The sequence below is a fragment of the Anopheles gambiae genome, chromosome 3, assembly GCF_943734735.2.
Source record: "Anopheles gambiae chromosome 3, idAnoGambNW_F1_1, whole genome shotgun sequence".
In the NCBI taxonomy this organism is placed as follows: domain Eukaryota; kingdom Metazoa; phylum Arthropoda; class Insecta; order Diptera; family Culicidae; genus Anopheles; species Anopheles gambiae.
Genome location: NC_064602.1, coordinates 29,569,197 through 29,641,285, shown reverse-complemented (window position 1 = coordinate 29,641,285; position 72,089 = coordinate 29,569,197). Strand labels below are relative to the sequence as shown.

The 72,089-nt window shown below is 41.5% G+C and overlaps 3 protein-coding genes across 3 annotated transcripts; all 3 read left to right on the top strand.

The window, feature by feature from the left end:
- Positions 1-38,588: 38,588 nt before the first annotated feature.
- On the top strand, positions 38,589-42,095 carry LOC4578163 (uncharacterized). The gene is made up of 10 exons (XM_061656035.1): positions 38,589-38,711; positions 38,782-38,871; positions 38,936-39,140; positions 39,211-39,354; positions 39,421-39,616; positions 39,678-39,852; positions 39,917-40,169; positions 40,232-40,497; positions 40,570-41,547; positions 41,700-42,095. The coding sequence occupies exons 1-10, from the start codon at positions 38,654-38,656 to the stop codon at positions 41,978-41,980; spliced, it is 2,646 nt and encodes an 881-aa protein (XP_061512019.1). The 5' UTR covers positions 38,589-38,653; the 3' UTR covers positions 41,981-42,095.
- A 249-nt stretch (positions 42,096-42,344) lies between these two features.
- On the top strand, positions 42,345-46,175 carry LOC133393029 (uncharacterized). The gene is made up of 11 exons (XM_061656034.1): positions 42,345-42,536; positions 42,604-42,805; positions 42,875-43,042; positions 43,111-43,205; positions 43,262-43,413; positions 43,842-44,025; positions 44,094-44,349; positions 44,408-44,676; positions 44,746-45,347; positions 45,408-45,738; positions 45,805-46,175. The coding sequence occupies exons 1-11, from the start codon at positions 42,404-42,406 to the stop codon at positions 46,086-46,088; spliced, it is 2,676 nt and encodes an 891-aa protein (XP_061512018.1). The 5' UTR covers positions 42,345-42,403; the 3' UTR covers positions 46,089-46,175.
- A 1,677-nt stretch (positions 46,176-47,852) lies between these two features.
- On the top strand, positions 47,853-51,412 carry LOC1280205 (transmembrane protease serine 9). Its single transcript, XM_061659781.1, has 13 exons — positions 47,853-47,941; positions 48,189-48,216; positions 48,302-48,388; positions 48,460-48,661; positions 48,733-48,900; positions 48,979-49,073; positions 49,136-49,290; positions 49,357-49,540; positions 49,603-49,858; positions 49,916-50,184; positions 50,245-50,875; positions 50,936-51,266; positions 51,341-51,412. The coding sequence occupies exons 1-11, from the start codon at positions 47,918-47,920 to the stop codon at positions 50,751-50,753; spliced, it is 1,977 nt and encodes a 658-aa protein (XP_061515765.1). The 5' UTR covers positions 47,853-47,917; the 3' UTR covers positions 50,754-50,875; positions 50,936-51,266; positions 51,341-51,412.
- Positions 51,413-72,089: the final 20,677 nt, after the last annotated feature.

Below are 72,089 nucleotides of genomic sequence, written 5' to 3'. Positions count from 1 at the left end.
GCCATGCCACCGGTGCGCTCAAATGTGCCACGTGCCTCACATCTGTCTACTCAGCAGGATATTGGGTGCCTGAATAGGAGAGATAGATATATGTTACCAAATAAGCCCATTTGGTTAAAATAACATTCATGGCCATGTGGATTAATTGAGAAGTTTGTGTGCAATAATCCGTACATGAAATTCAAATTAAAACCATTATATTGAACATGATAGTAGTTCCAGTATCTTTAAAACCATTATTTGATTTCATATATTTCTCCAACTTTTCAGCCACACAGTTGATGCAGAAAGCCCACAACTCAAAAATCACCAACACTAACCGAGTTTACCAACGCATGTAATTATATTTGCCACTGTCAACTATTGCAAGCGGGCAAAAGCAAAACCTTGAACTGCTCCTTGTCAACATCCGTAAACAGCACGCTACTCGGTCTGTCACCAAGTGTACACACTAAACAGCCTCAAGAAATGGCAAGCCGAGGTGCACGCGGAACGCAACGTTCGCTTTGCTGCCGGCAAAAGCATCACTGGCAGCAACTGAAGGAGATTGTTGTTTTATCTAATTTTGTTTCCAGTTTGGCGTTGCCTTGACGCTTCACGAACATCGGCATACTCGGGTTGAACGCAACATTTCCGCTGGCAACCCCTACTCTCGGATGCGCCAAGCCGGAGCTGGAGAGCACCTGGGGAGAAAATGTACTTACCTCAGCGATAGGAAGCAACCGGCTACGACCAAGCGACAACATTTCGCGTAAAGTTGGTGGGTTGGATGGTGGCATTAATTTCCGCTACGTACGCAATCTATCGTTCCACCTGCTGGGCTGGCGGAAGCTCAAGCTGATTTCCATGAAACCCGAATATAGGAGGCAAAAAAGGGGAAACATACTTCGGTGTTCAGAAAAATAGACTTTTTCAAGTGTTACAGTTAAAGAAATAAAGCTTCTCGAACAATAAAAACGAAACAGCCTTACTCTAACCAGCCTTGTCCTCCACAACCGCTTTGTAGTACATCAGTCTCAGAGTCATTATGCTGAATTATGTCGCTCGATTGCGTTCATTAGTGCAGACTCCATTGGTCGTTGCCGTTGCCAACTCTCAGCTGCGTTCGAAAACCTTTTTGCTCCCCCTTTAATGCTATTTATTATTCAATTAGCTTTACCATTCGTTTGTTTCTTATCAGTAGCGTATCATCACCATGAGCGTTAATACACTTTCCCTACAACCCTATGAACGGGACGCAAGGAACAGCAACTGAAGACAGGAGTGAACCATGTGCTGTAAATCGTAGTATGTAATCACATTCGGAGAAATCAATTAGCGTCCAGTTGGGAGAGCATTTGGCGCTTTGGGGTAGGATATCAGACTGCTTCGCCGTACACGTGATAAAACCATTCGATGTATAGCCGTTATGATCCGGATGATGCTTGGCATTTGAGCTGACTGGTTGGTTGTTGGTACGTTGTCAGGCAGTTACATGTGTATGAGATAGGAAACGATTGTGGTAATTGCTGCCAATCGGAAAAAAAATGCTTTGGTTGCTTTAGTAGCATCTCTCCGGTTCACAGTTTTGTATCTGTTGGCACGATATAGACCACATGCGTTCTAGATAGAAAAAAAATATTTGTAAACATCGATCTGTCAAGAACAGATACCTAACTCCCACTTTCCCCGTCAGATGGCGCATTAGATGCACCGAAAGGGACGACAGGGTTAGCTTGCGCGACAACTAGTTCTCCCAGAATAGGACCAATCAGGAAGCGGTTCAACTAGGGTCAAGTTCGCACAGCTGATCGAGAACTGGGTGCCATCGCTAAACGCAAAATTAGTAGCAAATATTAAGCTAGAAAGGACAGACGAATTTTTAAACTGCGCAAATAAATATAAACACAAAGCCAGATCTAAAAACGTCTACCAAGCTACTCATAATAAATAGATAGCTACATACGTAGCAACAGTATCTATGAAATACTGTGATTATAACAACCGATCTAGCCTAAATATCTGTTAATTATTAATTTGTGTGAAAAATTGTTCAAATAAGAATGTTTGACGAAATTTTTTCTTTGCCATTGATCAAAGAGATTGGTAGTTATACAAATCAAAGAGCTTCTTTAATTGATTTAAATTTACAGTAAACATTGTTAAGATATATTCCTTTGAGGGAATCTTACTACATGCGTTATGAAGTATGAAAGAAAGCAAATGTGAAATAAGAAAAAAAACGAGAACATATAATTTCATATAAAAGAAACAATTCATATTGCCTAGAAAGCAGTATCGACAGCCTTTCGTGTGTCTTGTGATCAATCACGAGTCAAAGTTACACAGGGTTTATTAAATGAGCGTCCTACAAAATGATGTTCCAATGTTTCCTGTGATTCCGTAGTTTTAACCAACGAGGACTGCAAATTAATTGATTATTGCTATTACAAGGATATAATTCACTAGTTCATATCTTCTACGATCTACAGTAGTGATGTGATAAAAATATGAGCAACTATACTTTCACCCTGTCAAACACTAAAGATAAAACGACAGGTGCCGAGACAGGCACACATGGCATGTGGAGATATGTGCTAGTCGATTGTTGACTTAGACTATTTACGCACATTTTGCGGACGAATTGTATTATGTGGAACTATTATTTACAGACTAAAAGCATAATTTGAACTCAGTTTCAAGTCTTCTTGTTTTCCCTTTTTTCGAAAGTGCACATAGATCGTTGATCTATGTAAGGGTGTGGTGAAAATGAGTCTAGCTTATTTATAGTACCTTAGTGAAATGAACCTTAGTGAAACAATTAGTGAAATGGGCTGAAGTATGTTACTGCAGAACTATGATACTTTTAAAATATAATTTAGGGTTTGACAGTATTACGTCCTCTGTATTGGTAGAGTTACGAACGATGAGTGCTTCCCTGTTGAAACAATGAAATGCTAACTAGCGAATAAACCACAAACCACATCTTGTTGAGCGTCGGTCGATCAGTGCGTTGTCTTTTTAAATGTTTCAACTTATTGCTGGTTGATGTTCCCATTCTAGGTGGCAACCAAGTTAAATTTAGCATCTGTATACATGGCCCATAAGTGATACAGGAAGGCCTTGACCAACAAAGATTGTTGCACCAAACATGAAGAAGAAGAACTGCATTAGCGCTGGATATCGATCGACTGGTTAACTTCCTACCATGTACTCTGTTCGAATTTAAACAGATAAGCTGAGCCACTTTGAGGTTACACACCTGCAATCGATTACTACCAGCAATAGCGTTCATTATTTCTTACCAATACTACACTGTATCGGGTGGATGCTCATCACCATAAAAAATAAAAGCTGGCTGGAGTAAAACCCCATTGAAGCGTCAAAATCTCTTTTTTACATGGTGATTGCATGGACATACGAGAAAGTAGCGCCATTTGAGAGAATTTCATAGGCTCAAAGACAGGCCGGATATTTCCCTACTAACGACATCTTTCAACCTAACTCAAGTGATTTTTGCCACTGGTGACGTTAATCCGCATGTAAAACAGTTTTGTTTTGTTTTGAGAAGTCATTCTATTTCAACTCTAAATGTAGGAAGCGATATCCTATAATTTTGAGTTCTTACAGCAAAATGATTATTTATCCTAACAATAAAACAAAAATTTATTCCTTCAAAATCTGTTTTAGAGTGAAAGAAAGACCGATATGGAAGGATAGTTGTTTAAATTTTTTCTTGAACCATTATCAAACAAGATTTTCTAAAACCAGTTAAATGTAGTTTTAATTTTACTTTGTTCGACAGAGTTCAGTTAATGGAATGAAAAATTCACAATTTAATATAAAATTGACTGTACCATATTTTCTCCACGCAAGCTTCTTCAAGTTAAACGATAAGTATCGCAAGCAAATTGAAATCAAAAGACAGCAGGAACAAAATAGTCTAACTACCATTAAAATACGGAAACGATGCTCCACATAAAGCCCCCCATACCATGCTGCTAATGAGTATCAAAGGCACAACCACGGCTAAATACTCTGCCAACAAAGTGTCCACGATATTCAAAACATTCACCGAAACAGTTTGTTTTCGTCATGGTACATTGTCACAGTATATAAATGGTATTTTCTACTCTAACCACTCCCTCAGCGTGCTTTAATTTCCATCACTAACAGCTCACCATACAAAAGCGGCCCAATTAATTTCTCCCATTAAAATCGCTCATTATCGAGCTCCATCCAACAACAAAAGCGAAGCCTACAACTGACCGAGTTTCAAAAAGATCCTCCAAAATGGTCTTCAGTCCAATTTTTTCCTATTTATGTGTCCCAAGCTTACTTCGGTTGGTGGCGAGGTATAATTTTTCCCACTTTTGTGTCCGTTTTGTTTATTCAAAAGCTTCTACGCTAGTCGCTGCCGTTAGTTGAGAGCAAATCATTATGTCTTCATTTTACAGCACACAGCCAAACACGAATTATGCACAGTGAAGGACCAAGTTTTTGTACTTTTAAGTTTCAAAGCCATCGTTCTCGTCCACTCGAGTGGATGCTTGCGAATTGAAATCTGCAGTCACTTGGACTAGATTTGTTTTCGTGAAAATGACAGAAAGTTTACACCATAAACCGATGGAAAGCAGTAATGGCTCTGCAGTAATGGGCACGTGAAAAATAATACAATTATTCAGATTCATTATATAAATGAGGGAAAACCTGTTGTCACTTTGTAAATTTGCAGTCACAAAATACTGCAGCAATAGCACCTATGGTGTTGTTCTTTTCCAGCTTGTTTGAAATTCAAACACATTCATTTTCACAGTGCAATGTTTCTTTTACTAATTAGTTTACTCTTGTTGCACACAATCTTTGCAATGTCCTTTAAAGGATGATGATTTTGCTTTGGCAAATGCTTTTTAAACAAAATTTCATCATAATGGTTTGCGCTCCAGTTGACATAAAGTTCCATCAATTTGTTCGCATAAAACACACTCCACGCCGAGAAGAAAGACAATGCTGCTCTGCGGCAAATGAAGTTATTCAAAACAAATAACAATAATTACAAAAATAATGACAACAAATAACATAATAATAACATAACAAAAATCAATCATCGTCATGGTTACCGCCGCCAAACTACGCAAATTTTTACTGTGACTCTCGGGAAATCGACTGGCCAGTTTTCCAGTAGTAATGACACTCATAATAGACTTTTGCTTGTTATCCATCCGCTCTTTCGTCCGGTTGAAAGCGAAATCGGTGGCCAAAGTTCGTCCCAACAAATTGTTTTCAATTTCCTCCCGTGACAAACCAGTAAGCTGGGGCGATCATCCAAGCTGGAAGGCCCTTTTTCCGGTTTATCAAGCCGTTTATTTTATCTTCCTCAATATTTAGTGCCCGAAGGCTCGAGTCAATGTGCAAATGGTGATGGGGAAAAAGAGAGGAAGAGTGAAATTGAAATATCGCAGCTGCTGCTACTGCTGCAACTGCGTCGCTGCAAATTGATCTCTATTTTATCGCCAACTCTGTTTTGCGGTAGATAAGCCATCGTGTGATAGCGGAAGATCGAACGGAAAATAAATTGTTCCTTATCCAAGCCCTTCAAGAGTGAAGGAGGGAAGGAGGGGAGGAATTGCAAAGATCATACTGGTCGGCTTGCGATAAAATGTCATCCTCATTACCCTCCCCCGAGAGGTTCGTACGGTTTGATTTGTCTTTGTTATTTCAACTGTTTCCCTTGCCACTGCGTCCAATTACGCCGTATCCAAGCCCAACTTTTCCTAACCGGTAAGACAAAATAAACCCACAAACTTTGCACCTTCTTCCCTTGCCAGCCTTTATAATGATGAAGATGGAATTTCTTGCATTCGCGCAAGCTCGAGCTTGTTCCATCTGCAGCAAACGTTTTCACTGAATTCGGATTTCGATAAAAACAATATCGGTGATTGATTTCTGAATTAAATTTCTATCTATTACTCATGGTCGTGGAGGGTCAGATGGTGCACAGATTCAGCCATTTGCATAAAGAGGCTAAAGGGAAGCGACTTTTTAACTTTTCCCTTGATTGTTTTTCGTGATTATGTCATTCGTTTTGTCAATCGGAAGGTAGTTCCGTCTCCGTCTTACTTACGGATTTGTGTTCCCATTTAAATTCTTCTTTCATTTGACTGAGATAGTTTCAAATAATTGCATGAAACTATTTTCATAATATTTTTCTTCTTAGTTTCCAGACCTTTTCCAATTCTTAAAAAAGTATTTACTATTTTTTAAACATACTTCGGTAAACATTGTACAACAAACCGTGTGGTAAACACATTTTTGAATAAAAATATAATGCTTATCCTTAGCAAAACAAAGCATCCTCTACTTATCAAACCTCGAACCAAGATTCTTCCCATGCTCCCTAAAACAAATGATTGATTTGTGTGTGGCTTTCGTATGTCTTCACCCTCTACCTTTCCTAGACCTTTTGCATCCTTCTTGCGCGGATGTCATCCACCAAGACACTCGTCAGCTGCCGAATGTCCTTGTGCTGCCTGGATCTTGTATCGAGAAGCTCCACTTTAAATGATTGATCGAAAGAATTAAATTTCGATCGATAGCTTGGAGTCTTTTTGCTGGAAGGGTTGTCAGCTATCGCTCGTTTATTCCTTCTGTGTTATTATTCTTTCCCTTACCCCCCTTTAAGGCAAAACAGAGGCAAATTGAGTAAAGGTTGCCAACAGGGGCTGGTTTTCATTTGTTTAATTGCATCATTTATAATATGCTTGACTCATCGCATCGAAAGCACCACCTCGAGTAACGATCGACACGAGTGTGTCATGGAGGCGCACGAAGCGTGACAGGGTGAGTGATTCCTTTTGCTCATATTTCACTGCTAACGAACTGGAGTGCGCGAGTGTGAACAGGATGGTGTGCTAAAATGTACAGTATGGGCAGGTAAAACATGCACGATGGAGCAAATAAATCGTGTCCGGTATGGAAAACTATGTCATCCACCTGCTATAATGATAAATGAACACTGCATGCTAATAAATATGTAATAAGACCACAAAACATATTATTTATAAACTTTCAATTAAAAGAATGATATGTGAAGAACTACAAGAAAATGACATTGGGGTTTACTTGAATACTGACATTTAATGTTGATTCCAAGTGAATAACTTATCTCGGATTAAAACAGCTACCGTTTTCATAGATCATGCACTATTTTCCCACAAAGCACAGTCAAATTTCACTGTCAAATACACGTACTGTACATGTCAAGTATTTCCTCCAGCATTTGGCCTTTCAAAACACTACCTCGAATAAATCCTCAAGAATTATGAGAACGCAAACCACCCTGTCAAGCTCATTGCTCTAATCGGCCTGGTTCAACCGACCACAGACAACCCCATTCATTCCCAACACGGTACTGCAATCTGTAGCAGATCACCGTTTGCGCCGTATTTCTAACGTCTGTGCGCCCGAGGCACTCTGCTGTGTTTGACGTTGACGTTTGAGAAATTAAAACATATTTTGTAGATTTCCATAACATAATTAATCAACCCTCTCCCAACATTCATCTTAACGATGCTTCCCTGCGTGCCTTCTGGTATTGAATCAGGAATCGTTTAACCATGAAATACGAGCACTTTTGGGACCACCAAAAACGATCCCATCACCTGACGCACAAGGCTTTTGGCTTGAAATTCGGTTTGCTGCGCTGGAAGGAGATCCACATCTGGCAGCACAGTTCTGTGGCAACATTTTCCGGTAAGTTGAATGTCACGTCATTTCTATGAAAATTTATTACCACTCGTCTCACCTGCTCGTTTGTCTTTCATTCAGGTCGGGGACGGTGTCCCAATGGTTCCAGAGTCACAATTCACTGCATGATTTTCACGCTTACCGCAGTATTCAGTAAGGTTTGCAAACGACACGCCAGTAATTGAGAGCAAAAGGATAGGGATCCTTTAAATGATCATTACCAGTGAATAATATTTCCCAGCCAAAGCGGAGCTAGGACACGATATTTGCTTATCTCGATGTGGACACTACCGTCATTTTGACCAAAACAATAAAGGTTAACTATTGCGGATGGAAACTCCCTGCAGCGGGCACACCTGTTCATATAAATTTAGCAGAGGAATGATGGTTCCAATGATGAATCAACTGCGCCTTGTTGAAGCTGCTGTGTCAGCGGTAACAGTCTAAACTGTGTCATAAACTTTTGACTGTTTGAAAATTATCAGTATCATCAACAGGAATACGGCGATAACTCTCAGAGAGAAGTTCGAAAGTAAGTTCCTTATCAACCAATGTGTCTGTCATTGTTGAGAAGTTATGTTCGTTAATACGCCATTAATCAATCTATTTATCTAACGATGAAACGTCAAATAAGTTTGATTTGCCGCAATACAGTTCAAATGTAGTATAATTCAGAACGAAACAATTAGAAAAAGATTACTCATTGTAAGTTCTTTACCTTTTAATGAAGATAATTTTAAACTATATCACATAAATTAAGAAGCTGAGCAAAACACAAACTTCGTCTGATGTAATCTTTGCAAAAGTACCGCTCTACAAATGCTTAGGATCAAATTTTCAACGTCTAATCCTACGCAACAAGTTACACGATTGATTTAATGATAGACATTTTGAGCCCGAGCTATTTGTTCAAAGTGCCAAATGGAATGCAATTAAATTTAATGACTCGGCTGTGTGCGTGTGTCGTAAATGACCGCATGATTACTTCGTCCGTTCCTATAGCTAGGTTCGGTTGGGATGCGTAGTTGTATCAAAGGTTGGAATTAAGATTGATTAAATTTCAACATAACTATTACGAATTTAGCTAAGTTGTGTATGTCGAGGGGTGAACTGTTCCGTTAGATCTTTCGGCGCTAATGGCAACTAATTATGTGTTTTATTTAATTGCAAGGGAATGTAGGCTGCATTGCACTTGCTTTCGGGTCAATTAATTGATGAGAGTGATTTGAAAATGTCCTGCAAGTTGAATAATATGAGGAAAATTTATAACATATTTGAAATTAAATATAAACAAGAAAATTGTTTGAATTATGCACATCTTTTGCAAGATAGGCTGTACATTTAACTGCCTCTTCCTCAAACGACCTCATTCCAGGAATCTTTTGTCACAAGATAGGCATAGTTAAAATCCTATAACCAACCGGAAGCAATCTTGTCCGCTTTCATTCAAACTACCACAATCAGGTAAAGGCTCCATCCCGTGCCATAATCCTTTTCATGCATGTCTTCCCTAAAATGGCGAACATATAGCACTGCGGTCCAAACCGGTTCACTGTAGCCATCGGTTGTATAATGTAAGCGGAAGCGATAAAAAAGGATCAACCATTTAATTTGTTCCCCAAATCTCCCATATTAACCCTTTATTTGCCAAGCAAAAGTCAGCATCCCTGCATGTGGGGATGAACTCCGGCCTGAGAAGCGTTGAACACAGCAAACTACCAGCTGCAGGCACTCCCTATTTGAACCAATACCTTGTACATTAAAATAAAGGAATTCTATGCAAAAGCCGATACTCAACTTTTTCAGTAACTTTCGGGTACATGGCGGCGAAAAAATCCAACGTTTAACTTTCTGGAATTGGGACGATAGTAGGATTGGTAATGAGGTTGATTATAATTGTACTTTTAGGAAGGTGATTTTTTTTTGCCCTCCGAGAGCAAAGTTTCGGAATAAAATTCGTCTGTGTTCATCGATGTGTGCGAAAGACATCAATCGTATCACTTGGCTATTTGATTAGCGCAGCTCGTCCATCAGCACGTACTGTTCCGTGGATGAACCGATCGACAGTTCGAACAGACTATCAGACATGGCTCTGATAGTCCGGATCGCTGGAAGCATGTTGTTTTACGTGCTCAAATCCAAATAACTTTCACCCAGTTTTACCGAAACCTTTTCCCCCTTTTCGCAATTCGAAGTACCTCGAGCGTTGCCAGGCTAACTCTGCTAACAAAAGGACCACCAAAAGCCCAAACCTTTCCTACACCTAACGGCTGTTGATGAACAAGGGAAAGTGATTTTTGGCATCTTCAGAGGTGAAAGATGAAAGCTCCTGCAAGTGGAATTTCAATGTAGTCAGGTTGGTTCATCTCCATCGGAACTTCCAACGCTACGTTTTTGTTCAATTCGTGTCTTCCTGTTCAAGGGCTACTGCAGAGCTGAAGGCTCTATTTTCAGCACCTCAAAATCGTGTTTTCTCTATTTTTCCTCGAAACAACACACACTTTATGGAACGAAAAACAAACACGCACACATGCATACACACTAACGGAGTACGCTGGATGGAAAAGGGATTAAACATTTCAAAAACATGCCGCCTGACTTAAAACAACACTATGGCCGCTTATCCCGGTCGGTGTTTTCACCATGCCCACCATGCCCATGGGTATCTGCATATCCATCAAACGGCCAGAGCCACCCATTCCCAAGAAGCTTTCCGCTTGTTATGCTTTCCATATTCTGTCGTCGGTTGTGTTTGGAATGCTTTGCTCCTTTGGGGTAAAACGTTTGAGGCCGTCGTTTCGCCGTAATCCCGGAATAGCCAATCAGATGGAAAATAAAAGTCCAACAAAGTAACACCTACAAGGGGACTTCCCTATCCTTTTTGGAAGAAAATTGTTCGAGGAGAGAGGAAGCTGAAGGTTTCGACAGATGATCCGGTGCACCCTTTGTTTCGGAGCATATTTCCAGGAAGAACGTTCGGTCCTGTAATGGTTGGCTTTTGTTCGCAAGTTTGCTAGAATGTCTGTTAACTGGCCCTTTCAATAGCCATTGTGATGGTAAACTGAATACAAAACCACGTGTTTTGTGGAGGTTTGTTAGGGAGGTGTTGGATGTTGTTTTCCATGAGGAGGATTAAAATTTATTAGCTGCTAGTAAGTCTTTGATGTGTAGTTTGGAAGTATCGTGTCTACATCATTCACGCTCTTGTCTGTCATGTATAATGTTGATGAGATTAAATCTTATTACATAAATGCATCCACTTCATAAACTGAGGTTAATTGCAACGTAAAGAGCGTTTTTTCCCTTCTATGTCCTGGTGTTATGTACTGTACCTTTACCTACACCATTAACTTCCAAAACGTTAGATCATGCTTCATCCTGTCACACAATATTGAGCAACTAAAGATGAAGTCATCCGGTACCTCGATGACCTAGTTCTTATTGAGTAAAGCGTTTAATACAATGCCTTAGAGGGGAAGAATCAAAATAAGACTCATAAAAATCAAGAAATAAAAAAAACTTAATTCTAAAACATCCACAACCGTTTGAAAAACTGCAAAACTCACTCAGCGCTGCTTCCAATAAAGCCGTAAACACAATTCAATTTACAACCAGCTGAAACTATTCCCATGCATTTTGAGCAATCATTTTACTCGACACCTAACTGCAGCTCGAACTGTTTGATCGATGTGAAGCAAGCGTAATTCAACTGTATTAGTGCTCCCAAGCCACCTCAAACAAGCGTAATCCTTCACATGAAACAAGCGTAGCTGCGCGATGATTTCCCACTAAGAAACCACCTTCTCTTGAACCAAATAAGCAATAGAAACTTCGAAGCAATGTTCTTACTCAATCTTACCTCGTTTTACAAAACACCGTGTGGCCGCCATGTTTCACTGTGTGAAAGAAACTGCTGCTCCAGAAGCTGCTGGTGCTATTGACGGAAGTTTCTAATTAAAACTTCACATTCTACCTCGCTCGCTTGCGGTAGAAAAACACGCCCCAAAGCAGTGCTTTTGTAGTGGAAGCTCACGAGGTTTGTGCTTCCCGGGAGGAGAAAGTTGTCTTCTACTACACTTTTTGTTTTTACTCTCTCTCTCTTTCTTGCTCACCCTCTGCTCATCTCAACCTCAAACCCTCGGGTACTTCAACAGTGAACTTCGCGTTTGCGTTTGCCAAGGTGCATCGGAGCATTTCAATGCATATGCAGAGTTATTTGTTTTTAGTTTCATACGAGGTTGGGAAGAAACCTTCCGTGTGTATCCAATAAGCACAGCTGCTAAGGAAGCGAACCTTTAATTGTTTCTGAACTATTTCACATGCGGCAAGGAGTTCTGAATTTTCAGAAAATGCACCTTCTGCTGATTCACTGTGCCCTTACCATCCTACATTGAATCTGACTCGCATGCGAGCGAAACTGTGCAACATGTGCAAGGCGTGCATCACTTCAAAAAAATAACTCCCGGTGCATCTGCGCTCTACAGTTTTGCAATTTTGCACACAGAAAACTCTTATTCAAAAGTGAAGAATAAGAAACGAGATTGGAAACGAAACAACTTTTACGCCATCCTAGAATGTGACGTTGAACAACATCTCCAACCATGCCATAATTAAAACTCGATTCCGGCTAGCGAAAGTTTCTTCGCCAATGCCAGTGGAGTGATCAAAGCGCACAAAAAGCCTCCTATAGCTCCTTCTATCCTTCTTGCGTCTGTTTCAACGTATCGATGGTTCGGCAGGTGGGAGAATCTCTTAATCAAAGCTTCTTGGGTTTTCTTCCAAAGCTCCTTTTGCTTTTTCTACCACCTTTTCAATTTGTTAGCTCGCAAGTTTAGTTTTGTTTTGCGACAGATTATTTGTCAATTAACAGATTGGTAAAGACGGTGCACGGAGACTTTTAGACCGGCAAAATGAAGCGCAGTTGCTTAAACTTCTCTTTCCTTTTCCCCCACACTCATTGTTCGCGCCCAAACGGTTCGCTCCGACAGTGAACCAGGTGCAGCGCGTTTGAACCACGCAGCAGAAGAAAGAGAGAGAAGTTTTAGAATTCTTAACGTTAACGTTTTTGCATTTTTCTCGTGCGCGATCGAATTCATTCTCTCACACCCACACATATGAATTTCTTACGATTCTCTCCCATGCGCGAACGGTCAAAAGCGCGAGCCAACGCGGAGAGCGTTGTTGTTGGTTTAGAACTTGCGAAACAGACAGACGTGCAAATAAACACAACCAGTCCTGTTTTGGTACTCCGAGTGTATCAATTCCTCGAGTTAGGCAGAAAGAAAATTGGTCTTCCTCCAGGCTGAAGCTAGAAGGCTTCAGCTCTTTTTTCACCGGTTGTTCTCCGCGAGGTGGAGGCCTTACAACCCTCCACTGTTTTCTGCTTTTCCCACGTTGGGGCAGCGCAGTCCCCAACAATCATTTCCTTGAAAAGTCTGACAATTTCTGAAAATGCATTTCCTCGCAAAAGCTCCAATTCAGTGCATTCGGCTGAATGTCGGTCAATCTACAGGAGAAAGCAATTCAATAGTCCTTTTTTACCCCTCCTCGTTTCCGAGTTTCATTCATTGCAAGCTGCTTTATCGAAAATCGAACACCGTCTCACCGGTCGATGAAATGTTGTGATTAAGCGCCCTTAAGCCTGAAAGTTCCTGGCAGCAACTCGGAATGACGGAAAGGCAGAGTGTTGTTGAGCGTGTACGGTGCTACATTAAAAACACAACACCTCATTTTCTCGCTCAACCCTTTTCGGACCATTCCCCTCCATCTGAATGATGGGAAAAGCTATCCCGGTGCAAAAGCAATACACTCAGCCAAACGACTTATAATGAAGCAGCTGAAAAAACACCTCACTGATGGCAACGGGAAGGGTAACAGGAATGAAATGGAAGAAAATCCTCCAGCAAGGCGGATTCTGCAATAACCGTCCCACGGTCGATCTTCGGCAAACGGTTCTTGGTTCACTTCGTGGGTTTGTGTTTGTGCAATCAAATCTCAATTCAAAGCTCCTCCTTCTTCTCTGCTATTTCTGCTTCAATGCCTCCAACATGGGACAAAACAATAAATAGGACCATTTAATACCTCGAGCGTTCCCCCAGGGACGTTGCATCCTTCATTGTGTTTGCATCAACAACAGGATCGTACACAGTGCAATCGATGGCTTCAAGTTTTGTTGAAAATGGCTTTACTTAGGTGCAAAGGTAAAGGAACGTCGACAATCGATGCTAAATTCCAGTTTCTTATTGCATCGAAGCAGCATTTCCCAACCCGCTCTGGCCTTAAGATCACACCGGCTTACCAACAACACTGTCATTTGAGCCGTATACCATCGACTATGTATACTAATCTGCGAGTGCCGAGGAGTGCATTTGTTTGTCCAACATTGTTGCTAAAGTGCAATTTTTCATCATTGCTCGCTTTTTGCTGCCATTTGTCGGTGACAAAACCTTTTACCTTTGGGGTACTGGGTTGCAATCGAGTGTGGAGCGCGAGAGCAGTTTTCAAGCGACGAAATAAATTGGATTCTCGCACTGTTCACCTGATGCAGAACAAAAGCAGAGACCGGGAGAGGCACTACATCCGGTGTCGAATCCGGTTTAATTAAGATGAATCAAATACGAACCGAAATGTGCCATCGTAGTGGAACGACGATATCAAATCAATAACTTTTCACATAAATCATACACCAGTTTCGTGGTTATAGCGAGATTGGGAAATGCAGGTATAACCTGTAATCAATGAGAGTGCAAGGGTAAAGTGTTGAATGTTGTTTTCTGCAATGTGTAATTGAATATACTTATCAGTTGCAGTAATTGTACAAATCAACCACCACTTAAAGCAGCTAAGAAATGATCCCCAATTAGTTTTGATAGATATATTATTGGCAAAATAATTCACGTAATATTGTAATTATATCAGTCCTGATATTAAATATCTTACTGATTTTCTACATTTTATTTACAATTTATTATATTTTATCGATATTGAAGTCCTCTGTTACTTTTTGAAATCATCAATGAGCTTTTGGATTTGTGTTTTGCATTCGGCTGCCATCAATGAGCTTTTGGATTTATGTTTTGCATTCGGCTGCCAAACTGGTAGTAATCCATCGAAATGACTAAAGCTATGAAACTCGTATCAACCTTTTGATCTTATTGCAGCCACGGGTCTAAGACCACGGGTACATGCTTTGCTTGGCTAACTGAACCTATTGAAGCTTTATAAGCCTACTGGATCCAATATATCGAATCGGTGCACTACACCAATTTCCTCAACTCGAAAAAGTCCACGAATAGTGAACGCAAAAAGTTCTTTTAACACTTTATTCCACTTTATTACAGCATCACGATGGGTCCGTTCATCCGTTCATCCGGTCCGTTGATGCTTTTCAACATTCTTCATAAAGGTTTTTCTTCTTTGCAGAACGTCCAGACTTTCTACGGATACGCGATCTGGTGGACTAAAAGAGTTGGACATAGCCACGACTGCAAAATTTGAATACGTTATTATATTTCCACGACAAAGGTTATCACTATCACCATCGTTTTGCTTGCACCTTACTTGGTCAGCGTCTCAATGCTTAACGAGCTCAAGGTCAAGATCGAACAGACAGACAGATCAGACGATCAGATAGAAAAAGAATGAGATTTTTGGAAAACGATGATACCGTACAAATATTTGTCCCACTTTCAACAATCCTGTCGAGCAACTCAAGAACACTAACGATGAAAATTGAGCAAGAAATGCCGATTTTCTACCGTCAGCTTCGTTAATTTGCGACTGAAAACTCTCCGACACCATGGCCGACACAGCAAGCGAACATATAAAAAGCGAATTAAGATAAACAGTGACCTCTCCTTGCCGCCAGTTTCGTTCCATTTCGTTCCATTTTGTTAAGAATGGCTGCTTACAGTTTGCGTTTTATTACTGGTGATTATTACGATAATAGGCTTATAGTTTCAACGAGTGCTATGGTCTATATAATAAACTATGGTCGTATAATTTTGATAAGCGCACGCTCGACACCTTCAAGAAATTATCTCTCTCTCCCTCTCTCTCTCACTCCTTTCGAGCGTACGAGATTCACGCGATCCTGTTCAGAAGGCAATGCCGGGCGATTCTTCTGTGATCCGGGTCGGTCGGTTAAATCTCATGGGTTGAATCAATAAATTGAAAATCATGCCGATTTTCCCATTCGCATCTCGGGCAAAAGGGAATCTCGGTGTCTCGGAAGGAGGGTCAAAACAATAAAAAAAGGATTCTCTTATTCTACACCGTTACGTAACGGGCGCCACCCAAACGAACACTAAAACTTATATGTGCTTTTTCACTTGCTTTCTTGCTGCTGTTCACTCCCAATGGGATTGTTGGTCGATACTTTTTCCATTATGCTCTGTCTCTGTCTTTCTCGATATGGGTCTGTAAAAGAAGGTGAAGAGCGACACTCCAAAGCTCCTCTAAATGCTAACCTTTTCCACAATCATCTTGGGTGGAACAAACGTGCAGGTCTTCACAAAACCCCTTCTTTTGCAATATCTTGCACTACGATCGTCACGAAAACGCTTCCACAAACGATGAGCTTAATTCATTTGTCCATCCGGCTGTAGCTCGCAGTTCCACAGTGGGCAGCACCAGCTCAGTAGCGATTACAGTGGCAAGCCCTAATGATGGTGAACATTAATTCTTATTCCGCCGGTTGGGGTGTACCTTCGCCGCCATTGCCGCCGGTAGTGGATGGTCCGGCCGCTGCTCCCACTGCCGAATCCACCTGAGACGCCACGGTAAGTTCGTAGTCGAGCACGGCATGCTTGTACAGTGTCGCTATCGTTTTGGCCGCGGTCAGTATCATCTCCGAGCGGGACACGGACGTGTACGAACGGTGCCATTCGGTGTGTGAGGTCTGTGAGGAATGGAAAAGAATAGAGCATGAAAGTTAGATGGTTTTAACACATATAAAACACACAGATGGGGGAGAGCACAGCTCAATGAGTAGCGCAATGAATGAAGAAATTAATGACCCTCCTTTCCGGTTTTTGGGGCTTTAAAAACCAATGATTTACGGCGGGATGCTATCGATCCATTAGATCCTTTGGCAAGGGCAGCTAATCGAGGTGGAAAATTGATAAGTGTACCCTTTTAACACTGTTCACAAATACGAAAAGATCATGAATTTAAACTCTTTAATGCATTTTTAACACCTTTTTTCCTGTAAGTACTCTATACTGAAACACTTAATTAAGCCATCAACATAACAGGTTGACTGATAAGTCCCCGGTCAAACAAAGAAAAACACATTTTTGTGTCAAAATTCGTTTTTATTATTCAACATAGTTCCCTTCAAGAGCGATACGACGATTACAACCACCTTCCAATTTTTTGATACCATTTTGGTAGTACTCCTTCGGTTTTGCCTCAAAATAGGCCTCAGTTTCGTCGACCACCTCTTCATTGCAGCTAATTTTTTTTCCCTGCGGGCATCCTTTTGAGATCTGAGAACAAGAAAAAGTCGCTGGGGCCAGATCTGGAGAATACGGTGGGTGGGGAAGCAATTCGAAGCCCAATTCATGGATTTTTGCCATCGTTCTCAATGACTTGTGGCACGGTGCGTTGTCTTGGTGGACAAAAAGTTAACAAAAGTTGCTTGACAAAAGACGCTCTGTCTCACAAACTAATTGACATACAGACGTCAAATTTTGACACGAATCATTTGAAGGATGGTACTGTATAAAAATAATATGCATTTAATACTAGCGGCGCCATCTATGTGTCAGACCGGGGACTTATCAGCCAACCTGTTATCCCCTTTATTGGAATTAGCTTAACTGCGTTGTATTTCCTCTTAATCACGTACAGCTAGCCATTCCATTCCGATTTACATCACCCGCTACACCACATCCCATTTAATGCATGATTTTGCATTCAAAGAACGTTTGTTGATGCAATCAAATCATCATGATTGTCTCTGTTTGTGTGCTTTATATTAAACAAACATACAATCGGACCGGAAACAACGCGGAAGCACACCTCACGAACGAACACCATCAATCGGTCAATCAATTTAATTGGCAGTTTGTTTAACGGCTGCTCGCAAAGTAACACATAAACTCCGTGCCATTGCTGTTTTGATGAAACATCCGGACAGACCGGTGGACCAAAGAGAATGGAAATGAAGCGTTAACCTTTAAGTTGGCAACCGGATACCCGGGTATTTGTTTCAATTTCGAACTGCAATAACTTTTGATTCATTGCTTTTATTGACCTGAAATTTTCCGCCTCCCAAATTTTAATTTATGATTTTTTGGTGTATAAGTTGTAATTTTAAACAGCCTGTAAGTGTTTTTTTTTAACTTTACCATGTAAGTTGGCAACCAGCATACCCGAGTATTCCATACACTTTGTATAGAGAATGACGTTTCTCTTCTTCCTCTTTTCGTATTGTGCTTATTTTCAAGTCAAATTCAAGCGATTCCAAATTTCAATTTGACCATTATTTTTAATATGAAATGAAAAAAAACTTAATGCATAAATGAAATAGAAGAGAATATATGGTCGGCATTACTTGCTTATAGCATTAAAATATAGAAAGCATTGTTTACCTATGAAAATCGTTCATTTTTGCATCAAAACGTGTGGAATACCCGGGTATGCCGGTTGCCAACTTACGTGTGTAAATCTGGTTGCCAACTCTACGGTAAAATGAGTCCGCTTTGCTTCGACAGAGAGACAGGTGCTGGCAAAACAACCGAGCCAATAAATTTGACGAAAGACATTGACATCATATTAATCGATCATTCAATTGACTGTAAAATGGGTTATCAAGCTGTATTCGATGTGATAAATAAGAATACCATTCAAAGCGTTTTTTTGTTGCGCAATCGAACAGAACCAATTGTAATAATTTAAACTCAAACTTGGTTTAGAATTGTTAGTAATTTTTAATTTTTTTCCCTTACTTCATTTCTAAATTCAATTTAACAAGAAGATTATTTAAAACAAGCAAAATTTCCAATCTCTCCCACTTTCTAGTTTCAATGTTCAACGAATCTTTTGGTCCAAAACAATCAGCAAAGGATCGGGCATGCTTTTACATCCCTACACACTACAAACTACTGCAAACAACCGGAAGTAAACGAGAGAACAATTCAGCTCAAACGTTGGTTCCGGCTTTCCCCCATAACCGGAACAACTACACTTCGTCGTCCAAGACAAGCATTGGATGTGACTAGTCACAACGATGGCTGCAACGATCCATTCGAAAAGGCTGCAGCGTGATGGAAGATTGGAAGAAAAACTACATCCGCTCGTACTGGCGCTTGTAACGATTGCCTGGGCACTGCCTGGGCGATTTTCAACATTTGGTCAAACAGCACCAGCCAACAAACGACTGGCTTCATTCGAATGGATGCCTCGGTGAAGGTAGACTGTGTTCGATAACTTTCAATTTGTGTGTCTGTGCAGTAACGTTCGAGCGGTTGATGCTGCAGTGCACAAAACGTGACCAAATGGAACATAATATTAGGACGTCATTCCATCCCATCGCTCTCTGCAACGACCAAGTTAACACGCCCCCATGTGAAAAAAAGTTTATAATCCAATTAAGACACTCATTTATATGTTTGTCCTTGGCTGGTCCATCCCCAGCAGTAAACTGTCTTCCCAAACGAGTGATCATCCTTCATCCGAGGCGGCGTTTTACAATCCAAGCGCACGGTTCTGGGACCGTTTTCCTAGGGCTAATGATCAACTGGTCCTCCAGCCGCCGCAACAACTCATTCGCACTCTATCTCTCGTCTATCTGCTGCTGAAAACCACCGAAAGGCATCTAATCACATCGAGCAAATGGTCATTCCAAGCGAAAGATAGCCAATCGATATGGATGGTGCGTAAATACCACAAACCGAGCGCCGTTTTTCATCCCGTTAGATATCGCATTGCTGGTTGCTTCCGATTTTTGCGCGAATCGCAAACGATGAAACCGTGAACCGAATTCTGCATAATCGGGTTCGGTACCCAGTTTCTGCATAATGTCCCGGTAGCTAAGCAGCTGCAACCACACCGGGCGCACTCATCCACCCGGAAGCGTGCACAAATCCCTGACCAAACATCCTTGACCGCTTGCTCTCGGTTAATCCTTTTTTGAGAGTGGGATGAGAGATTATGCATGTTGCCTTCAGGTGAAACACCGGACGCAGTTGAAACATGGCACCAAAAGCTAACTCGAACACTAATGCAGCCAATCTCCGGGCGAGGGATAGCAGCACTTTCCGTAGAAGATTAGTCACGAGCTTTAGGATGGAAATTAAACAGGAAGGACGCGAACAGGTTAAGTTAGGACTGTATAGAGGAGCGGAAGTTTGTCCAATTTAAAACTTTCGTCGGTGAGTGCAATAAATCCGTACAGATTAAAGATGCGGATACACAGCTTTGCAGACACTCGTTGTCGCTCTAACTCCCTCTGTATGTGAGTATCTCTCCACTCTAGGGGTTTAACAAAATGACAATCGTTACAAAAACGCATAATCTCATTACGTTCGTAAGCGATTCCAAAACGAAACCACACAAAACCAATACGTAGCAGAGATACAATAAAATTTAATTAAAACCATCCCATTTCATCGAACGATAAAGGTCGGTACATCGAATGTCGTTTTGCAAGATGATTTGATATTTTGCCTCCTGCTTCTTGCTCCTGTTCACTAATTAAAACAAGCATTTTCAGCCGGCAAATATCAAACGGTAGCCATGAGGATTGATTTTTCCACTGGGGAATAATAAGCGTGAGAGTGGTGAGGATAGAAACGGATCAGAAATTCTGGGAAAAGACGAACAAGTTCAATCATTTAAGTAATGTAATCATTTCTATCTTTTGTCGTTCAATCTCGTTCCAGTGTAATTGATGCATAAATAATGTGCTAAGCATGATTGCATACTTTCAGGCGTTGCGTCTTTCGTTGCGTGTTGCATTGAAAGTGCAAAGTAGTAAGCTTCCCTAGGTTCTGGGAAATTCTTGTGCTTTCAACTGCTCGAAGTGCCAAAACTTATTATAATTCATAGAGTTAAGTTAAGTGAAGACAGTTAAGGAATAAATTGCTTAATAAGTTTAGTATGCCGAAGGATTGCATACCTTTAGGCGTCTAAGTCGTGTTTTAAGCAGTAAGCTCCTTGCTTTTGACCTTTTGTTACATCTAAGAAACGTTAAGCACACAAGACAAGATAACCCTTGATCAATTTGGGATAAAAACAGTCAAATTTTTCCTTATTACTTCATCATCTGTGAGTAAGGAACGTGAGGAAATGGGAAAAATCAACTGAAAAGGTACCGAAGAACCCCAGAAGATATTTCACAGAATACAGCCTCTATAGCGAACAACATCACAATGCTTTTAGTAGATTGTAAGGCAATTTACAAGACATTTCATCATCTCCTTGTAGAGCAAATTTCACGCTCCGTCTATACTGAGGCTTATGGTTAAATATACCATGTTACCCTAGAATACCCTTTTCCTGTTTTCCACTTTGATGCATTTTATCGTCGCACCAGAAACGATCAGCCAAACCCTTTCCACAATATAGCTAGAAAGATGTCTCCGGAAAAAGGAACCACCTCCACAATATTGTGACCCAATCAAGTGAAAATAACATCCGGCAGTGAGTGCCGCAACTGTAAGAAACTCCAAAGGGTTCTTGGTAATTCGTCCTTGCGCGTACGATAACGCTCGTAAACGTTCAAAGAGCATCCGAAATTAGTCTGTGACCGTGCATCGTCTTTTCCGACCCAATCAAACGGAACCGAAAACTAATTAAACGAGAGTGCCGTGTGCGTCCGCGTGCTCGAATGCCGCTTGTGGGAACAATCAATTAAAATCGAACCCAAAACTCCCCAGCGGATCGATATTCAATACCAGACAACGGGTTGTCACGAAAAGTTGTAAGTGTCTCGCAACGGTACAAGCTGAGCAGTTTTGAAATACAACCCGATATCGGTGTGGATAAAGGGGCAGCCCAATCGAGACAGCTGACCGTCCCCGAGTCTCGTTATCAAAGACACGTCGTCATCAAAGTGTAATTAACTATTCACAAACATGATTTTGATGCTACGAACAGAAACATCACCTATCGGACAGATAATACCCAATGCTTGCACAACTTTGTTACTAGCTTGTATCTGAAGGGTCAGAAGGTTTTAGGATAGTACAGTGATTTCGCAACAGGACCCATCCCTTCCCGTGTTCCGTGGAAAAAGGATTAAAATCGAACGTTCAATAAACCGATGATCCCAAATCCCACTCACCTTAGGTCTGATGTGTACATTGTAAACTAGACCTATGTGAAACGAAGCCTTCATAAATCTTTTATCGGTCGATTAGTTCCATCAACAACGATTACCATATCTGGAACGAACACATCATGGCCTTTAGCCTCTTTTCAGCAAACATCTCGTACGGTTCTATCAACCAGTATTATTGGGGAATAATAGTTTCAAAATTGATACAAGCAGGAAGAGCACGATCAAGGTGAAACAAATCAGGGTCGAAGAATGTTCTTTACTCGTTACTTAATCACTTACAACAGCCAGACATTTGAGAGGCAACTTTCATTACCGCGAGGCCAAATGAGGTGAAATATACAGCGAAATGAACTATTTGACAGGTGAAATATCTGACGGATAAAGCATCACAGCAACCAGCTGATGTGCAATATATCCAAATAACGTGCACAAAATCGTATTTAAATTCATTAAATTAATTCAATATCGAGTATTTCGTCAATTTTGAGTCAACAGTTCAAAATTTCTTCCATTTAGGTAATGTTCTGCTTAAGAACATATTTTTTTTTCCTGAGTAACGGTCAAAAAAGGCCGTTGGTTGGTTCACAGACATTTTACTTAAGGAAAGTCACACAGTTAAGCCGTTCTCTCTACAGAAATCGAATATGGCCTTCAGGAATTCCCAGTCCGATGCCGCTAATATATCCCAAATCGGAATATCAGTACATTTTCCCAGTCTTTCGACCGCGTCCAGCAAGGCAGGTCGAGCAGACTCGTATTCCACGCAGGACCACAAAAGATGATCCATGTCGTGGAATCCAAGCCCGCAGCCACATACCTTGGAGTCGACCAGTCCTATACACTGGAGATGTGCACCCAATGCGAAATGATTAGACCTAAGTCTAGACATCATTCGAATGAACGCACGATCGCCAGGGGTGTTATGGAACCAAGGCTTCAAGCTTACACGAGGAGTGATTGTATACAGAAACCTTCCGAGTTCATCCGAGTCCCACAGATTTTGCCAACGTGCCATGCAAAACGCCTGTGGGGCCTGCAAGAACTCATGAGGAAGGATAGGCCTATCAAAGAAAGACCCTTCTGCAGCTCCCCTTTTGGCCAAATGGTCTGCCTGTTCATTTCCTGGTATACCACAATGAGCAGGTAACCATACTAACGATATGCGAAACGACTTTTCAAACAGTGAGCTTAAAACCTTTACAATTTCTTTCACAAAATGGTCTGGGCTCTTAACAGCCTTTACGGATTTTAATGCTTCAATAGCGCTTAAGCTGTCTGAAAAAATTACATATTGATCCGCTGGGCATGCACTTATCAGTAATAAGGCATAAAAGATTGCGGCGAGCTCCGCTACATATACTGAGCATGGTTGGCGTAATTTAAAGAATGCTTCGGAGCACGTGTTGTATACACCAAATCCAATGCCCTGCTCTGATGAGGATCCGTCAGTATAAAAATGGTTACTGTTAGCATGGCCATGTTTCTCCACAAATTTGCTGGGAATTGTCATCCGGCGAAGGTTATCGGGGATACCTTTAATTTCCTCCTTCAATGAGGTATCTACACTTAAAATGGAACTGCAGGACTCTGGTAAGCTGGCACTAGTTATACTTTAAGAAGTACTAGGGTGCACCTGTAAGGAAACAAAATCATGATAGACCTTCATGATTTTGCTTGTAGAACCTATCTCTTGCAGTGTTTCAAAGTTCTCGATTATCAAGGGATTTGATACTGTAGAGCGGACGAAAAGGCGAAGCGATAGTAGCTCAAAACGTAGCTTTAGCGGCATCACTCCGGACATCATTTCGAGTGACATGTTATGAGTCGACTTCATGCTACCTAGCGCGATTCTAAGACAGCGATACTGAATCCTCTCAAGTCGTATTAAATGCGACTTGGCTGCCCAGTGGAAGCATATGCAACCATACTCCATGACGGACAGTATCGTAGTCTTATATATGTTAAGGACGTCTTTGGGGTGTGCACCCCACCAGAGTACGGTAATCGTTCTGAGAAAATTGATTCTTCTTGTACACTTCTGTACCAGATAGTCAATATGTGTCCTCCATACATTTTTGCTATCAAACCAAACCCCTAGGTATCGAAAAGATCTGGCAATGGATATCTTTTTACGGGGACCAAGCAGAATGACTGTCCCCTGATGGAGCACTTTTAAATTTTCGTTAACGTCTTTCCGGCGTTAGGACAGGCTGTGGATGGGAAATAAAAGTGGCAAAAAATGCTCTCTTTGCAGGACAAACTTTTAACCCAGTGTGATCCGTTGATGAGACTGCTTGTATATATTCCTCTCTTTCTGGTCTAAAATGTACACTGTTTGGATAAACTTCATTCAATGAAGGAGTTGTCATCGGTTGCTCCCGAGAAGAGGGAACACGGGTGACGTACCAGCGTGCAAAACGTTTTTCCCTCTCGTTCTGCACATCATCACGTGTCGTTTGTGCACCCAATTACGATGTGCACTTCACAGTAGTTGGGATGTAAGGAGCTAAGGGACACTGCATCAAGAAAACGACCGAGACGAAACGTGCGCACGTGTCTGGCGCAAAAACCACCCGAAACGAGGTATCCCCGGTGCAAGGTATCTGGTGCATGTAATTGATTGGAATTAGATAGAGTACACACGGTGTAAAATGGGAAAACTTTCTAGCGCACGACGACGATGACGACGGACCAAGTTACTCAGACACACCGGTTGAAATTAAATGCACCCCTTGCGGAGTGTCGCAGCGTCACAGCCTTCCACTACGCGATATCATGCTGAGTCACCTGGTGCAACTTTTACTCTTTGCACGAAAGAGCAGTTGCGGTGATGGTATTAGTAGTTCTTGGTAATTTTATAGCCGAAGAAGGAAAAGCGCATCCGGCTATTATAGACCGTCACAGCCAATTTGAATACCTGCAATGGGAAGAGCTTTTTGCGAGATTGTGGACAACACACATACAACTGTGTTCGCTTAATAAAGCAATGCAGCACAGACACGCGCATAACTATTAATAATTCATTTCGTATAAAACCTACCCTTTTGCGAGCTTTAGCGCCAGAATGTATGCAACACGGCGAGCAAATGGTACTAACTAACTGCTTTTCGGACCAATCGCAGTGCCAAACAAACACCATCGAAGAGTGCCCTGTTTGGCTGCACTTTGTCTTGCAGGGGAACTACTTTCCATGCACACAGACGCATACAGACACGCTCACTCTGCCTAACGAAGCATTTTAACGCCTTGGTGACCTTGTGTCTGCCTGGGCCTGAGCGAATGGCACCATTAAACCAGCCAGGGACATACATTATTTTAATAGGCAACCACGTTGGTAGCACACCACTTACACATACACGCACTCCCCCAAGTAGCACACAGTTTGCTATTTTTCATTTGCCAAGACCGTTTTCCTCCGACACGAAAACGGGCGTTTAGTGAGGCAACGAAACTCATGGTAAAGAGTTAGCCGGAAGTTTGCAATAAACCGAGCAACACCCTTGCTGCCAGCTTGATACGTAATCCACGGATGTAATAGTACAAGCACATGGAAGCAACCTTTCCGGAACACCTTTTTGTCTTATCTTTGGCCTCAGCTCGAAGCAATAAATCATGCGCTGTTTCCTGCATCCATGCGAGTTGGATCCACCTTTGTACATCTGGTTTAACTCCACATCGTTTAAATCGGATACAGTTGTAGTGATGTTTGCTTCCACTGCAAACAGTGCTTGGACAAGCTTTATTTTCGATGATGAACGAAAATGAACTAACCGTTTGCTTGTAAGACAATATGCTATTATTATCGCAAATGCCGCTCGCAGCAACACAATGGATGATTTTCTAAAGTGTACAAAATAACATAGGAAAAACTGCTCATTCTTAGAACTGTTTTTAATTTCACGGACCAAACACCGTCTGTTGCATATAGATTGCTCGCTTCGAATTCTCTGAAAGCAATTACAATAATCGCAATTGAAAAATTAATTCCTAATTCATCTTACAAACATTTGGGAAGTGTATTAACGTCAATTCTGAGGAATTAATTATAAATGTTCAACTGAGAGTTTCGTTAGAGGCTGGTAGTCGTTTTCATTACAAACTCATTTCATTATGTTACATAAATGACTTTTATGACTCTATATCAGCATTCAATAAACTATTATCAAAAATCACATCTATTCGACAATAGGTCATCGTCATGATCCATTCGTAAAATTTGGCCAGTCCGCTGTACCCTGACGATCATGATACGCTGAACCACAGTAGGATTATTTTATTTTTCACCATGCTAATGGCCACTGGACACTTACCATTAACAGCTTGATCTATTATGACGATGTTGCGGACGCGAATCATTACGATTCAACTAGAATTTTGTCCAGTGTCCATCGTTCTGGAAGATAATTGAATCTTCAGCATGATGCATTGATGGATGTTTTATATAAACAAATGAACTCCTCATCGTACCAGCTACGAAGATGAGAGCATTGTGGCTCTTTTTTATATTTTCCAAGAAGAACTAATTAGCGATCGTTTGTTAGCTGCTTCAAGCGGTGGTTGTTTTGCAAAATTTCAATTATTCATGAGTTTATTTCACCATCCATTACATCAGGATGTCAACAAAATTCAACACATTACTGCTACAGCCACATTAAGAAAAGTTTAAACCTGCATTTCTCATACCCGCACTGACCACGAAACGGGTTGCATGATTTGTGTGAAAAGTTATTGATTTAATATCGCCATTACACTACGGTGGCACTGTTAGGTTCGTATTCGATTCATCTTAATTAAACCGGATTCGACACCGGATGTAGTGCCACACCTGGTCTCTGATTTCGCTCTGTATCAGGTGAACAATGCGAGAATCCAATTTATTTCGTCGCTTGAAAACTGCTCTCGCGCTCCACACTCGATTGCAACCCAGGACCCCAAAGGTAAAAGGTTTTGTCACCGACAAATGGCAGCAAAAAGCGAGCAATGATGAAAAATTGCACTTTAGCAACAATGTTGGACAAACAATTGCACTCCTCGGCACTTGGGGATTAGTATACAGAGCCGATGGTATACGGCTCGACTGGCTGAGTTGTTGGTAAGCCGGTGTGATCTTACGGCCAGAGCGGGTTGGGAAATGGTGCTTCGATGCAATAAGAAACACTCAAAAAACGACACACAAAACTTGAAGCCATCGATTGCACTGTGTACGATTCTGTGTTTGTTGTTGCAAACACAATGAAGGATGCAACGTCCCTGGGGGAACGCTCGAGATATTAAATGGTCCAGTTTATTGTTTTGTCCCATGTTGGAGGCATTGAAGCAGAAATAGCAGAGAAGAAGGAGGAGCTTTGAATTGAGATTTGATTGCACAAACACAAACCCACGAAGTGAACCAAGAACCGTTTGCCGAAGATCGACCGTGGGACGGTTATTGCAGAATCCGCCTTGCTGGAGGATTTTCTTCCATTTCATTCCTGTTACCCTTCCCGTTGCCATCAGTGAGGTGTTTTTTCAGCTGCTTCATTATAAGTCGTTTGGCTGTGTGTATTGCTTTTGCACCGGGATAGCTTTTCCCATCGTTCAGATGGAGGGGAATGGTCCGAAAAGGGTTGAGCGAGAAAATGAGGTGTTGTGTATTTAATGTAGCACCGTACACGCTCAACAACACTCTGCCTTTCCGTCATTCCGAGTTGCTGCCAGGAACTTTCAGGCTTAAGGGCGCTTAATCACAACATTTCATCGACCGGTGAGACGGTGTTCGATTTTCGATAAAGCAGCTTGCAATGAATGAAACTCGGAAACGAGGAGGGGTAAAAAAGGACTATTGCATTGCTTTCTCCAGTGGATTGACCGACATTCAGCCAAATGCACTGAATTGGAGCTTTTGCAAGGAATTGCATTTTCAGAAATTGTCAGACTTTTCAAGGAAATGAGTGTGGGGGAAAAGGAAAGAGAAGTTTAAGCAACTGCGCTTCATTTTGCCGGTTTAAAAGTCTCCGTGCACCGTCATTACCAATCCGTTAATCGACAAATAATCTGTCGCAAAACAAAACAAAACTTGCGAGCTAACAGATTGAAAGGGTGGTAGAAAAAGCAAAAGGAGTATTGGAAGAAAACCCAAGAAGCTTCAATTAAGAGATTCTCCCACCTGCCGAACCATCGATACGTTGAAGCAGACGGGAGAAGGAGATAAAGAGCCATAGGCGGCTTTTTGTACGTTTCGATCACTCCACTGGCATTGGCAAAGAAACTTTCGCTAGCCGGAATCGAGTTTTAATTATTGCATGGTTGGAGATGTTGTTCAACGTCACGTTCTAGGATGGCGTGAAAGTTGTTTCTTTTTCAATCTCGTTTCTTATTCTTCATTTTTGAATAGGAGTTTTCCGTGCGCAGAAATGCAAAACTATAGAGCGCAGATGCAGTGGGAGTTATTATTTTCAGGCGATGCACGCCATGCACATGTTGCACAATTTCGCTCGCACGCGAGTCAGATTCAATGTAGGATGGTAAGGGCACAGTGAATCAGCAGGAGGTGCATTTTCTGAAAGTATAAAACTCTTCACCACATGCGGAAAGGTTCAGAAACAATTAAAGGTTCGCTTCCTGAGCAGCTGTGCTTATTGGATACACACGGAAATGGGAAGAAACCTCGTACGAAAATAAACACAAAACAACTCTGCATATGCAATGCAATGCTCCGATGCACCTTGGCAAACGCAAACGCGAAGTTCACTGTTGAGGTACCCGAGGGTTTGAGGTTGAGATGAGCAGAGGGTGAGCAAGAAAGAGAGAGAGAGTAAAAGCAACAAGTGTAGTAGAAGACAACTTTCTCCTCCCGGGAAGCACAAACCTCGCGAGCTTCCACTACAAAAGCACTGCTTTGGGGCAAGTTTTTCTACCGCAAGCGAGCGAGGTAGAATGTGAAGTTTTAATTAGAAACTTCCGTCAATAGCACCAGCAGCTTCTGGAGCAGCAGTTGCTTTCACACAGTGAAACATGGCGGCCACATGGTGTTTTGTAAAACGGAGTAAGATTGAGTAAGAACATTTCTTCCAAGTTTCAATTGAGGAACGGTTTGAAGAAATTTGGTGGAGGAGAAGGCTGTTTCTTAGTGCTACGCTTATTTCGTTGAAAGATTACGCTTGTTTGAAGTGACGGTACACTAATATAGCTGACCTACGCTGAGCTTACCTCAAAGCGATCAAACGGTTCGAGCTGCAGTTAGGTGTCGAGTAAAATGATTGGTCAAAATGCATGGGAATAGTTTCAGCTGGTTGTAAATTGAATTGTGTTTACGGCTTTATTGGAAGCATCGCTGAGTGAGTTTTGCAGTTTTTCAAACGGTTGTGGATGTTTTAGAATTAAGTTTTTTTTTATTTCTTGATTTTTATGAGTCTTATTTTGATTCTTCCCCTCTAAGGCATTGTATTAAACGCTTTACTCAATAAAAACTAGGTCATCGAGGTACCGGATGACTTCATCTTTAGTTGCTCAATATTGTGTGACAGGATGAAGCATGATCTAACGTTTTGGAAGTTAATGGTGTAGGTAAAGGTACAGTACATAACACCAGGACATAGAAGGGAAAAAACGCTCTTTACGTTGCAATTAACCTCAGTTTATGAAGTGGATGCATTTATGTAATAAGATTTAATCTCATCAACATTATACATGACAGACAAGAGTGTGAATGATGCAGACACGATACTTCGGACAACAGCCACACATCAAAGTCTTACTAGTTGATTATAAAATCTTAATCCTCCTCATGGAAAACAACATCCAACACCTCCCTAACAAACCTCCACAAAACACGTGGTTTTGTATTCAGTTTACCATCACAATGGCTATTGAAAGGGCCAGTTAACAGACATTCTAGCAAACTTGCGAACAAAAGCCAACCATTACAGGACCGAACGTTCTTCCTGGAAATTTGCTCCGAAACAAAGGGTGCACCGGATCATCTGTCGAAACCTTCAGCTTCCTCTCTCTTCGAACAGTTTTTTTCCAAAAAGGATAGGGAAGTCCCCTTGTAGGTGTTAGTTTGTTGGACTTTTATTTTCCATCTGATTGGCTATTCCGGGATTACGGCGAAACGACGGCCTCAAACGTTTTACCCCAAAGGAGCAAAGCTTTCCAAACACAACCGACGACAGAGTGCGGAAAAAAAAACAACCGGACAGCTTCTTGGGAATGGGTGGTTCTGGCCGTCTGATGGATATGCAGATACCCATGGGGATGGAGATATAGTGAAAACACCGACCGGGATAAGCGGCCATAGGGTTGTTTTAAGTCAGGCGGCATGTTTTTGCAATGTTTAATCCCTTTTCCATCCAGCGTCCATCCGTTAGTGTTTATGCGAGTGTGCATGCATGTTTTTCGTTCCATAAAGTGTGTGTCATTTCGAGAAAAAGTATAGAAAACACGATTACGAGGTGCTGAAAAAGAGCCATCAGCTCTGCAGCAGGTATTGAACAGGAAGACACGAACTGAACGAAAACTCAGCCTTGGAAGTTCCGATGGAGATGAACCAACCTGACTACATTGAAATTCCACTTGCAGGAGCTTTCATCTTTCACCCCTGAAGATGAAAAAAATCACTTTCCCTTGTGCATCCACAGCCGTTAGGTGTAGGATAGGTTTTGGCCTTTGGCAGGCCATTTGATAGCAGAGTTAGCCGGGCAACGTTCGAATTACTTCGAATTGCGGAAAAGGGGAAATGCTTGAGGTAAAACTGGGTGAAAGTTATTTGGATTTGAGCACGTAAAACAACATGCTTCCAGCGATCCGGACTATCAGAGCCATGTCTGATAGTCTGTTCGAACTGTCGATCGGTTCATCCACGGAACAGTACGTGCTGATGGACGAGCTGCGCTAATCAAATAGCCAAGTGATACGATTGGTCTCTTTCGCACACATCGATGAACACAGACGAATGTTAATCCGAAACTTTGCTCTCGGAGGACAAAAACAAATCCCCTTTCTAAAAGTACAATTATAATCAACCTCATTACCAATCCTTCTCGCGTCCCAACTCCAAAATGTTTTTTTTTTCTCCTGAATGTTTCCCGATTCCAAAAATTGATGGTCGGCTTTAGCATGGAATCCTTTGCTTTCAGTATGCGTGGTAGCGGTTTAAATGAGAAATGCCTGCAGCTGGTAGTTTGCTGTGTTTAACGCTTTTCAGGCCGGAGTTTGTCCCCACATGCAGGGATGCTGACTTTTGCTTGGCAAATAAAGGGTTAATATGGGAGATTTGGGGAACAAATTAAATGGTTGATCCTTTTTTATCGCTTCCGCTTACATTATACACCCGATGGCTACAGTGAACCGGTTTGGAGCACAGTGCTATATGTTCGCCATTTTAAGGAGGACCTGCATGAACAAGGATTATGGCACGGGATGGAGCCTTTACCTGATTGTGGTAGTTTGAATGAAAGCGGACAAGATTGCTTCCGGTTGGTTATAGGATTTTAACTATGCCTATCTTGTGACATAAGATTCCTGGAATGAGGTCGTTTGAGGAAGAGGATGTTAAATTTAAAAGTCTATCTTGTAAAAGATCTGCATAAACAAAACTCTTTAGTAGTATACATTTATGTTTAAATATATTAAAAAATTTTATCGTATGATTCAGATTTCAGGACATATTCAAATCACTCCCACAAAATAATTCATTCGAAAGCAACTGCAATGTGGCCTACATTTGCTTGCAATCAAACAAAACAAATAATTAATTGCAATTTGTGTCGAAAGGGCCAACGAAACGGTCTACCCCTCGACATACACAAATGCGCTAAATGCGTAATAGTTACGTTGAAATTTAATCAATCCTAATTCCAACCTTTGATACAATTACGCATCCCAACCAAACCTAGCTATAGGAACGGACGATGTAATCATGCGGTCATTTACGATACACGCACACAGCCGAGCCATTAAATTTAATTGCATTCCATTTCGAACTTTGAACAATTAGCTCGGGCTCAAAATGTCTATCATTAAATCAATCGTGTAACTTGCTGCGTAGGATAAGACGATGAATTTTGATCATAAGCATTTTAGAGCGGTACTTTTGCAAATATTACATCAGACGGACTTTGTGTTTTGCTCAGCTTCTTAATTTATGTGAAATAGTTTATATTTATATCCTTTTAAATTTTAGAAACTATAATAAGTAATATTTTACTAATTGTTTCGTTCTGAACTATACTACATTTGAACTTTATTGCAGCAAAACAAATGTGATTTGACATTTTTTTGTTCGATCAATAGATTGATTAATGGCGTATAACGACCATAGCTTCTGAACTATGACAGACACATTGGTTGATAAGGAACTTATTTTCAAACTTCTCTTTGAGAGTTAGCACTGTAATCCTGTTGATAATAGTAATAATTTTCGTCAACAGTCAGAAGTTTATGACACAGCTAAGACTGTTACCGCTGACACAACAGCAACAGCAAGGCGCAGAAGATTCATCATTGCTGGAACCACCATCATCTCTGCTTAATTTATATGAACAGGTGTGCCCGCCGCAGGGAGTTCCATCCGCAATAGTTAACCTTTATTGTTTCGGTCAAAATTACGGTAGTGTCCGCATCGAGATAAGCAAACATCGTGTCCTAGTTCCACTCGGGTTGGGAAATATTATTCACTGGTAATGATCATTTGAAGGATCCTTTTTCCTTTTCCTCTCATTTACTGCCGGAATCGCAAACCTTACTGAAGACTAAATGGGAGGGAAAGGAAATCATGCAGTGAATTGTGACTCTGGAACCATTCTGCCTCCGTCTCCAACTCGAATGAAAGACAAACGAGCAGGTGAGATGAGTGGTTATAAATTTTCATAGAAATGACGTGACATTCAACTTACCGGAAAATGGTGCCACAGAGCTATGCTGCCAGATGTGGATCTCCTACCAGCGCAGCAAACCGAATTTCAAGCCGAAAGCCCTGTGCGTCAGGTCATGGGATCGTTTTTGGTGGTCCCAAAAGTGCTCGTATTTCATGGTTAAACGATTCCAGATTCAAAACCAGAAGGTACGCAGGGAAGCATCGTTAAGATGAATGTTGGGAGAGGGTTGATTAATTATGGTATGGAAATCTTTAAAATATGTTTTTAATTCTCAAACGTCAACGTCAAACACAGCAGAGTGCCTCTGGCGCACAGACGCTAGAAATACGGCGCAAACGGTGATCTGCTACAGATTGCAGTACCGTGTTGGGAATGAATGGGGTTGTCTGTGGTCGGTTAAATCAGGCTGATTAGAGCAATGAGCTTGACGGGGTGGTTTGCGTTCTCATAATTCTTGAGGATTTATTCGAGGTAGTGTTTTGAAAGGCCAAATACTGGAGGAAATACTTGAAAGGTACAGTGCGTGTATTTGACAGAGAAATTTGACTGTACAGTATGAGAAAATAGTTTATGTTCTATGAAAACGGTAGCTGTTTTCATGGTAGCTGTTTTAATCCGAGATAAGTTGTTCACTTGGAATCAACGTGAAATATCAGTAATCAAGTAATTGCTAACGTCGTTCTACACATATCATCGGTTTAATTGAAAGTTTATAAGTAATATGTTTTGTTGTCTTATTCCATATTTATTAGCATGCACTGTTTATTTATCATTATAGCAGGTGGATGAGATAATTTTATACACCGGACACGATTTATTTGCTCCATCGTGCATGTTTTACCTGCTCGATACGTGTGTGCTAACATTCGGTTCACACTCGCGCACTCCAGTTCGTTAGCAGTGAAATATGAGCAAAAGGAATCACTCATCCTGTCACGCTTCGTGCGCCTCCTTGACGCACTCGTGTCAATCGTTACGCGAGGTGGTTCTTTAGATGCGATGAGTCAAGCATATTATAAATGATGCAATTTAACAAATGAAAACCAGCCCCTGATGGCAACCTTTGCTCTATTTGTCTCTTTATTGCCCGAATGAATGGGAAAGAATAATAACATAGAAGGAATAAACGAGAGATAGCTGACAATCCTTCGAGCAAAAAGACTCCAAGCTATCGATCGAAATTTAATTCCTTCGATCAATCATTTGAAGTGGAGCTTCTCGATACAAGATCCAAGCAGCACAAGGACATTCGGCAGCTGACGAGTGTCTTGGTGGATGACATCCGCGCAAGAAGGATGCAAAAGGTCTAGGAAAGGTAGAGGGTGAATACATACGAAAGCCACCCAAAAATCAATCATTTATTTTAGGGAGCATGGGAAGAATCTTGGTTCGAGGTTTGATAAGTAGAGGATGCTTTGTTTTGCTAAGGATAAGCTAAGGAAAATATTTTTATTCAAAAATGTGTTTACCACATGGTTTGTTGTACAATGTTTACCGAAGAATGTTCAAAAAATAGTAAATACTTTTTTAAGAATTGGAAAAGGTCTGAAAACTAATAAGAAGAATATTATGAAAATAGTTTCATGCAATTATTTGAAATTATCTCACTCAAATGAAAGAAGAATTCAAATGGGAACACAAATCCGTAAGTAAGACGGAGACGTAACTACCTTCCAATTGACAAAACGAATAACATAATCACGAAGAACAATCAAGGGAAAAGTTAAAAAGTCGCTTCCCTTTAGCCTCTTTATGCAAATGGCTGAATCTGTGCACCATCTGACCCTCCAGGTCCGTGAGTAATAGATGGAAATTTAATTCAGAAATCAATCACCAATATTGTTTTTATCGAAATCCGACTCCGGTGAAGACGTTTGCTGCAGATGGAACAAGCTCGAGCTTGCGCGAATGCGAGAAACTCCAACTTCATCATTATAAAGGGTGGAAAGGGAAAGACAAACAGAATTTTTAGGTTTTCCTCACCGGTTAGGAAAAGTTGGGTTTGGATATGGCGTAATTGGACGCAGTGGCAAGGGAAACAGCTGAAATAACAAAGACTAATCAAACCGTACGAACCTCTCGGGGGAGGGTAATGAGGATGACATTTTATCGCAAGCCGACCAGTATGATCTTTGCAATTTCTCTCCTCCTTCACTCTTGAACCAGGGCCTTCAGGGCTTGGACAAGGAACAATTTATTTTTCTTTCGATCTTCCGCTAGCGCACGCTTGCTTATCTACCGCAAAACAGAGTTGGAGATAAAATAGAGATCGATTTGCAGCGACGCAGTTATAGAGATCGAGTATGTGCAGCAGCGATATTTCAATTACTCTTTCTCTCTCGCTCCTCATTAATATTTGCACATTGACTCGGGCCTTCGGGCAGTAAATATTGAGGAAGATAAAGTGAACGGAATGGCAAACCGGAAAAAGGGCCTTCCATCTTGGATGATCGCCCCAGCTTCCTGGTTTGTCACGGCAGGAAATTGAAAACAATTTGTTGGGACGAACTTTGGCCACCTAATTCGCTTTCAACCGGACGAAAGAGCGGATGTTATCTTGTTATCGTTATCGCTTGTTATCGCAAAAGTCTATTATGAGTGTCAATACTTCTGGAAAACTGGCCAGTCGATTTTCCGAGAGTCACAGTAAAAATTTGCGTAGTTTGGCGGCGGTAACCATGACGATGATTGATTTTTGTTATTATTTTGATTAACTTCATTTGCCGTTGAGCAGCATTGCGTTTTTTCTCGGTGGAAAGTGTGTTTTATTAGATGTGTATTTTGATTTGTGAACAAATTGATGGAACTTTTTGTCAACTGGAGTGCAAACCATTATGATGAATTTTGAAAAAACCATTCGACAAAGCAAAATCATCATCCTTGAGTAGGCATGGTAAAAATTCTGTTGGGTTCACGCTACAGAAACAAGATGCTTCGTTCAGAAAACAAGAGTATCAGTTCACAAAAAGCATAAGGAAAATTGCACAGTGAAAATATGTGTTTGAATTACAAACAAGCTGTGAAAGAGCAACACACCCTTGGTGCCATTGCTACATTATTTGGAGACTGCAAATTTACATAGCGACATAAGATTTTCCCTCATTTATATAATGAATCTGAATAATTGTATTATTTTTCACGTGCCCATTAGTGCAGAGCCATTACTGCTTTCCACCGGTTTACGGTGTAAACTTTCTGTCATTTTCACGAAAACAAATCTAGTCCAAGTGACTGCAGATTTCAATTCACAAGCATCCACTCGAGTGGACGAGAACGATGGCTTTGAAACTCAAAAGAACAAAAACTTGATCCTTCACTGCGCATAATTCGTGCTTGGCTGTGTGCTGTAAAATGAAGACATAATGATTTGCTCTCAACTAACGGCAGCGACTAGCGTGGAAGCTTTTGACTTAACAAAAATGACACAAAAATGGGAAAAATTATACTCTGTCACCAATCAAAGTAAGCAAGGGACGCATGAATGGGATAAATTTCAACAGGAGACCATTTTGGAGGATCTTTTTGAAACTCGGTCAATTGTAGGCTTCGCTATTGTTGTTGGATGGAGCTCGATAATGAGCGGTTTGGATGGGAGAATTTAATTGGGCCGCTTTTGTCTGTTTAGCTGTAAGTGGTGGAAGTTAGAGCACGCTGAGAGAGTGGCTAGAGTAGAAAAATACCATTTATACACTATGCCAATGAACCATTACGAAAACAAACTGTTTTGCTCAATGTTTTGAATATCGTGGACACTTTTTGGGGCGAGTATTTAGCCGTGGTTGTGCCTTTGATGCTCATTAGCAGCATGGTCTGGGGAGCATTTTATGTAGCATCGTTTTTGTGTTTGAATGGTAAGTAGGCTGTTTTGCTCCTGCTGTTTTTTTATTTCAATTTGCTTGCGATATTTATCGTTCTATTTAAAGAAGCTTGCATAAAGAAACTTTGATTCAGTAGATTTTAAATTGAATATGACTGTTTCATTTAATGAATTGAAATCAACAAGCGCTGTTTTGTGCTTTTAGATCGAACGTATTTAAAGAACGCTATTTTGAATAAAAATGAAATAGTGACACAGTTTATATGAACGAGCGTGTTAGTATTTACAGTGGCGGCAATCTAAAGTGGGACACCTCATATTTTCATCTTTAATCTGACTTTGCGGCACCCTGGACAGTTCCCTAGACCACTTATCGGAAAAGCTTAGACCACTTTTTCCACCCATCGTTGAGGACACTCTTCAGCTATGTCTCTGCAAAAAATCAGATCGATATCAATTAAAATCTCCGAACACCATGCATAAATGTAGGATGAGAGGGCTACCCCCTGAAAAAAAAAATGTCAGCTAGGTAGCGAGGGCATGACAGCAGGCGATGAGCGCCACAATCTTACCGTGAGCGTCACTGTGAATAGAAGCAAGCTGAATACACGAATTTCCTTAATCACCTACACCGCTCGTTTCCTTATTTCTTACATAAATGTGATACAAGGTAAAAAATGTATGTGGTGCATTGAAAGCCGGACAGTCTTTAGTTCATAGCTAAATTACTAAGTAGCATGCCAATATTGTCGAATATGAGGGTGGTCATCCAGGGCGCCGTATACATCTTCTTCTTCTTTGGCTCAACAACCGTTGTCGGTCAAGGCCTGCCTGTACCACTTGTGGGCTTGGCTTTCAGTGACTAACTAATTTCCCCCCATAGCAGGATAGTTAGTCCTACTTATGGCGGCACGGTCCATTTGGGGATTGAACCGTTGACGGGCATGATGTTAAGTCGTACGAGTTGACGACTGTGCTACAAGACCGGCTGTACGAGACCGGCCGTATACATAAATAGGTGAAAATATAAGGTGTCTGACTCTGGGTGGCCGCCACTGTAATTGAATTTGGTTCTTCGAAATAAAAAATGTCTTTAGAAAACCTTTAGAAAATTGGGCAAAAACGATTGAACATCCAAGTGAATAACAAGATACAAGCGAATAAACAAAAAACTAATATTTTGGTACATCCTCGGTTCCAACTTATTAACACTTTGACCGCCGACCTGACGTCACAGTTTTTGAGTGAGTAGCGGATGGCAAGAGAGCGATGAGAACGACAGTTTCTCGTGCCATTGTTATCACTCTTTTGTTTCATTGCGATAAGCGGCGTAGCACATGTCGTTCTCGTTCTCTCTTTCCTACCTCATTCGTTATCAAGAGAATCACTGAACGTCAGATGCAAAGCTGAACGGTGAGTAAAACCGTCATGCGAATTTATATGACACGGCGCTTTAAGTGTTAAATTTTTCTTTGTTAACTTTTTTTACGGCTAGAGCGGCAGTGTCTAATATACATTAATTAGTAAAAAAATTGAAACAATAATCCTCACTTTTCAGCGTTTCCTTCACTCTTACAGAATTGAAAAATATATAAAATAACAATAAATCATTTAACTTGAAGTTAGAAAAATCAAGGGACAAAGCTTCCAGGGCTACAATTCGTTACGTTAATAGCTTGGAATTCTTATTTCTTATGTTACTAGTAATGACTTTATAATATGCTTAATGAATCTTCTTCTTCTTCTTCAACAACCGTTGTCGGAAACACATTTGCTGCACATACAAAAAACAGGTTTATTGAACCGGCTAGCGCAAGTGTAGCAGCATACGGCAATGACCGTACTTTCCCGTGAAACCTGTTTGAACGAACGCGGCCGTTCAAGGTCGTACAGTGTGCGCACTTGTCCTCGCGTTCTCGTGGGAGCGCATCGCATTATCAGTGTTACGGTGGCAGCATCGAGAGTAAGATGCTGTGCATAAAGCAAAGTGTAGTGTTTGTTGTTGCATTGCTGTTGAATCGATTCAGTAAGTTGCTCAAAGTGTAATGATTGCCGCACAACAAGGCTGTTACTGTTACGGATGTATTTGTTTACAGGCAATGGTGATCGAACGTTCATGGCGTACATGGAGAACGAATTGAACAGGAAGCAAACGATGATGCCCAATGTACGCGAATCGTTAGATGGTTGGTTGTTTGGATTGTTCCTTTTGTTGGAAAAATATCTTATTTTCTGTTTTTGGCTGATCAGATTGTCATATGCGATACTACAAACACAGTCTGGTGGAAAGTTCTTATCCCGTCTTTCAAAGGCCGCATCAAAAGATGAGAGATTTTCCTCATCTAGGCCGTATTGGTTGGACCGGTATCGATGGAACGGTCCGTTGGAACTGTAGTGGAACGCTGGTGTGGGAAAACTTCATACTAACATCAGCTCGTTGTACAACGGAGGGCAAGTACGTGACGATATGTTTCATTTCATTTGATTAGAATTATGCAATTGTTTGTAAATAATCTTGTACACAGCTCCATAGCTCCAGATGTGGTGAGATTTGGTGATTCTGGTGAGATGCAGGAGATAAAGATCGCGGAAGCTGTACGCCATCCCGAGTATAGAAAGGGCATTACGCAGCACGACATTGCACTGTTACGTTTGCAGTCAAAAGTGGAGTGAGTAATGGCGTGAAGCGGGAAAGATTGGGTGTAACCAAAAATGCTCTTTGCACTTTCTTTTAGATTGGGCTCTACAGTTGTTCCGGCTTGCCTTTGGAACAATGAAGACGTGAAGTTTCACGCTATGACCTTGGCAGGATGGAGTGGCTCAGATGCATCAGACGTTGTTAAAGCTCAAGTCCAACCCACACTCGATGGTTGTGATCGTATGCTAAGTACGGATCTGTGTGTTGAAAGTACTGAATTGGGTTCATGTTTGGTAAGAATGCGTTGAGAGTGTTTCGATAAGAACGCATCATGAAAGACTCTTTTTTGTATAGGACGGTGGCTTTCTTCAGGTTCCATTGAATCACAATGGAAAGGTAACTCCATTTGTCGTTGCGATTGGTGCACCCTCGAATGTATCGTGCCAAAAATCGACTCCCTATGCAAAGGTGTCGTCCTATGTTCAGTGGATTGTTTCAACAATTCAAGCAAGTGGCGAGCCAGCATGGGGTTAGTGTACTGTATGATAATAGCTGTAAAGGATATTGAATGTTCTCAACCCTTTCAATTACAGAGTGGAAATTTAAAGAAGCCGAATGTGCTCTGCGTTACGTCCATCTAAGGCAGTACCAGAAACAAGTGTTGATCGATCAGACGGACACCTTTGACGTAGTAACACCGGCCAGAAGGCGTTTGGAGCCACGATACACCGAGGCGATGGTTGAGATTGGTTACGGAGCCTATTCAGTGAGCCGGGAAGACTGTTATGGGTTGATCATAGATGAGGATACCGTGCTAACGCTGGCCCAGTGCACCACAAACCATGGGTAATGGCTAGTGGTAACCATTTCGATATATGTCAAAAAATTGATTTCCTTTTGTGTTTCAGGAAACGGGCCACGTTTGTAATGTACATGGGAAATGAGCGCAATACCGTGGTGAAACATTACAACCATCCTGGATACCGTGAGGGACAGTATTACAACAACATTGGACTGTTGAAGGTGAGAACCCGTTTCGTGTTCTTTAGATCTTTCGTCCCGTTTTGTATATGGCATGAGAATGATCTGGCAGACAGCATTGTTGAGCTGACCGGGCACGGAAGGCGTGATCTTAATTACTTTAGTCTACACAATGCATCGGTGGACGTGTTTGGTAATTTCTTCAAATGGATTAAAGACGAATTTGGATGATCTAATACATCGTGGTTTCTCTTTCTTCTGATAGAACCACAAAATTTCCAGCTGATAGCGCGCGCCAATGTGCTCCCCATAAATAAATGTTCTTATCCGGAAGAGTTTTCAAAGAATCTATCGAACGGTTTGACCGACGAGCATCTGTGCTTTGGCAATGAAGCCTATCTGGTGCCTGAAACATGTCAACAAGCAGCCGGTGGACCAATCGGAGGGAAGAAGTTCAAGTTCAACAAGCAGTTCCGCTATGCGTACGCACTGAACTCATTCGGGCGCGACTGTGGCTTTGGTCGCGCTGCAGTTGGTGTACGCTTGTCGAGCCACATTGGCTGGTTGCAATCGGTCCTGCTCCCCGACTACAGGAAAGACAGTGGATCGGTTCACTTCCTACATTCGGAGTTGGAGGAGAATGATACTTGCCGGCATGTGGACGGTGCGGAAGGGCTGTGTGTGGAGGCTACCAGATGCCCCAAGATTCGATACGATTTCTCTGTCAACCGACGGGTGGTCTTTTGTCAGACGTCAACCGTTGTTTGCTGTCCGTATGAGAATATGGTGAACAAAACGACTGCCAGTGGTCGGGAGTTGGATGAATGTGCGCATCGCATCAAGGCGAGTAGTGGAAGCACGAATGAAGCGCAGTTTGAAACGGGTTATATTCCAGAACCATATCTTGTTGAAGTCGGTTGGCGTGGAAATGGAGATGCTAAAGCCCAGTGGAGCTGTAGAGGAACACTGATAACCTCGAAGGCTGTTCTGACTAGTGTCAAATGCTTACAGCAGCAATCAATTGCTCCTTCCGTCATTAGACTTGGCTTGAATGAGGCAGCTCCTGTAGTGAACGTGGAAGAAACTATTTTACATCCTGAGTTTGATGTGGGCAGTGGCAAGAACAATATCGCTTTAATTAAGATGAGAGATGCAATTGATCAATCGACAATAGCTATATATCCGGCATGTCTTTGGAAGAATCAAACTCATACGCCGTTCGAAATGATTCAGCCTGTGATAAGTGAGTTGTTTTCTTCGAAGGGTGTGACTACGTTTCGTTGGTTCAACAATTAAACTTCTCTCTCTCTCTCTCTCTCTCTCTCACACTCTCTCTCTCTCTCTGTCCCTCATTTGCGCTCTCTCTCTTTCTCTCTCTCTCTTGTCTTCTTTCAGATGGCTCAACTGACTCGTATGTCTATCCTACAGCTATGTACAATAGAGACTGTCAGGCGCTGGAGGAAGGTCTTAGCTCCAACCAGCTGTGTGTTGATGTGCAGCCACACGATACGAAAGTATCCCTGGGAGATCCTCTGTTTTGGTCGGAAGTGATGGATGATGGCACGTGGGTGCAGTATTTGGTGGGAATCATGAGTCACGTGACCGCCGGCGATCGCACAGTGCACGTTTACAGTCGTATATCGTCGTATGTTGGGTGGATTAAAAGTATTCTGTAGGATTAAAAAAAAAAAAACTGCTGCCATAAATACATGGCTGTATCCTAAAAGAGGTCGATTTGTGGCTAATGATTAATAAGACAAACGAAGCTTAAATAAAAATACTCCAACAATACCAGTTATTTCTTTTGTTGCTTTTACAAACTACTACACCGATGATCTTTCTATCTACAAAGCCAGATGTGCACCACAAACGAACTAATCAGATTCAATGCGGGCAAAGAGCCTGTTATGAAAATATAACCAGTTCTCGAAGCCGTTCTCGACAGTGATCGATCGCAACCGCAACCGCGTATATAAATGTTTTAATTGAATTTAATCGCCACCGAGAACGGAAACGTGAAGAAGAGATAAGCCGAAACACTTATAAAGACATCGTACTGATCGCAGGCAGCTCTCACTGATCGACTGACGCTTAACAAGATGTGGTTTGTGGTTTGTTCGCTAGGGCTGATTGTGTTGTTTGAACAGGGTAGTGCACTTGTTCCGACTGGAGATTTGAAGTCTCTCGACGAAAAGAATGTAATACTGCCAAACCGAAGAGAATCTTTAACAGGCAAGTGGATACTGCTCACTAGCTTTAGCGCTTTAAACTAACACACTTTTGAGCTTATATGTTTCAGATTGTCACTTCAGATACTACAAATATGGTAAAACATCGATGATAAAACCCGCCTTCGGTCAAACGACTTACCTGCGTGAGTTTGCGCACATGGCAGCTATAGGGTGGACGCAGCCCGATGACACGATCACTTGGAACTGCGGCGGTTCGTTGATATGGGAGAACTACATTCTAACTGCGGCACACTGTGTCGAAGACGCTCAGTAAGAAAATGCGCAGAGAGAGAGAGAGAGAGCTAAGCTGTCAGTTTACCAAATCTACTGTTCCGATAGACAAAATGCACCAGATGTGGCACGCTTTGGGGATTTGGATCTTTTCAACGCTACCGATGATCAGTACGCGCAGCAGCTGAAGATCGTAGAGATCATTCGACATCCCGAGCACCGGCATCGGGATCGCTATCACGATATTGCTCTCATGCGACTGGAGCATAAGGTGGTGTAAGTGTAAGCGGAGCAGTGAGGATCTAGTTTGATTGTATTTGTTTAAACTGTGTGTTTTTGTGTAGGCTACATGATACAGTGGCGCCGGCCTGTCTGTGGACTGATGATGAGATACGGTTCAAGCGGTTCGAAGCTACCGGTTGGGGCGATACAGGCTTTGGTAGACACTGCCGTTCTTTTTTGGTGTGCAAAATGTGATGCTCTTTTTCCTTGTAGCTGCTGCAAAAACGCCAATTTTACTGAAAGTAGCGCTCAGTTCGGTCGCCAACGAGCAGTGCAATGAGCACTATTCGAACCTTCGAGGTTTGCGAAACGGTTTGCATGCGAATCAGCTGTGCGCTGGCGATGCTCGTATGGACACATGTCTGGTAAGTACTTTTTATTGGTAATCAGGTATCATTCAAAATTAACGTTACTTTTACTGTTGATTAAACTTCATTCCACTACCAATGTGATGCTGCAATTATAAAAATTACGAAACTTTTTGACGTATCCTTTATACCAGTGACAATTGCTTATCTTTTATTGGCTTTATGTGTATTAAAATCTGAATTGTTATTGTTCAAACATCTGAACTTGTTGCCCTATTTTGTTTGTTTATTCGACGATTTTCGTCCTATTTTTGTTCAAATTTGTTTAATAGCAACATAAACTGTTTGAGAATCTTGGTCCAAGTCACTCTCCACTCTTTAGTTCAATAAATTAGTTCATAGAATGATCCTTCTACCCAATGAAAGCTCTCTCTTGTACCTAATGAGTCTCTAATTTCTTGAATTGCATTGTCTTCCTTTTGCAGGGTGATTCTGGAGGACCGCTGCAGGTAAAGCTACTGCACAACACGCGTGAAACACCCTTCCTGGTCGGAGTAACTTCATTTGGATTGGCGTGCGGTTTGTCCGTTCCCGGAGTGTACACTAGAGTTGCGCCCTACGTACCCTGGATAAGGTCCGTGCTGAAAGATCGCGGGGAAAATGCGACAGGTAAGTTTTACGGTTCTGGAAAAAAAAGTTTGTTGGCATATAGGAACGTCTGATCTTGTTCGGTGCAGAATGGAAATTCCAACCTCAGGCCTGCGCCTTACGCTACGCCCAGTACCGTGAGTTTGAGCCGCGAGTTTTGCTGCACAAAACGAAAGATTCGGAGCAAATAGATCTGTCTGAGGCGCATTTGTTTTCAACGGCATCCCGACAGCTGGCTTCAATCCACTGGAACGGAACGGACCATTCAGAGCAGAATGACTGCTTCGGGGTGATCGTCGATGACAGTACGATCGTGACACTTGCCCGCTGTACAAGGAAGAATGGGTATCGTTTTGTTTTGTGTGTCAATAGTAGGTCAATTTTCATCATTTATCAATTACAGCTTGCCTCCCGCCTATGTCAGCTATTTGGAAAATGAAAGGAACGCTGTCATTCGCTCTTACATACATCCAAATTGGAAAGAGGGATCGCTTTATGGAGACGTAGGACTTCTTCAGCTGAAAGAGCCGTTGAAGATTTCTTTGCAATTTCAACCAGCTTGCATCTGGGATCGCGCAGACCTTCCTGAGTCGGAGTTTTTTGTTTCTGGCCGTGGGCTGTCCGAGCTTCATGCTATTCACGTCGAGGAAGATGATTTAGAAACAAGTGCTTGTAAGTTGCTCTGATGTGCTCTGTAACCCTCTCTCACTTTTTCTAATGACAATATCATTTCCTTGTAAGCTTTGAATCACATAATCAATGTTCTTGGAGTAGTAGAGCTTCATAACGGGACCAACTGCACGCAGCATCGTAACGAAACGCCGGCCGAACATCTCTGCTTCGGAGCCAAACCGTTCCTGGTGCCAAGTACCTGTCACCAATCACTGGGTGGTCCGCTAGAGCGTGAAGTGGGGCGTTTTGGTCGTAGCCTACCCTACGTGTACGCGCTGAGCCTTGCAGGCCGTGACTGTGGTTACGGTGAATCGGCACTCGGCGTTCGGTTAGCTTCCCATCTGGCGTGGTTCAATTCGATCCTGTTTCCGAAGAGGGTCGAAGAAGATCCCGCGGAAGCGTTCATTTTCCTGAACAATGATTTGGAAGAGGGTGACACGTGTGCGGTGGACGGCGTTGGGATGGGTGTGTGTACAAGTGCAGTGAATTGTCCGAGAATGTTGTACCGCTTTCAGCAAAATCAACCGGTGCAGTTTTGTGGCAGTGGATCGGTGTTGTGCTGTCCGCGGGAGGACGTACGGAGTGCGCTAGATGCAGAATGGCGAGAAATCGACAGCTGTGCCACGAGACGGAATAGCGAGGAGGATGATTTCGATCCAAGGCACCATATGGTAGGTAAATGTTGATATCCTCTTTACGGATCCTTATTTGTGCACAAACCATTCGTACAGGTATCCTTAGATTTGAGTCAAGGGATAGAAACGCAGACTTGTATCGCAACAATGATTAGCAACAGAACGTTTTTGACCGCTGCCAGCTGTCTGGAAGGGAAGGGCACGCTCAAATACGTAACATTAGACAATAGAGAGATTCAAATGGTTGTCTTGATGGTGGTTGAGAAGGTAACAGTCCATCCAGAGTACGACAGTACTACGAAACACAATAACATTGCACTGGTAACGGTAATGCACCGCACCGACATAGCGTTCGGTAAGAGTCCAATCTGTTTGTGGAGCAACCAAACGCACACGCCGTTTTATCTGGAGCAAGTTGGGCTAACGGGTAGGTTGTAAATAATACCCGGTTTTACACACAACCAACACACAGCTATCGTTCTGTTACTTGTAGAAGAATCAACGCTTGGTCCAGCCCTTGCATTCACAAAGTTTAACAGTGATTGTGACCGGACGTTTCGGAGAACGTTGAACGACCACGAACTATGCGTAGATGTGGAACAACTGCCATACATGGACACGGTTGAGGTAGATGAAGGCATGCCGGCTTTCTGGAAAGGACGCGGTACCGGCAACTATCTCGTTGGGATAGCGAGCCACAGTGCACCGAACGATAGTCGTGTATTTCTGCACACGCGCATTGCACCGTACGTAGGATGGATTAAAAGTGTTTTGTGATACAACATACTGAATAAAAGCAAAACTGTAAATTAGTTAGCAACTTTTTTGAAATAAAACATTATCAATATGTTTTACTCAGCAAAATGTTGTTGTGTATGTGTACTTTACGTGTGTCAGAGAATCTCACATGAATTTTCGAATAGATATTCTAAACGACATTGTCATACTTGAACATCTTTAAGTATGCAGCAGTTGATTTGTCGCTTTTCCAACATTTCAGGTGTTTAATCGTTTTCACTGCTTCCTATTTTCGGATGTAAAAGCATGTGAAATAGGTAGACAATGTTATTGATTAGTTGAAATACTAGTATTGCGCGATTCGTGGTAGTAGTGTGGTCGCTTATGTGATTCATCGAGCACATTCCCATTTTCTCAAAGCAAGAAAAGAGTTTTCCAAAAATACATAATCATAAATAAAACAAATTGTAAGGAAGCTTTAGGCTAAACCATGTTTGAATTTGTTGCATACTATAAAAGGTCGGCTGATAAGTCCCTGGTCTGACACATAGATGGCGCCGCTAGTATTAAATGCATATTATTTTTATATAGTACCATCCTTCAAATGATTCGTGTCAAAATTTGACGTCTGTATGTCAATTAGTTAGTGAGACAGAGCGTCTTTTGTCAAGCAGCTTTTGTTAACTTTTTGTCCACCAAGACAACGCACCGTGCCACAAGTCATTGAAAACGATGGCAAAAATTCATGAATTAGGCTTCGAATTGCTTCCCCACCCACCGTATTCTCCAGATCTGGCCCCCAGCGACTTTTTCTTGTTCTCAGACCTCAAAAGGATGCTCTCAGGGAAAAAATTTGGCTGCAATGAAGAGGTGGTCGCCGAAACTGAGGCCTATTTTGAGGCAAAACCGAAGGAGTACTACCAAAATGGTATCAAAAAATTGGAAGGTGGTTATAATCGTTGTATCGCTCTTGAAGGGAACTATGTTGAATAATAAAAACGAATTTTGACAAAAAAAATGTGTTTTTCTTTGTTAGTCCGGGGACTTATCAGCCAACCTGTTATTACAAGCATGTTGTTATCATCGGAAGTTACAATCAAGTATGATTTAGAATGCGATCGTTTGCTGGTTTACAATTTTTGTTGTAGATTCTTCACTAAGCATTAGGCTTGTTTTTAAGATGATGTTTGTCTGCTTCTTCTTCGCAGCTTTTCGAAGCTTATTTAGTTTCACGCAGCCACATTGTCAGTCCTTAATACGGGGGAAAGATACATTATAGACTTATATATTATAGGCTAGAAACCACGTGACGGGCATGCTATTAAGTTGTCCGAGCTGATGCCAAGGGGCCGCAATACATTTTTCACAAACGGTTTACTAGCACACTGTAATAAAAATTAAGATAAGTTAAGACTTTTTGCAGTTCAAGAGATATTTCTACAATCATTAGTCATACTGACTTCATTGGCATTGGTGTTACATTATACTGGAATGATAAGTAAAAAAAAAAGATGATTTAAATATTATGTGAAGTTAATTAAAAGAAAGTTGAATAATCAAACATTGATAGTTTGTAGATACAACGCAAACACTAGATCATACTATTTCTTGTCTGTAAATCATAATTCTACCCCGGTTCACCCGCTAACAAAGCGTAAAAAATGTGTGCTTAAAATAGACTTTTGCGTCTTTCCACATTCCGATTGTGCCATGCCTTGGCTTTTTTCTTCTGGTCAGTGCTTGTCTTAAGATGCTGGGCAAAACCCCCGGCACATGTTCAGCAAAATGTAAATAGGTTTGCTCCATTGTTTTCGGTGCTAGTTTGGCTTTCAAATCGATTTGCAACTCAGTTTGTGTTCGGCTTCGTCATGGTACGCTTCTTGGCGATCTTACAGGGTTTCCCACGATTTATTGGTTGGTTCCCATCAATTTTTGGTGGGTTCCCATGTTTGTTTGGTGCGTTCCCACGATTTTTTGGTCGTTTCCCAGAATTTTTTGGTGCAATTGTATTGATATCCAATCGGAAAATACCAATAAATTATGGGAACAAACCAAAAATCTATGGGATACGACCAAAAAATCGTGGGAACGCACCAAAAAATCATGGGAACTGACCAATAAATCGTGGGAAACCCTGTATTGTGGTGTATGGTTCTGGTGAATTTAGGTACTTTTGTTTTCCGATACAATTAACATTATATACAATCAACGAAAAGAATGATTTTAAGGACACAGTTTTTCATCTTTACTAGCATCTGCCGAGCTGGCAGGTCTAGCGAATCCCGCCCAAGGTGTACTGCATGAAGCGCTGAAACCAAACGAGCGCGAAACATTAGACGGTAAGTAGGGTTTTGTCCTGAGCGTTGTGTTGCGTTATTTATTATAAAGAGCTGTTCTTCTTCAAACGCAGACTGTCACCTGCGCTTTTACAGCTTTGGAAGCGGTGGGGCGGTGGCGCCTGCCGCCGGTAGGCCAGCATATTTGCGCGAGTTTGCTCACATAGGCACGATCGGCTGGAGCCAGCCCGCTGGTACGGTACGGTGGAGCTGTGGTGGATCGCTGATGTGGGAGAACTTTGTGCTGACGGCGGCATACTGTGCAGCGGACTTGAAGTATTGTTAATGTTGTGCTTCTAAGGAAAGAAGAGTCAGTTGAAAAACTTTTTTTTCTTCATGTGCATTAGCAATGAACCACCGGACGTGGTACGCTTTGGAGATTTGAATCTGTACAACTCGACGGACGACCAGTTTGCGCAGCAGTACAAGATTGCAGAGATTTTGCGCCATCCGGAGCATCGCTTCAGCGCCAAATACCATGACATTGCGCTGATTAAGCTAGAGCAACGTATCACGTAAGTGTTGCTTCCTTGTCGAGCGTGTTGTGCTGTCTGTTTGATCGCAGTTGCTTCTACCTTTGGGACGGTGGATAGATTGAATGAAACCGTTGCACCCGCCTGTCTTTGGAGCGAGGAGGAGCTGCGGTTCGACGTGCTGGAAGCGGCCGTCTGGGGAGCAACCGGTTTCGGTAGGTGTTGTGCTTACGGTTTCGGAATTATGCTTACGATACGGCATCAATCCCACGTTTAGGGCAATCCCAAACGCCGACACTGCTGAAGGTCTCGCTGAAACCGGTCGAGCGGGACCGGTGCGATCAGTTCTACCGGGTGGGCGATCGTGGCCTACGTGAGGGATTGCAAGACTATCAGCTGTGCGCTGGCGATGTGAAGATGGACACCTGTCCGGTAAGTGGAAGAAGCTTAATGCGCACATTCGGAATGATGGCTTTAAACTATGGTGCTATCGTGCAGGGTGACTCGGGAGGACCGCTACAGGTGAAGCTACTGCACAATGCCAAGGTGACACCGTTTGTTGTGGCGGTGACGTCTTTTGGGAGCGCTTGCGGCCAGTCTACGCCGGGTGTGTACACAAAGGTGTCAAAATACGCTCCATGGATTCGATCGGTTATAGCGGCGCACGAGACTGATGCTGAAGGTGGGAGGATATTTTCTTGGATAACCCTTAATATTGAATAATATTTAACGTCTTTGCCTAAGAATGGAAGTTTGAACCCTACGCTTGTGCGTTACGGTACGTCCAGCTGCGAGAATACGAACCGGATGTTGTGTCACGCAAATCGGAAGGCCATGAATCGTTAAGCTTCGACGGAGTGCATATCACGATCGAAGATTCCCTTTCTACGGTGAAGATCGGTTGGGAAGATGCAAAGCTTAAGGCACCGGACAACTGTTACGGTGTTTTGATCGACGAAGATACTGTCCTAACGCTTGCTGAGTGCACTAGTTATGAAGGGTAAGTATAGCAGATGATCCTTTAGAGAAGATTAAATCCTTTGCTATTTCCAAACAGCCTACCAGCCACTCACGTGATCGTTCTAGATGATATATGGAAGGAAATTGTACGTCTCTACACACATCCGAACTATCGTTCAGGATCACACTACAACAATATAGCAATCGTGAAGCTGAAGGAACCAATCTTCTTCACTTCGCGCTACTTTACGCCCGCATGTCCCTGGTTTTATCCGGAACTGCCCGATCCAGAGTTTGAGGTTACTGGTCGTGGTCGTAACGATCTTAACACTGTTCCACTGTACGATGAACAAGTGATTGGGATAGGTATGTATGTAGGTAGGCCTATTTAAGATGTGATCTTCCGCTATTTAAACCTCGCTTTAGATGCTAGGAATGCCTCTTTGCTGGTACGATCGGCTCAACAGCGCGATGGAAACTGTTCCCTCTCCCAAACACATCGTCAGCTTTTCACCAACGATCTGTCAGACGAGCATCTTTGCTTTGGACATGGTACCTTTCTGGTGCCAGATACCTGTGAACAGCTGTTCGGTGGACCGATACAGCGCAATCTATTCCGGTACTCCAAGTACTTCAAGCATGTGTACGTGCTTAACCTGCTCGGTCGGGACTGCGGATTTGGCCAGTCGGCAGTTGGAGTACGGCTTGCCCATCACGCAGAATGGCTGAGCAAGGTACTGCTGCCTCAGCGACGTCATGCAGCTGCACCGGTACAGTTCTACAACACCGATCTGGAGCTGAACGATCACTGTCGGCGTACGGATGGGAGTCAGGGCGTTTGCACTGAGCTTGCCCGTTGTCCGAAGGTGCGATACAGCAGGTTACATTCTGCGCCAACAGGACGATTGTATGCTGTCCGTATCATAATGTGCTGAACGGAACTGATGACGTTGGTATTGAGCTGGATGAGTGCGAAGCGAGATACAGTGCGTTGCATCAGAATGGGATATTTGAGCCATATTGGGAAAACCCGATCGTGGAACGTTTTCCCCATGTAGTAAGTACTGTTGACTGACTTGATCATGGTAATGTATTGAAGATTGTCATTTCCCACTAGATCATGATCGCTTGGCAAACGAGTGATGGGGAGTTTGACTTCTGTGTTGGCACACTTATCACACGAATTATGGCTCTGTCGTCCGCCAACTGTCTGTCACGCATCAGCAGCAACCGTACCGTGGTGAAGCTGGGATGGGAAAAGACGGCTCCTACATTGTGGGTAAAGGAAACAATTCTGCATCCCCAGTACGAGGAAAGCACACTGCGAAATGATATCGGAATAATGAAGATTGATGGTGAAGTGGATTCGAAAACGGGCAAAGTGCCGGCCTGCCTGTGGCACAATCAAACCCACACACCGTTCCATATGCGGCAGTTTATGCTGTCAGGTGAGAAGATCACAATGGATTTGTAAGGAAAATATGATTAATTAGTTTATGCTCGTCTTCACACTACATTCCAGAGTTACAGTACCTGATCAGCTACCCAAAGTATAACAAAGACTGTGAGGCGTACCAGCACTTTGGCAACCGGAACTCTGTGCCGATTTGGAGTTGGAGTTTCAAGCGATTGAAACGGGTGAGCCAGCGTTTTGGCAGAAACAGCTTGCAGATGGTGGCGGGGTTGTCCACTATCTGGTCGGGATTGTGAGCTATGTTTTCCCGATGACCACGGTGCAGACAAGGGTCGAATCATACGTCGATTGGATCAAGATGCAAGTGTAGCTGAAGACCTAGAAAATTCGTTAAGTTTCATTCTCGAGAAAACATTAGCCGGCATCGCGAATAAATGAACTCTTTTTGACAGTCGTTTAAAGTTCATTTTGGTTTAACTGAATTCATTTTTTGTTCATTCCTGTTAAAATAAACGATCGTCAAAATAGTTAACGACTGCTCGATATCGCATATGGGCAAACACGGGGAAAAACATCGAGCAGTATAATTAAACGACTGTTAATTTGCATCGCATACGCTCTTGACAGTCGTTTGTTTAACGAAGGCATAGGACCAGTCGTTAAAATTAACAAATGAACTCAATATGATCGCGATACCAAATTCTAGCAATTTTTAACGACTTTGGTTAATTTTTAACGACTGTTAATTTTAAACCATTTCTTTCGCGATGCAAGCTATTGTTTTGAACGTAAGCGCAAGAACTTTAAAACCTCTGTAATGTAACAACCCAGTTTTTATCCGACAGTCCAAGACAAACATGAAGATAAGAGAGAGAAAGAAAGTGAACTATGGGTTGCAATTTTGCTTCTTGAAAGCTAATTTCATGTATGCTATAGTCTTATTAGATGTTCTCCTTATTTTTACTATATCTTGGAATTAGTCGAAAAATATATGACAATCGTGCTTTCTAAGAAATTTTTTTGTGTGTTACAAAAATTAATGAAATTTCTATCTATTGTTTTGAGTTAATCAAAAATGAAATTTTTTATGTTTTATAAATGTCACATTATTTCATTAACAGAAGCAAACAAAAACTGTCGCTTAAATATCCGCCGCCAAGAAAAACAAAGCAATTTGTTCCGATTGGCAGCGATTACCACAATCGTTTCCTATCTCATACACATGTAAACGCTTGACAACGTACCAATAACCATCCAGTCAGCTCAAATGCCAAGCATGGCTATACATCGAATGGTTTTATCACGTGTACGGCGAAGCAGTCTGATATCCTGCCCCAAAGCGCCAAATGCTCTCCCAACTGGACGCTAATTGATTTCTCCGAATGTGATTACATACTACAATTTACAGCACATGGTTCGCTCCTGTCTTCGGTTGCTGTTCATTGCGTCCCGTTCTTTGGGTTGTAGGGAAAGTGCTTTAACGCTCATGGTGATGATACGCTACTGATAAGAAACAAACGAATGGTAAAGCTAATTGAATAATAAATAGCATTAAAGGCGGAGCAAAAAGGCTTTCAAACGCAGCTGAGAGTTGGCAACGGCAACAACAGACGGGGACTACACTAATGAACGCAATCGAGCAACATAATTCAGCATAATGACTCTGAGACTAATGTACTACAAAGCGGTTGTGGAGGAGAAGGCTGGTGAGAGTGTGGCTGTTTCGTTTTTATTGTTCGAGAAGCTTTATTTCTGTTACTGTAACACTTGAAAAAGCCTATTTTTCTGAGCACCGAAGTATTTTTCTTCTTTTTTGCTTCCTACATACGGATTTCATGGAAATCAGCTTGAGCTTCCGCCAGCCCAGGAGGTGGAACGATAGATTGCGTACGTAGCGGAAATTAATGCCACCATCCAACCCACCAACTTTGCGCGAACTGTTGTCGCTTGGTCGTTGCGCGTTGCTTCCTCTCGCTGAGGTAAGTACATTTTCTCCCCAGGTGCATCCGAGAGTAGGGGTTGCCAGCGGAAATGTTGCGTTCAACTCAAGTAGGCCGATGTTCGTGAAGCGTCAAGTCAAGGCAACGCCAAACTGGAAACAAAATTAGATAAAACAACAATCTCCTTTGGTTGCTGCCACTGGTGCTTTTGCCGGCAGCGAAGCGAACGTTGCGTTCCGCGTGCACCTCGGTTTGCCATTTCTTGAGGCTGTTTGGTGTGTACACTTGGTGACAGACCGAGTAGTGCGCAGTTTACTGATGTTGACAAGGAGCAGTTCAAGGTTTTGATTTTGTCCGCTTGCAATAGTTGACAGTGGCAAACATAATTACATGCGTTGGTAAACTCGGTTAGTGTTGGTGATTTTTGAGTTGTGGGCTTTCTGCATCAACTGTGTGGCTGAAAAGTTGGAGAAATATATGAAATCAAATAATGGTTTTAAAGAAACTGGAACTACTATCATGTTAAATATAATGGTTTAAATTTGAATTTTATGTACGGATTATTTCACACAAACTTCTCAATTAATCCACATGGCCATGAATGTTATTTTAACCAAATGGGCTTATTTGGTAACATATATCTATCTCTCCTATTCAGGCACCCAATATCCTGCTGAGTAGACAGATGTGAGGCACGTGGCACATTTGAGCGCACCGGTAATTCAATATCATCGCTAGTGATTGCTCGAAAGAAATCAAACGATGACTTCAGTCATCGTTCCGTCGTTCATTTTGTTTCTTTTCCGCACAAGGAGGGAAATGTAATACATTTATTTTTGCACATCTTTTAATCTAAGTGTCCCACACTGGCAACGTAGAATAAGGCAGTTTCAAAGGAGTGTGGCACCCCAGTCAGTAGGAAGCACGTGCTAGTAAGGGTCTTGGCTATTAGAGCTATTCTTAGAATAAAAACACGCTGTGAAATTATTATAATTCATTTCGTTACGAGTATCTTTTCGAGGCTTCTTAATGATAGAAGCATGGAAAGCATCATCATCTTCCTGCTAATACCATCAACAGTTGTTTTTTTTTTTTTGGAAATCATTCAAAGAATGGAAAGGAATAAAGGAACAAGGAAATAAATTGAGTTCGATACAAAATGACCACTGGTGTACTTATATAAAGTTCAAGTACTACTTATCTGGTTTTATTTACGCATTAAAGGTATTGGTGTAGGCGAATATGGTCCGACTTGCTACTGAACTTTAGCTGCTGAACAATGTTTGGACATGTATAAGCTCTCTACGCTCCTGGACGTTTACAATCACTCTGCGCCAATATTTGCTGAGTAATCGATCATCGACGGTAGGTTGTCTTGTGGAAACATCATCAGTGGTGAGTAAGTAATGCCTCGGTTTGTTTGAGGATAGCAAGAGAAGGACCGGCAAATAATCGTTTTTTACAAACAAATTAAAAGAAGCGTTACTTTCGTATGATTTTCAAGATATTGCAGGTAAAATTTTATGGGGATAGGTCATGCAGTTTAACTTGGACATAACTTATAAGAGTTAGTCATCAGAAACATTTATGTTTAACTTTAACAAAATGTCATTGAATGTAATAAATTTGAAGCATTCACAAGATTGTTTTAATTCCATATCATGAAGAATAAGCAATACGGCAAAGCCGTACCTCCTGAATAAAAAAAATCATTACAAACCATAAATTTTCACATGAAACACTGAATTTTCTTGGACAGTCAGACAGTACATACAATGTTCCTAATCGATTCTGTTTGATTATTGTTAATTGTACTAAAGTACACACTGAGCACTTCGCTGCACAATATCGCTTGCTGCTGATCATGAAGCAGTTCAAATCTTCTGCCCGTCTTAGCTTAGATGTTGTTTAAATAATTGATCAAACCCCCTTGGCTGTACGTGCACAAATCGAAGCGAAGTACCTGCAACGTTGGTTTAATAATTTAATTGTCAATCATGTATGCATCGTAAGCGCCAAACAAGCGCTGCGCGCTAAGTTAAGTTTATCTTCAAACTGGTTGAACATCTCCAAGGTATTGAAAATCAATCCCAGTGCGGTACAGACTGGTTGAACGAGCGTTGTACGAGCTTGAGTAAGGAATAAACATACCAAGCTCCTCTACACCTTTGACAGCATTAATAGACATTCCACTTTCCATGATTGTTGGGCTTATACCACTTCCACTGTGGGGTATTCCGAACTCACAGAATGTATTGTAGTTCGTGTGAGGGCTATTTACACTCCACAATGAACGAACGGAGCTCACGAAGCCATCAAACGCAATGCCCCACGCCCTGTTGGTTGTCAAATTCAGACTAGTGCGTGTCTATGGCGTGTTGGTTCGTTTACATCTTACTCATTGATGAAAGCGAACCCAAATCGAATCGAGCTCATGCACTGCACGTCGTTGTGACTTTATGACCCAAAAGGTACGTACAGTGAAAAGGAGGACGATCAGCGCTGGGTGGATTGTCCACGTCGTTCAATCGGCGACATGTTTGTTTGTGCTGGTTCTCTTTATACTTTACGACCCATGATGATAGCCAGCCACCGTCAGTCGAGATCGTAAAAATGGAGGAAGCGATGCTGGGTGGCGATAACATGGACAGGGCTGCTCTTGTAAACGATTATTGGCGAAAAGAGCCAGAAAATTTAAGTTTTCCTAAAGTGGGAGAACTTTTTGGTGGTATGAGGACTTGAATTTTACAGTAAGATTTTTGTAACCTCATGTTTGTTTTGTATGAGAATCTTTTTTATGAAATGATTTCGAATTTTGTGGACTCTTACAATAAAAACGCCATGAGTTGTTCTTCCCGTGTACTTAACACAACATCCTAACTTGCAACAAACCGGTTAAGAAGAAAACTTTCCCAATATTCCAACTAAGTCGCCAAAACCGACGAAGAACGAGACCATCTTAAAACTTCGCCCATCATCGCTCCATACGACAGGATGTGCGTCGTTGCGTTTCAACATTACGAGAGCAAATCGAACGTTCCAAAGGTTTTTCGTGCTTGTGTACAGTATCGTCAATATAAATTTACCCACACGTAGACAGGCAGACAGACACAAGCCGATGGTTCTTCCGGTTGTTTTATTACCAGTTGCCATTTTTGTGTGTTTTATTTCGTTATTTTCGTTGTACGTGTACGGAGTGTAGCATTCTAAACCAACTTCTTCGAGCACACATACAAACACACATACACGACATCGATACCAGTATGAACTAAAAGCAAACAAACAAACACAACTACAAACTTACTGCATTGCTATTCGGGAACTAGCAATGAAAAGGCCAAACTGTTTGCCCTCCAGTCCTGCTTCTATGCTTTACTTCCGCTGTAAACACAGACCCAGTGCAGGTCCAAAAGTTGTACCATGCATGAACACTTTTGCGCAAACTTATCTGCGCCACGGAACGCGTACATCTTGTTTATTTTATGGCATGCATTACACAGTCGCCAAACCGTACCTGAAATGGTCACTGGATGACTTATGTGGGTCACAGTTTGTGCCCGCTTTGATAAAAACTTTACACACATGTCAAGTGTTGGTGGTCTGGGTGGGTTTGCGGGAATACCAAAACGGTTTGCGCTTTATGAGGGAATGGTTTTGTAGCGTTAAAAATCGTATAAAAGCATCGTCGGTTTGGTTTGAAATGTTTCATGCTAACTTACTGGGACTTGGGTGGGATAAGAACGACCGAGACAAAAGAGAGCTTTTCATGCGGGGTCAGTCACGTGCGTATAGTTGTGCCAGTACGAGGGTATAAAGCGGTATCATGGAGTAGACAGCGCGTTTTAGCCGTCGGAGACCATTAGATCAACGCTCGCTCGACGGGGTAGCCTGTGGTGCTGCTGGGCACAGTTTACACAGTGTTGGTGTTGCAATGCAGCTGGGATAAAGTTATAGGATAGGCATTAGGCCCTCTTCCCCCACTCCGAGTCGTGTCCCATGAGTTGATGTGGTGGAAAATATCGCTCATCGGATCACAGAAGCAGCATAATCTAGCGCTACGCGTTTCCTTCGGCTGACATAATGTGATGTTGAGCTTGCGCTAAGCGTTGATAGGATATTTTGCGGATGGCAAAATGATGATAGTGGTGTGCATACAAGGTAATAATGCTGTTTGTAGTTTTTTTATGTCACCGTCACTGATTTTATGATACGAACGGTTGATAGAGGCCAACGAGCTCGGTACATGTTTGCGGCATGTGCGGGGTGTGATAAGAAACTTCGGCCGAAACTATCGATAATTAGATTGGAAAAGTTGGCCGTAGGCTACTGCTACATGGTACCTATCTGATCCGCTTCATGACATGTGTACATAATCGAGTCATGTTTTTCATGCTTAAAAATCTTATCACAGTGCTGGCGATAGACCGTATTACTTTGACGCAAGACAGTTCTTGAGAGCTTAGATTAACAGTAGCTGAAGGTTTAAAACCAAAATTAAAAAAAAACCAAAATAACATCCGTTATTGGGACACTTATGAAATTCAAAAGAAACAAACAAACAACTGTTTCGCTTTCGTAAAGTCCGTTTATTTTTCCAGGTTTATTATTGGTTTGTAACAATAACATCAAAAAATTTAAAATAAACAAACAGAGTGCCATCCTGTTATTCTAAATCGCTCTTCTTTATTTTCAATAAACAGCAAAATGTGTGACAGACAAGGAAAGAATAAGATGGAAAAAGAGAAAAAAGCGAACATTTCAGACGAGCACTAACCTTTCCGGAAACGTAAACAAACGTGTTCTGTCTCGCTTGTGGCGCGTGAGTTACACCTTAGTTGGTTGTTAGTGGGAAAAAAATCAGCCAGGAAGTGAGTTCCACATGCCTGACCTTGAACGGAAGACACGCACGCGCATATGTATGAGTGACTGATAGTAAAAAGGCGAAATACCGCTTAAATAATCACGCTTCTTCCGGCACTCAAAATGAGCTTTTGCTCGCGAAAACGAATCAGTGAATCAGTTCGGCAATCGGTTTAAAGGGTGCAGGCATCATTGTTCACCGGAAGTTGGAAGACGATTATCTCATAATTTGATTGACTTCTTTCGGCTGTATTTGGTTGGAGGTGTGAGTGTGTATGAGCATACTGAGAACGATAGGGGGACGTTTTGATTGTTGGAGCAAGCGTTTGTATACAGTATGTTACGGGTAAACATGGATGGTACGGTTATTGTATTAGACAGGTAACACTGTTCACATGTGACGAGTTAATCAAGCCATACAGTGCAGACCTAATTTTGTTTCTGTTGACGTTCTTGGTAGTTGACTACGCATCGTTATGATATCAAAAAGGGTATTTTGATTCATTAATAGCATTCTTCTCTTATTTGGCGTAACGTCCTACGTGGACATGCCGGCCTATACAGGCTTTCGAGGCATAATTTGTTACCACTTAGCCGGATAGTCAATTCATGCTATGGGGGGACGGTCCATTCTAGGCTTGAACCCATGATGGGCATGTTTTTGAGTCGTTCGAGTTAACGACTGTATCACGGGAACGTCCTTTGTAGCATTATTTTATAATTAAAGCTGGAATTTTGTTTCATAAAAAGACAAAAATTAGCATTGACGTTTGTTTTGGGATACGTTAGCTTTGGGATATTCCTTGAATATTAATCTAGTTATATTTGTATTCCTCACTCCTGTCATATGATAATTGACTCAGAATGACTTTTAACCGACAGAGAATGAATGACGTATGCATCGTTAATGGCAATTGTGGTCAGCAGTCCTTGTGGTAGTAGTTGTGATTAAACCTATCCGTATTAAAGCATACATTCCGGATTTGCGATTCGGTTCGTATACACATCACTTCGTAGTGTGATCTGTAATACTAGGGCTTTTTTTAATTTCGACTAGCGTGGTATATGAAGTCACAAGTGCATATCGCGGTTGGTGTTGCTTTAATTGAGAATTTGTGGTTAGCAGCAGGAAATACAGCCAAATAAAGGCATAACCGCATGCTAATGAGGATGTGAACTACAAAGTGGAATGTGACACATAACGACTCTCCTTTTTCCATATGTATTTTTTATACTTACCAATAGAATTATTCTGTTGGGAAAAAAACTCACAGCAAACATACGCCTGCATGCGAAGTGTAAATGAATTTGGAAAAAAAGTACTGGGCGTCTCCATCACAAATGGATAGTACGCGACATCAAATTGAATTATTGAACAAAATATTAAGAATGCAACTTTACTGCGTTTACGCACTGTTCAAAATGTAACAATTCACTGCTGTTAACAATTTGTTCCGCGTGAGATAGAAGTATCTGCCTTACTTTTACTTTTTACTTTCCATATTTTTCTTTCTTTACTTTCCACATTTTTCCTTGGTGTCCTATCCGGCTATCACGCTACTATATATAGTTACGTAGACCGAATAGCTGAGTCCACGAAATAAGAAGCCAACACGTGGACACGCGCACCGAGCAACGACCGCATCACCGGAACACGCGCGCATAGCAACATGACGCTCATAGCAACGGGAACCGGCACGTGGACACGCGCATACCGGATATGCAGAGTCAGCAGCTATAGGGTAGAATCGAATCCTAGGTGCATTGTAGAATTTAAGAAATAAGTCAGTTGTAATTTGGATCAGCTCAGTGTAAGAAGCGCTTGCGCTTAAGCAATAAAGTTTTTTTTTATGAAACGTGAAGCCTTGCACTTATAATTATATATAAGTGTATTGAGCGATGACATACCACGAATTGTTTTTGCAAATGTTCTTAGAATAAGAAAATTAAATTTTCCTTACTCGAAAGAACAACACTGCTTTAAATGCTAAAGAAAATTCAAGGCATTTTTTGAGCGAAGAATAACTGTGCTCGTCATCTTCGTTTTTTTTCTAGAAGCACTTCAGTGTTCACTTTGGCGATCTCGCGCGAGTGTTTATGGCAAGGGACAGTTTCAACAAGTGCCAGTATAACAAAAGCGAGATATATTGGGATGGTGGAACATTCCAGTCACGCGAAAAAAATGACTGGCCAGCTAAAACAACAACAAAACCCCACTCTTGAGTACCAGTGATTAAACCTGCTGAAGCATAATACATTGAGTTGTTTTTTGTTTGTTTTTTCTTCGGACCTTAACTTCTTTGGAGCATAAATAAGGTTTTATAAGGATGGCATAAAATTTCTTGATCCCTTCTTATTACCCTAGACCCAATAAAAAAGGGAATATGGCTGCATCTTGGCGAAGGGTACGTGTTTATATTTATCAGTCAATACCGTTGATCTGTCGCTGGTACAATCACAGCTTTGGGGACACATTTTTCTCATGAAAACACGTTGTGATGGGAGAGCAAGCGAAACCATTTTTTACTGACGGAATGATCTTTATTGTGATTATTAATTGTAAAAGAAACCTGAGACCAACTTCTGAATAGAAAAAGCGTGGCAATGAATCAATTTCATCCATCATTGAAAATAGGGTCTTTGAGAGGTTTTAAAGTTGTGTTGTATTACATTTCACCATTTGCGTTTTTTTGTTAAATTAAAAACCACCGATTCTCCGACTTCCCCTCCTGAACTCTTTTTTAACTTTGCTTTACAGGGTTTCCCACGATTTATTGGTTGGTTCCCACGATTTATTGGTGCGTTCCCACGATTTTTTGGTCATTTCCCATAATTTTTTGGTAGCAACCCACGATTTATTGGTCGGTTCCCAAATATTATTGGTCGGTTCCCAAATATTATTGGTCGTTTCCCAAATATTATTGGTCGGTATTATATTATATTATATTTGGGAACCGACCAATAATATTTGGGAAACGACCAATAATATTTGGGAACCGACCAATAATATTTGGGAACCGACCAATAAATCGTGGGTTGCTACCAAAAAATTATGGGAAATGACCAAAAAATCGTGGGAACGCACCAATAAATCGTGGGAACCAACCAATAAATCGTGGGAAACCCTGTATCCTGCATCTTTAAACCCTTACAATTGGAATGAACCCGCTTTGACTTTGTGTGAAACCAATCCCTCGTGCTTGTTGACAGCAATATCGTCATGCGAAGAAACAACAACAAAGCAAAGAAGAAACTCAGAACTTCTCGAGTGCTCAAGCGTCGCGTTCGGTTAATGGCGCAGAGGGTAATATGACTGTCTCTTTTTTGTTGGTTGAAGTTTTTCGCCGTGAAATACCGGATCCGCCCGATCGGTTAAGGGTAAGAATTTCAATTTCTCCCCCCAACATCACCGCAATGTCTAGACAGACTAAGCAATGTGTCCCACCACTCTATGCCACTGCCATTTCACTGTACTGTACGAGACTGCGACTGCTTCGTATCGATTACCGTTTTGGTTTGGTATGGCAATTTAGCTTCAGCCGCGAAACCTCACGTCGCTCAAGTTACACCGCAGAATGGTTTTGATAGTGTGGTTTCCCGAGATTGTGTGTGTTCTTTTTTTGTTTCTTCCCTTTCGCAATGAATCGCGATTGAACGGTACGTGTGACTCGTTACGTACCTGTAACAGCTTCACCCATCGTGAAGTGCTCCAAGTGAGATAAGAACGAGCGTTCTAAAGATTTTGAACATTGACTGTTATGTTCACTTTTATGAAGCGAGAAACGGTTTAGATCCAGGGAAATGGATAAGTTTCGCATAAAAGAGCACTACCAAAGCGATTATCGTGAAGAGTGCTTGAAGTAGGAACTTCCAATTCACACTTCCACGGCCTTTCGCCAGCTTCTCTGAAGCTCTTCGCAAAAAAGCTGTTTGCAACCGGTTCATTATCCGATTCGATTGAGTTATTAAATCTGATCCCGGGCGGTAATTAAACAGGCTCGCTTATCTGATTATCGTCTGAATTGATACTCCCGGTCCGGCAACGGCATCGGAAACCGTGAGACTTCTGCCAGGTGGAAAGATTTTCGTTCGGAGACTGAAAACAATGCGATAAACTTTAACTGGAACAAAAAACTGGTCCAAACGAGGCACTCCGTCGTGTAGCAGCTGAGGCAGATTCATGCATTTGATAATTATACTTTAATTATTCTTGAAGTGGACACTTTTTCTGAATTGTTTTATCTTTAGTTGAAACTCGATTGGTCTGCTTATCAACGCGTTTTGGGTAAGTAAAAATAACGAGAATGCCAGCGATACGCAATACCAAAATCGTCGAAGAGCTGCTTTAAGCAAGCAAATGGAATAAACTAAATTATCTTCTACAAAAAGATGCTCAGGTGCAAAACTAACACAAATTTTAGCTTGCGCAGATTCGTTATAACTGAGGTAGCTGGTGAGTCGTGTGCGTTTCGTTTTAGTTTTTTTTTTTCAGGATAAACCTCAAAACACCTTCATTACGTTTCTTCCAGCAAAGGAATGCGACATCGGTATGGCCAAGCTAACTTTGCGACTCAATTGTCAGCTAAAGACATGACAGAGAGGGGTGCAATGAATGAAATATAAAAGGCCATATATACCAGTTTTACGTAAAATAAAGTTAAATCCGGCAAAAATATAAAAAAATAACGTTCGAAACTGCAGTACCAGAATTCAATAGTATGGTTGCTGATAGAACGATATAAAATTCCGCTACTGATAGGCGACACGTTTATTTGCAACACGTTGCAACAATCAGCGTTTGCAACACAACAATCAGTTTCCATTGCATACATTCTTAAATAAATTAAAAAATAACTAGATCGTAGCTCATAACGAACAAACGAATAAGATTGGGAAAAATTATAAAATATTTTTTAATAAAAAAATACAAAATACTTTCAGATGCATCGAACGTTCGAAAGCAAAAAGTGAGATAAAGCGAACAAGAGAGCCAGAGACAAAGCGTTCCGTAGAATGATGAAATTGGTATAACCGGCTTTGATGATGGTTCGAAGGATAATTTATGTAAGAAAGGAAAAGCGCTAGTGGGAGGGAGATAGAAATAACGGTAGCGAGATCAGGAGAACGAGAGCGTTCTAGGAACGAGTTGCGAGAGAGAGAACGCGCAGCGTTAAATTCGGGAGCGCGGGTTAAGCGCGTTGAGTTGAATTCGGACCGCGAAGCGAATAACATGTTGTGAACTGAAATCTAAATAAAGCGTTATTTGTCTAAACCGAATAAAAAACTCCACATTTATTTGGCTGTAACTGAGTCAGCGTTTGGACTGCGTACCGGACCGAAGCAGAGTCGAAACAACCTTGTCACAATGAGCGCATGTAATTTGAAGAAATTAAAGCTCATTGTATAAGAGCTTTCTATAAGCAGTCAGTGGTTGGTTTTCACAGTTCAGTTCCGAGAAAAACAAGGAAACTTTACTTTTAATTTTTTTAGAAGTAGCTAGCATTTATACATTTTCCACGATTATTTTATACACATACTCTAAAGAATTCAGTCACTATTATCACATTTTAAGTAATATTTTGTGACATATTTGATATGAATTTTAATAAAAAATCACCTTTGTTCTAAATCTAGACTAAAGCGAATAACAATCAGTACTATTGCTGTCCAAAGGCACATGATAGGGGTACGAGATTGACTTATGCATGTGTGAGTGCTTATACACTGGTGGACATTAAAATAGGAAAAAAAATTTGTGTGTTTTTTTTTGCATACACTAGGTGTGTCATCGCCAACAGTTCGAGGCGTACTGAATTTGCAATAGCCGAATTTTGCCTTTTATACTCTCATTTTTGGTGCGCTACTTATCTGAGTTTTGAGTGCCGGCAGCGTTTTGCGGCAGTATAAAAGGAGAGCCAAACCGTGTTGTGCTTCATTCTTCCATCAGTGGTCAAGGTGAAAGGTTGCTGTTTAAAAATTCCACAAAATCATCATGGGTCGCGGAAAGCACTGCACACCAGAGGAGCGAAAATACATTCAGGGGCTGTATCGTGAGAACGTGCCAATCAAGACAATCTGCAAGGCGTTCGGCCGTTCGCGGACGTTTGTGGACAACGCCATTCGTAGCGAGGCTACGGGTAAATCGACAGGTCGTCCGCGAAAAACAACGGCCGACGTTGACGCGCGGATTGTTGAGATGATCAGGGCGGATCCTTTCAAAACTTGCACTCGTATCAAGCAGGAGCTTGGTTTGCAAGTTTCGGCGAAAACGGTGTCTCGCCGTTTACACGCCGCTGGGTTCTGTGCCCGGAGACCGAGGAAGGTTCGTAAGCTGCAGCCGCACCACGTAGAAGCGCGCATTCGGTTTGCCGAAGAACATTTAGCTGCATCCATCTTTTGGTGGAGCAAAATCATTTTTTCGGATGAGTCCAGAATCAATCTGGATGGTTCGGACGGCATTAAATACGTCTAGCGCTTTCCTAATCAGGCGTATCATCCGAAAAATACGATAAAAACCCTTAGTCACGGAGGCGGCCACGTAATGGTGTGGGGTTGCTTCTCCTGGCACGGCACGGGTCCTTTGTTCCGTATCAACGGGACACTGAACTCGGAAGGGTATAGAAAAATACTTAGTCGTAAGATGTTGCCATACGCCCGACAACAATTCGGAGACGAAGAGCATTACATCTTTCAGCATGATAACGACTCTAAGCACACATCGCGAACAGTTAAATGTTATTTGGCAAACCAGGATGTACAAGTTCTACCGTGGCCTGCGTTGAGTCCTGACCTCAACCCGATTGAAAATCTGTGGTCAACTTTCAAGCGTCAGCTTAAGAACCAGCCTGCACGTTCAGCCGATGATCTATGGACACGCTGCAAGGTTTTGTGGGAACGCATACCCAGAAGCGAATGCCGTAAGCTCATCGGCGATATGGCCAAACGCTGTCAGGAAGTGATAGCGAATAACGGTCACCAGATTGACCGTTAGAATGTGTTTTCGCTCAGTGGAACACCGCAACACCTCCTCCCAACAACCACTTAAACAGTCCTTTTCAGGGCTACCAAATATTTATGACAAGAACTATGTCTTTCGGTCATAGAAAAAAGTTCCTATTTTTATGTCCACCAGTGTACCTGAAGACTTCTTTGCACATCATGTTGAATAACCGTCGTCGATATGGCTCGTCACGACAAAGTATCGCAAAATTGGGAAGCAAAAGTTTCTGTGTTACTCACTTTCATTCATCAGCTGACACGATGTAACCACCCTCTGAACAAGGGTGTTGGTGTGTTTGGGTATGGATAGAAGAACGATAAATGATTGCGAACAAAAAAGACGAGTACGAGCTTGGTGTGACTTGCCAGTAGCATTTCAATTATCGCAAGAATTTGTAAAGTTTCCTCCCGAAGGATGAAATCAATGTTCACTCTTTGCTTTGGTGCGTGTGATGTTTTATGAAATGAAATCAAAAGATTTCAAAATATTTCGCTGAACAAATTTTAACTTTTTGTTTTTTTAAATTTAAACAAAAAGCGCATAGTTTGATACCAGAAAAGAATTGTTGTTAAAATATTCCTCATTGTACTCGTCGCTGTTCATGACGCATTCACTCAACTGAATGAGCTTTAAAAATTCAATTATTCGCACTTTTAAAATATTGTTAAGTTTTCCAATACATTGTGCGTTTGTTTGCAATTTATTTTAAACATTGTTTGCAAATTCCAAACGACAACACACGATATTGTTTGCTTTCACCTAAAAGAATTTCCGGTCAATTGTGTTCACCAAACGAGTTTCACGAGACCAAAGAAAACAATTACTATTTTTATCATCTGCGAAATGTTGTGATGGTGTAGGATACTGGGTTGACTATCGGAGAGTGAGTTGTTCGTTCAGTACATCGCACACATCTGCAGATGTGTTTTACTGTCTCTTCATTTTTGCGAGGATAATTTTCCATTGTGACTGTGTGTTTTGAAAACTTTCAGGAAATAGGACCCATTTGTGCGATATGTGAAACATGTACCTTTTTTTTCTTAGAACCGCAACAGAACAAGCTATTTTGCCATTACATTATCTACTCCAGTAGACCGTGTGCAACAAGGAGGCATGTTAATTTTCGAGAACACTGGGTAAGAATAATGTTGTTTGCTGTTGTGACGTAACAAAACGGGAACAATTACATACGACTAGCGTTTCAAATGCTCACGAAATAAGTGGAACGTTTTTGTGGTGTATTTTCGGCTGTACTAGAAAGAAAGGTGTCAAATGTATGAACGTGGTTCCTAGCAAAACCCACGTGTGGGCACCTCATGGTGAAGAGCAAAAGAATTGTGCCTTCTCATGCAGCTGGTGTAAGTTGAAGTGCCTTCTTAAAATCTATCCTTAGAGCTTTTTCTCTGAACATGTTTTCAGTATGAAAAAAGCTATGCGGGTAAGTTACACCTGTTCTCACTTTCCTCTGAATCGTTATCTGGTTGCTCTGGATCGCGATCCATGAGAATGGATCGCAATCAACTACGTCTGAATCGTTGTCAGCTACGTTTGGATCGTTTTCAGCTACGTTTGTATCGCTCTCAGCTCCCTTTGGATTTTACGGTAGCTTGCGGAAATTTCGTTGCTGCGCAAAGTTTATTTAGTGGCCGTTTGGCGTACTGCACATCATAACAGACAATATGAAAAGCAACAATTTCATATTGTTTTATGTTTGAACCCAATTGAGAACTTGTGTTGAAAAACCATTTTTAGGCAATGAATAACATTCGACAGATTTGTCGGCTTCTACACATCAGAATAGATTCCCATCCAGACCGCCCCTCCATAGCAAAGCAGGAATATCCGACTTAATCTCGAAAACATGACAGGACAGCCTAAACAGGATGACTACGTAGGTCGTTACGTCAAAAAGAAGAAGATTGTGCAGGTTTTTTTGGGAAACTTGGTCAAATAATCAATGAAGTATGAATGGTGATGTAAGCCTCTATTAAAAAATACGATTAGATTTTACAATTGAATGCATTAATTATTTAATTCTTTCCTTAGCATGCAAATATGTCCAGCGGTCACTGAACAAACGGTTGCGCTGCAATGAAATTTGCGCGAGCTACTGCAAAATCCAAAGGGAGCTGAGAGCGATCCAAACGTAGCTGAAAACGATCCAAACGTAGCTGACAACGATTCAGACGTAGTTGATTGCGATCCATTCTCATGGATTGCGATCCAAAGCAACCGGATAACGATTCAAAGGAAAGTGAGAACAGGTGTATTTACATGAGATTATTCATAAGAAAGAAATGAAGACAGACGAGTGGATAATTTATGTGTGGCAATTGCAATGCTTTTTTACAGATTTCTTTTAAACATTGAGTGATACATAAAAAAAAAATATCGAAAGTTGCGGATAATAGTTTAACTAAATCCGTTACAAAACGTTGCTCATAAAAAAATATGGTTCCCACGCTCATAAAATCTTATTTTCTCGTTTTTCACATAAAGACCGATTCCTGTTTGGAAAATGACGCTTCTGGTAATGTCGGGTTTTAAGCCCCCTCAAGGGAAATGTTTTAAAAATTTGCTAGGTTTAATAGCTATTCCACCTCATGGTAACATTTTTTGATCGTGTGTTTGTGTATGTGCAGGAGTTAATGAAAACACTTCAGAGGAAAAAGTTGGGATATCCTTTTTAATGCCATTACGAGCATATTCGTGCATCCATGCGGACATGATCCAACGAAATAGCGTTGTAAAAGAAAAGCGCTCTCACATCTTCACACACGTAACCGAACTAATTAGAGTCTGATTTATGTGACACCGCGGGCAAAGGAAAAGGCTTTCTATTTTGATGCACGAAAGGCACGTAATTGACGAAACGACGAGACAACTTCACAAAACGGTACTTTTTCTCGGTTTGTACAGGAAAGAATGCCGGAAAATACGGTAGTCTACGCACGTTGTTGAAAATTGTATGAAGATGGAGCATACTTGTTACTCGTGCATGGCTTTTAGACGGGTTTTGGCCATGGTATCCTGTTCTAGTATTTATTAAAAATTCAATGCATTAACTGTGTAGTGTTGAAAATTTGTTGTGTAGATGTGTAGAAGAGACAGTTTGGAGACTGAAAACTAGTTTCAAACGTTGAAATGTGTAGTCTTTTTGAACCTGAAATGTTCTTACTGCGTCATTTTGCCGAAACCCTCTCCCTATTGTTCATGCAATCCACAATCTGTAATGGTCCTTGTACAACTTTGCTGTACGAGGGGACATTTCCACTATACACTTGCCGATAGGATTGTAGCTACTGTGTTTTTTCCGTCAAAAGTCCACGAAAATAGACTAACGGGTAGAGCTGTGTAGTGCGTACAGGCGGAAAAGGGCTGGCAAAGGCTGGTGATGTGTCACACAGCTCAGTTGAAACTTATATATTAAATAAGCTGAAAAATGTAATTGGCCCTTTGAAAAGATTGGGACAAGAAAAGTTAACCCAAAATAGAGTGTTTTGTTGACTAAATAATATGTAACTATTTGTAGGTTTCAACGGCATACTCCGTCTCGTGGACTGCATTAGAAAGGGGAGCAATTCTCCCGAGCCAAAGTCTTGAAAAAGGCTGGCATCCCGATGTAAACTTCCGCCTATCTAACAACGGAATTTATCAGAGAGATCTTGCCACTCGTAATGAGAAACGAATTTCCTAAGAAGAGCAATGCTCACAAAAACTTGGAGGAAGAACTAAGTAAATTACACTGGAATTCTAATTCCATTTGTTGGTCATTTCTGGGGAGCCTACGTGCTCTGTTAGCGATACATACAATTTCTTGTTTAATTCTTGTTGCGTTGGCACTATTCCAACTGGATTCTGTTTGTATGGACATGTAATGCGTGTTTCCTGTGCATGGGCGTTGTTATTTCACTGCCTAACTTACGGGTGTGTTCTACCTTTCTCAAAATTACAACACTAATAAATACTCGTTGTAGCAAGTCCATTCTATCCAAAAAAAAAGTCCATTATGGGCATAAAATCAACTCAAAAGAGCATTTGATGAGCAGATTAGGCTATAATAGTTTGAAACAAGTAATACCTTCATTGAATATAACTAGCCTCTGTTGAAATTGGAAAGAGCCATAAACAATGTTATAAATCCAAGAAACAAACAATTTCAATTTAAAACATTATTCTATTCCTTGTATAACAAATTTATTCAGCAGCTTGTTCAATGTTCCATACATTATTCATGTTTTGTCGAGTGTTTGAGATCCTTGCTTGAAAGACAAATAGTCGTTGTTTTTGTTCAGTTTATATGCTATATTATTTTTATTTCTTTTTGCTTCTTTTTCGTAGCCAGGTTGGGTGTTAGAGATTATGTTCCCCTGGTATGTTTTTTGAGTTTCACCTTCCGCCGGAGCTGCATTATTCAAATAGCTACAATTGTTACATTGGATGCATTGAAGGAAATTGAAATTTGAAATTTATTCCACAGCTGATCCTTTTTTAACCCGCTTGCGGTGCAATTCTCTAACTGCTTTTGCATACACAGAACAGTCTATCTCTATCAGTACCATTCTGATGTTTTTCTGATATTTGGGTTTTATAGCGTGAATATTCATAAAGTAAACGTTGTAAAGGCAGTTGGTTTTCACGAATTTTATTTTTAATACATTAAATTCAAGACAGTAAAATAGAAAACATTAATAACTTTTCGATGTACTTTACTATTTAAGATTGTAAAACGTTCAAGAGGTGTTAGCAAACTGTCAAGGGCACAATCCTCTATTCTAGTAGGATTATTAATGTCCAACATGTATCAGACATAAGCCACCATGACCAGCCTGACCTTATCTTTCTGCAGTAGCAGTGAATTTGCAAATGTTCTGCGTACAGTGCTGGTTCTGGTGTTGAAATATGAATATGTAATGGAGGAATACTTGTGTATGAGTGAGTGTGTTTGTCCGGATGCTGGAAGTTACCTTTATGTCAGTAAAATAGACACATTCATGTTAGAGCTCACTTGTCCAACACAACGATTGCGTTAACTTTGTAAGAAAAAAAGAAATTTTTGTTATAGTTTTGAGATATTTTACTTAAACTTTACCTCCACCGGCAACAGATACAGCGTGGCCTGGAATCGCCATGCAATTTACTTGAGTAGGAATGCAAATAGTGCACTCCGTAATTGCATTTCCCAACAGTGTCATCCACAAAGTGGTCCACAAAGCAATCAGTGCGACGGGTACGAAAACAGAATCCTCCCCTGCTGCACAGCTGCTTATTGACCACAAATCCTCAACAATAACGAGCACCTGCCACTAGCTGATGCTGCTACTACTGGATCGACTTGGTGCAATCGGTTTGAGGAACACATTTTCAATGTTTTGAAAGGATAGACTCAATCGAAATCGACATCGAAGTTGTTTGATTGGGTAGAGGACCAGAGGGGTGGATGATTCAAACGAAGAGAGGGAAAGAATGTAGTGAACGAGACACACTCTCACCCGAATGGCATCGGACAGCTGCCAAGAAACGCAAACAAAGCTTACCAAACCCAGCTGGCCATGGTGCATTGCGGTAAGAACGATTCGAAGCAAATAGTTTCTTTCCAGCCGGTGTTTGTGCGAGTTTATCTGAGTGTGTGTGCTGAAAAGATAGTGGAAGTGTTTGGAAGCGTAGAATGAAGCAAAAAAACAACTCCGCAATCGAAACAGGTCAGTGGGAAATGAGGGTTGGTGTGAATGAATTTCTCGGCTTGCGTCCACCGGAGGCCGTACTTTTGCGAAGAAACAATCTGTGCGCTGCCGTTGCGAGTTCCTTTTTCGCAGCATTATGTTTCTTCCCCACTGATTCGCTAGGGGGTTTGTGATTTACAAGGCCCAATGGAATTGACCGAAAGAAGCCAACAGTGTGCCAAGGAAGTGGATATTAAACGTCAGTATCGGCAGGTAGAAATACTAGAGCTTTTGATAATATGGTACCGTTTTCCCCGGTCCTCTGGGAGTTGATAGGCTAAAACGTCAGTTCGTTGAGCTGTTCGAAAGATCAGACACCGTTTCCCGTACCCAATGCACTTCGTAAATCTAACCGTGCTTGCAACTCTCGTTTATTACAAGGAGAAGTCAAATGGTGCAGTAGGGAACTAGTTGACCCCGAAATTGGAGCACGCGTTGCGATTGAAATGTATTTAGTCAAGAGAAAATCAATCTATTCGAGATAAAAGAACGTCTACTGGGTTAAGGTTCTTTTACTAATGGAACACTTTAAGCACTCTCGGAAGTAAATTTAAGCTTATTGTTTAATGTTTTGGTATTTTCTGTAATTGGCTGAAGACGTTGTATCTTAGACAGAACCATGAAGATTCTTCTAACCATAAATGACGCTAATCATGAGACACACAGACACACTCATACAAACAGCCATTTGATCCATCGTCATCGTCGTCCCACGCTCCAAGCTGTTTGAGAAAGATAAATGGCCACAGATTATTGTGTAGCGCAGTTCTGATGACAGCGGCATGCCTCACAATGTCGGCCAATTCATGCTCGGTTTGAAGCAACACGAGCGAGAAAAGGAATTTCACAACGAAAATATTGCTTCATAGAAAAAGATCAGAAAAATCCTAATTTCAACGTTAAACCTAGAGAAAAGCAAGAGAGATTTAAGGTCGTTGGATTTGTTATTTAATAGAGACGACATTGGGTGCAAAGTGGAAATGTTTTAGGGAGGGTGCTCAAGCAACATGTAGACTTCGCACTCTTTTTTAAGTGTCATATTCTTTAAAATGCTAAATGGTTGGTATGTTATTTTGTTGACCAGCTGAACAAGGTATTGCATGGCAGGAAAATGAAAAAAAGGACATCTGGCGTAGGCTGCTTCGTGGTTGATGTGTCAGGAGTGAAATTATTTTGGACAGTTGGCGGAATAAATTGGCCGTTCTCGCATTCTGTTGCCGGATTGTGCCGTGAGCTGGTAGAGCTGGAGCGGATTGCTTTTGTGCGTCTCGATTCTTTTTATTATAGTATTATTTTTGATACGAATGCCTTTCCAGCTGATGTGTAGTTTATGA

Excerpts from the sequence above, each read along its gene's own strand:
- LOC1280205 (XM_061659781.1), top strand. The coding sequence starts at position 47,918 with ATGGTACGCTTCTTGGCGATCTTA. Across the intron at positions 47,942-48,188 it reads TACGCTTCTTGGCGATCTTA|TTGTGGTGTATGGTTCTGGT; the intron begins CAGGGTTTCCCA and ends GGAAACCCTGTA. Across the intron at positions 48,662-48,732 it reads TACTGTGCAGCGGACTTGAA|CAATGAACCACCGGACGTGG; the intron begins GTATTGTTAATG and ends CATGTGCATTAG.
- LOC133393029 (XM_061656034.1), top strand. The coding sequence starts at position 42,404 with ATGTGGTTTGTGGTTTGTTCGCTAGGGCTGATTGTGTTGTTTGAACAG. Across the intron at positions 44,026-44,093 it reads TCGCGGGGAAAATGCGACAG|AATGGAAATTCCAACCTCAG; the intron begins GTAAGTTTTACG and ends TGTTCGGTGCAG. Across the intron at positions 45,739-45,804 it reads GGAGCAAGTTGGGCTAACGG|AAGAATCAACGCTTGGTCCA; the intron begins GTAGGTTGTAAA and ends TGTTACTTGTAG.
- LOC4578163 (XM_061656035.1), top strand. The coding sequence starts at position 38,654 with ATGCTGTGCATAAAGCAAAGTGTAGTGTTTGTTGTTGCATTGCTGTTG. Across the intron at positions 38,872-38,935 it reads TGTACGCGAATCGTTAGATG|ATTGTCATATGCGATACTAC; the intron begins GTTGGTTGTTTG and ends TTGGCTGATCAG. Across the intron at positions 39,355-39,420 it reads CGTTTGCAGTCAAAAGTGGA|ATTGGGCTCTACAGTTGTTC; the intron begins GTGAGTAATGGC and ends ACTTTCTTTTAG.